Below are 72,089 nucleotides of genomic sequence, written 5' to 3'. Positions count from 1 at the left end.
TGATTACATCCATTTTCCACGGGCGGCAGAGTTGGCAGCAGTCAAAGCAGACTTCAATGCACTGGGCCAGATACCACACGTAGTGGGTTCCCTTGATGGCACCCATATCGGTCTCATTCCCCCCCGGGCACGTGAGCCTGGCCGACAACATCATATCCCATGTGTGTGCCAGATTTCCAGGCTCCGCACATGACTCCCACATCATGCGGAGCAGCATTGTCCCCCAACAGATGGCAAATCTGCGTCCAGAACGTGCGTGGCTTGTTGGTGAGTATGCTGTGGGGACAGTTGTGTAATCTGTGTGGCATGGGGTAACCACCAATCCTGGTAGTGATATCTGTGTCTGTCATCCCCCCACATAGGCGATTCTGCGTACCCAAACCGGCCCTGGCTGCTGAGTCCCATACGTAATCCAACTACAGCTGGTGAAATGCGATACAATGATGCCCATGGAAGGACACGTAGAGTGGTGGAACATACTTTTGGACTGCTAAAGTCTAGGTTTCGATGCCTGGATAAAACCGGAGGAGCCCTGCCTTACTCACCAGGCAAAGTATGCAGGGTCGTGATTGCCTGCTACATGCTCCACAACCTGGCCTTGCGCAATGACATTGAACTGATCTTGGACCTTGAAGACCAACAAGTCCCTCGGCCTCCCATCCCACCCATGTCGACTGATGAGGATAGTGGTGAGGAAGAAGGTGTGGACCAGAGGCATCAGCTCATTGATCGCTATTTTTCTTGAAGGTGAGTGACTACCTCTTGTGCAGGTTGACAATGCGTGATGTATGTTTGCTGGTGGTGTGTGGATGTCGTGTTTGAAAGCTGGCTGTTCTGGTATGTTATGTTTGCATGTGTGTGTTGTATTTGTTGTGGACATGCAAGGCTCCATGATGTGTGTCCTCTCATCCACAGATATGGTGGTGAGTGTGGTTTGTGGTATGTTGCAGTACAGTGTGTTGTGATGGGTGTGAATCAGTTTCCTGACGTGTGTTTGTTGTCTCTCATTTTCCCTAGGTCACTCCCACTGAGGCATAATTCTCACCGACATACTTCCCTGCGCCTTGTGACGTCAGATTCTGAGACAATCATGTGATTAAAACATGGAGGCAACACATCATTGAGTGTGTAAGTGAAATTTATTTACAGGTTGTGAATTGATGCTGGTGGATATTTACAAGTAAGTGTTGGGTGGGGGAGTGTGAGTTGAAGGTCATGGTAGATGAAAAGACCGTGGTGACACCACATTGGGTGATGTCCAGCTAGTCCAGCAGACCGGTGCCAATACTTGGCGTTGTGGGACAGGATAGTTGGCGGGTGAATGGCAGGGCCAGGCAAGGTCAATGTCATTGGCGGCCCCTCTTTGAGCGGGTGGATGGTGCATCCCCGCTGCTCTCACCTACTTCCAGCCTCAGACGGCCCCTCCGTCTTGTAGCCGGAGCGGAGACAGCTGGGGGGGCAGGTTGGTCAGGGGCCACATCCGTGTCCATGGGCTCAGGTGGCGGTGGTGTTGGCGACCGTGGTGGCTGGGCACTTGGCTGAGGGGGGAGGAGGGGTGCGGGATAACCAGTCCCTCCACAGTGCTGTTACCTGGCCCATGATGTCCACTAGTTGCCCTATGCGCCTGTCAATTGACCGCAACTGATTTGTGTTCTCCACTGAGTCCTGGTGTGCAGGATCAGCCTGTGCCTGCCCCCGGTCATAGGAGGCCTGGACTCTGGCTAGGGCTTCCAGTGTTTCTGCAGCAGGATGGGGTGGGTGTCCTTCCACACCTCGCCGGTGAGAAGCACTCCTGTTGGTGAGATGTGCCTTCTGGTCTGTCCTTTACCGTCCACTCTCCCTGCTTGGCTGGGATGTAGATGCCCTGCGTCGTGCGATGGGTCAGGCAGGGTGGCACAGGCAGGAGTGGTGGTACTGGTGGTGGTGGAGGTGGTGGTGGCTGCACAGGTCACTATGCCAGGTGTTGTTGGGGTGACACAGGCCAAGGTTGTAGAGGCAGGGATGTCCTGTGAGCCTGATGGCCCTGGGAGTCGGCTTGGGCCTGATTCGTCCTTCGCACCGGAGCTGACAGTGGGATCGTCCCCAGAGAGTCCGTGCTGTGAGTGGGGCGACTGTTGCAGGCGGTTGCTGGTTTCGCCAGTCAGGTTGTGATCACCTGAGGGACAAGATTTTTAATGATCAATGCAGTGGACATGACATGTTTTCATCTTTCCAACATTACATATCACTGACCTCTCTACACACCCCACCCACCTCCCAAAACACACCACCCACCTCCCAACACACAGCACCCACCTCCCAACACACAGCACCCTCCCTGTGGACATGGGGGCCTGTTGGGAGTTGTAGTGCTGGTCTCTCACACACCCCACCCACCTTCCAACACACCCCACCCACCTCCCAACACACACCACCCACCTCCCAACACACCCCACTCACCTCCCAACACACACCACCCACCTCCCAACACACCCCACCCACCTCCCAACACACACCAGCACCCTCCCAACACACAGCACCCACCTCCCAACACACACCAGCACCCTCCCTGTGGACATGGGGGCCTGTTGGAAGTTGTAGTGCTGGTCTCTCACACACCCCACCCACCTCCCAACACACACCACCCACCTCCCAACACACCCCACCCACCTCCCAACACACACCACCCACCTCCCAACACACAGCACCCACCTCCCAACACACACCAGCACCCTCCCTGTGGACATGGGGGCCTGTTGGGAGTTGTAGTTCTGGTCTCTCACACACCCCACCCACCTCCCATCACACACCACCCACCTCCCAACACACCCCACCCACCTCCCAACACACACCACACACCTCCCAACACACACCACCCACCTCACAACCCACACCACCCACCTCCCAACACACACCACCCACCTCCCAACACACACCAGCACCCTCCCTGTGGACATGGGGGCCTGTTGGGAGTTGTAGTGCTGTTCTCTTACACACCCCACCCACCTCCCAACACACACCACCCACCTCCCAACACACCCCACCCACCTCCCAACACACACCACCCACCTCCCAACACACACCACCCACCTCCCAACACACACCAGCACCCTCCCTGTGGACATGGGGGCCTGTTGGGAGTTGTAGTGCTGGTCTCTCACACACCCCACCCACCTCCCAACACACCCCACCCACCTGCCAACAAACCCCACCCACCTCCCAACACATACCACCCACCTCCCAACACACCCACCCACCTCCCAACACACACTACCCACCTCCCAACACACAGCACCCACCTCCCAACACACACCAGCACCCTCCCTGTGGACATGGGGGCCTGTTGGGAGTTGTAGTGCTGGTCCCTTACACACCCCACCCACCTCCCAACACACACCACCCACCACCCAACACACCCCACCCACCTCCCAACACACACCACCCACCTCCCAACACATACCAGCACCCTCCCTGTGGACATGGGGGCCTGTTGGGAGTTGTAGTGCTGGTCTCTCACACACCCCACCCACCTCCCAACACACACCACCCACCTCCCAACACACACCACCACCCTCCCAACACACCCCACCACCCTCCCTGTGGACATGGGGGCCTGTTGGGAGTCGTTCACATTTTGGTGAGTATGTGGCCCACATGCATGGTTGGGGGCCTGGGGGATGTGTCCTCTCAGTTGTGTGAGGCAGACCATGTCGGTGTGATACAGGTGCATGGTTTGTACTTACCAGCCTCTTCTCCCTCGTAGATTCCTTCAAGGCTCTCTGGGTGCAGTATGCCCAGCACCTTTTCCTCCCATTCTGCATAGGGTATGGGCTCCGGGGGGGTGCCGCCGCCAGTGTGGTGTGCCCGCAGGTGATTTTTTGCACGGATGCCTTTGACCCTTGTTTTGAGGTCGTGCCACCGCCTCTGGATGTCGTGCTCGGTTCATGGCACGGTCCCTGATGCATTCACCCGACTGACTATCCTGTCCCACATGTGGTTTTTGGTTGCCAAGGTGGTCTGCTGGACTAGTGTGCCGAATAGGTGGGGTTCGACACGGATGATTTCATCCACCAGGACCTTCAACTCTGTGTCAGTGAATTTAGGATTTTTCTTTGGTGCCATGGTGTGTGATGTGCAAGGTGTGGGTGGAGTGGGTTGGGATGTGCAGGTGTGTGGTGTGTAGGAATGGTGTGGTGTGTGTTTGTGTGGTGGGTGTGTTTGTGTGCAGGTTGTATGTGTGGACTTTTGTATCTGCTGTTAGTCGTATTGGGCCTCTTGCTTGCAGCTATGCTGTGGTGCAAAGGATTGTGGTAGTGGGTGGGAATCTTTTTATACTCGTGTCGTGGTAGTGTCCCAATGGTTGTTGCCAGTCAGGTGCTAGGTGGGTGTGTGTTGACTTCAGTGGATTTTTAGGTGCTTGGGGGGGTGTCATTGTGGCTTGTGATTGATGTGGGTGTTTCAGGTGGGTGGGTGTCCTGTGTAGCGTGTTTTGTATTTACTTCCGTCAGCCATATGTAAATTGGTTTGCCGGTAGGGATGGTGTTCGTGTTGTCCTTCCGCTGGGATGCTGGGCTTATCGTTGCATTGTTTCCGCAGCGGTCGTGGATGGAGGTGAGTTCCGTGGGACTGGCGGCGTTATCCTAATCGCGGGCATGGAGCCTCCGCAGGTATTGCGGTGGCTGTGCCTGTTCCCACGGTCATGTTCTTCCGCGGCGGACGGTGTTTCTTAGGTTCCGTCCGCTTGCGGCGGTCTCAGGTGTACTCCGTCCGCCGCGGACGGGGTTTGATGTACTCCGTCCGCCGCGGACAGAGTTTCATGACATTATTATCCTAGCAAACTGTAATGGGTCTTGGCTCTCACTCAGCAAGGCTGAGCCAATACTATAATAGAACAACACAATTGCCAATGCTGAGACTGACTAACCCACTATTTATGATCATTTCATGAAAGAAAACATGAAATGTTGCTTTACAGATTGCAACTTAGTCAAACGTTCATTATTCAATATTCATTTAATTGTTCAGAATATTTTTCAAAAGAACAACATGATATAGATGTGTGTTTCTATACATAAACAAACAACACATTAGAGAACAAACTAGTGAAAGCACAATGAAACTATATCAACACCATTCATTTGGCCAATTCCACATTCATATCACAATCATCCATGCATACATCTTAAAATAAAAAGGAAGAAGAAATGAAAAAAATATAATGAATGAAAAAACGGTCCCTTCAACACAACTACGTGTGTAATTGAACATCTAATACCTCATATGTCACAAATTTCAAATTTAATCAGAACTGTAACAAGGGAACTGTTTCCTTATGTACACAGAAAAACTTTTTGTGTTCAGGGACCCAGTTGGTCGACGCGTTTCGAACCCCAGCTGTTTAGTGGGTTCTCCTCAGGACCAATAACTATCTACAAAAAACAGAATGACACAAGTTTAGACTAACTAAGCTTAACATGAACACTGTCCTTAGGTTAAACTGCGTACCCCTAGACGCTTCCATACCTTTAGATCTCCAGCTTGTAATTATGCTCCAGTTATGCCACACTCCAAGTATCACACAATGACAACACTGAAAGAAGGAAAGTTCAAAAATACTTAGATGACAGCATGCAGCAGATGATAGCTAACTATAAGAAGCTTGACGTTCCATAGAAATGGCTTACCAAAAATTCCACAATAGTGCTTGTACAAAATCTTTCCGTATGTAGGCGGTGTCTCTTCGCTTGAATCGATCGTAGACACTCGTGTTCTCAACCCCTAATATTAAAATAGGGTCAAAGTCCCATTTAGTATCAGCACGCGGCAATGACACAGCTTCTTGTTAAACATTTGCAACTTGTAAGCGCTTACCGTCGGTAGATGTGTTCGCGCGTCTCAATAACTCTCGGGCGCGTCCCTCGTCACTTGCAAGTCTTCATCTCTCCTAATAGAGGCAGAAATCATTCGGGGCATTTAGTTAAACAGACTTTTCTCTGCTACAACGGATGCGATCAAAATTACAGCGCTGCTGCCTTACCGAGCGGGTGTGGGTTCCAGACGCAAATGAATTCACTCGCTGTTTGTCAGGCAAACGCGGTGTTCAGTGCACATCGTTATACTTCCTGTTTCCTCGCGGGATTACCGCATAGGATGCTGGACGTGGTAGTTTGTTCACTGTAGGAACACTTGGTCTTTTGATGAAATGGATAAATAATGGAATGATGATTTAGCGCCACAGACAGGCAGCTTCAATGGGCTTCAGCCAAAGGCTCGCAGAATTAGTACATGTAGATCAACCCTATTTTACAACGGTTTAAAAATCTCGGAAATCTCATTAAGCCCATTCGTGGCAGTATTGAACTTCATAATAAGTAGAGCTTCTCTTTGACTTAGGCGTGCTTCAAGGTCCCCCCCTCGAGGATCTTTTTCAATTTTAGATAGGACAGTCCACTGGAATTCATTCTCCTTGTGATCTTTACTAACCCAGTGGTTGACGAGTGGCGCATTCTCGACTTTTCTCCTGATGCGAGATTTATGTTGTGTGATCCGCTGTCTAATTTCCTGGGTCATTTTGCCAATGTATAAGCTTGGACAGGGGCACATGACCCCGTACACCACGTTCCTGGTTTTACAATTGGAAAACGACTCATGTTTCCAATGTATATTTTGAAACGTAAAAATTGAACTCTCTATGGTTTGATCACAGCATCTGCAAGTTCCACATTTGTGGTATCCAATTATGGGTTTCATGCCCAACATGCTTCTTAATGTTGGTGCTGGATTAACAGGTAATGCTTTCATTCATTATATTTTTTTCATTTCTTCTTCCTTTTTATTTTAAGATGTATGCATGGATGATTGTGATATGAATGTGGAATTGGCCAAATGAATGGTGTTGATATAGTTTCATTGTGCTTTCACTAGTTTGTTCTCTAATGTGTTGTTTGTTTATGTATAGAAACACACATCTATATCATGTTGTTCTTTTGAAAAATATTCTGAACAATTAAATGAATATTGAATAATGAACGTTTGACTAAGTTGCAATCTGTAAAGCAACATTTCATGTTTTCTTTCATGAAATGATCATTATTATCCTAATCGCAACGGCGGTTTATCCGCGGAGCGGTCGGGAGTATCTTGGCCGCGTCCTTGGCGGACGGAACCCGTTTGCGTCCGCCATCATAATCGGCTCCCTAATCTGGGGATCTTAAGTAGCATGGCACTGCAAGACCTGAGGGTCCTCGGTGGGTCATATTGTCTTAAATTTTGTTTCAGAAACTGGGGGCCTGAGCCCTGCAAGGCCTTATATGCCAGGCACGCTGACTTAAATTGAGTTCTCTTCTCCATTGTTAGCCAATGGAGACTGCTCAGTCTGTGAGCCACCGGCTCAAATCTGGGTATATCCAGGACTAGCCTGGCTGCTGCGTTCTGGAGGCGTTGAAGCTTTAATAGTAGCTGTTTTTTAAGCCCCGCATACAGAGCATTTCCGTAGTCCAGTTTAGATAATGCAAGCATTGTTACAAGAGTTTTCCTGGTGTCTAAGGGGACAAATGGGAGCAGCTTTCTTATCAGCTTGAGAGTGTACCATACCGATGAAGAAAGCTTGTTGATCTGGGCCTTGAAATTTAATTTGGAGTCAAACATAAAGCCCATTTTCCGTACGCTATCCACCGGTGATGGACAGCAACCCAGGCTATAAGGCCACCAGTCCGGTGACCAAATACTGTGTTCAGCCCCCAACAACAGAACCTCTGACTTATCACAGTTTAATTTTAGGCGGTTTGCCTGCATGCAGTGGCTGACCTGGTCCATACAAAGCCTAAACCTCTCTGCTGTCTCGCCTGTGTTGTTCGAGATGGACACCACGATTTGGGTGTCGTCAGCGTAGGATATAGGGATAAAGCCCCAGTTCCTGATGATGTTTGCTAGAGGGGCTGCATATACGTTAAAGAGGGTAGGGCTTAGTGACGAGCCCTATGGTACACCCCAGGGGGTTCTGAAGGATTTTGATGAGAATTCCCCTAGCTGAACCGTGAAAGATCTTTCACCCAAAAAGGAGCCCATTAATGCAGCTGCGGGTGCATGCAAGCCTATTTCTTCTAGGCGGGTCAAGAGTATGCGGTGATTAACGGTGTCGAAGGCTGCCGACAGGTCTAACAGAATCAAGGCAGCCTTTTCCCCTGTATCCAGCACACTCCTGACCTCTTCTGCCGCCATAATCAGAGCAGTTTCTGTCCCATGTTCCTCCGGGAACACAAATTGTGAGACATCAAGTGCCTGGGAAGCCCTAATGAACCCGGAGAGTTGTGTGTTCAGATGCTTTTCTAAGATTTTAGCCGGGAAGGGGATTCTTGATATTGGTCTATAATTAGCAGGGACCGATGAGTCAAGGTTGGGTTTCTTCAGGAGTGGCTGTACAGAGGCATCTTTCCATGCCTTCGGGAAACAGTTTGCCTGTATTATTTTGGCAAGAAGTAGCTGGAGTTGATTGCTAAGAAGCTCCGAGAGCAAATGCAGTATCCTGAGTGGACATGGGTCCATTGGGCCACCTGAGTTGGTTGTCAGTATGAGTTGGAATATCTGCTCTGTGGATGGGGCAGAAAAATGAAAAACTTCCATGCTCACTTCTAAGTTCCCTGCTCATGTTGGACATTTTTCCCTGCCAGGGCATGTAAAAGATTAAATATACATGTCTTACTTTTTAAATACCATGCATCGCTTCTGACTTGGAGACTCAGAAGCGGAAATGTCTAGCCCGGCCTACCACAGGAGACTGCAGGAGAATGCTGCATGAGCTCAGATTGCAGCGCCACCCCACTATGCTGCTGGAATACTGAAGCATTTAGGGCAAATCAATTCTTTGGAAAAAGTACTAGTTCATAGGAATTAATCCCAAATGGAGAAAGAAAAATGTTCTTGTCTATACATATATGTATACAATGCACCCATCAAGTGTTTCAAAAATGCCAGTTTCTTCGAACATCAACATTTATTTGAATATTTACAACTATATAAAACTTCCTTGTACATAAATCAAGAAAGAAACCTGCCAGGCGCAGTAGCAAAGTGCAAGGAAAAGTGCTCATGTGGAAAGAAAGATCAATAAAAGAATAAGGTAATTCACATAAGAAGCATAAGGTACAATTCCTTATAACTGAAACCTGACCCAAATAACTAAATCAAAGCAATTTCCTATTTACAAAGACAAAATGCCATGGGGAGGGGGATGGGAAAAGGATTCAGGTTTAAAAAAAAATGTATGGGATAAAAGAATGTCGACGTTTCGACCCTGGCGCATTGGTGGGTGGGTTGGCACCTCAGCTACGGGTCTTCATCAGGACAAGAACGGACAAGGGAACCTGGGGTAAAAACGAATAGATCATCAGATCCAAAATTCTATATGAATTAAAAAATTCAAAAGCGGCCCAACAAATGAGTAGGGTACATTACGTACAACGTAAGCTGGCAGCACTTCAGTTAAATGAGCCACCTAAAGATAGACAAGAACATTGGGATAAGTGCCAATATTCAAATGTTGGCACTAAACAACTCTATAGGGTACTCATTTAAAATCATGAGACAAAAGAGAAGGAGAGCAAAGCACTCACCAATCAATGATGTGCTCCGCCAACGAATGGCATGTTGTACTAGATCACCTCAAGTCTATCAGTGACGAGGTTTATCCTTAAATGGAACTTCATTCCAAGAGCTACAATATAAAGAAAGGGTGATATGAGTCGTATGTATAGACCACAAGTGACAAAAATGTCGCAATCCAAATATAAATGACTCACCATATGCGTGTATTATTTGGAAGTCACTCAAAAGTCGGTAATGCAGCAGATAAACAAATCACCCCATCAGTTCTAGGTAAAATATGCATAACGCCATATCAGTATAATAGGACCAATGGGTGTTATAACATTTTTATTACACAGCCACCTTAGAGGTCCCTAATTGTGCATACCTGTTAGGGTAGATCACAGAGCCAGCACACAAATGTGGAAGCCAAAGGTGAGCAACGAGAGTACATGTAGTTCTTGAAGGAGTCCCTCGTACGGCTCTAAAAATAGATAGTGCAGAACGCCCTATTAGTTCAAAAACGGCGTTCACGGATGTAATCATAAGCACAACCAAGCATTTATGTGACAAATAACATCATGCCTACCTCTATGAATTTGTTGGTTAGGTTTTCAATCCCCAAGACGCTGTGCAAAGCAAAAAACGCATCCGTATTCAAAATCTCCGAACGCGCGAAATGCGGACTTCCGCGTTCAAGTAGAGCGGACGTGGGAGTCTCGCTTGGCGCTTCAAAATAGGAGCCGTCTATTAGTTCAAACTAAGAGTCCCCCAGTCAATGGCAGTGTCACCCTTTCTGAAACAGGCAGACAGGTAGTATCGTATCCAAGGGCCAGATAGCTAGTTTAAACATTTGTCATAGCATTTATGAATGCAAGCAAATAATCAATATTTGTTCGATATGTTCATCATCAATATAATACAATAGCCATCAAAATTTGCAGGCAATTGTCATTTTGTAGTTTAGAAGACAAAATTACAAGCACAAAACATGTACAACATAAAATAATTACAATCAAGATATCCAAAACATTACAGTCAACCTATCTAAAAATGAGAATCTGTCCAGAGTACATATTGATGGTTTCATATCCCACAATTCACCTATCACAAATTATCGGGTAAGTTACATCCTAACAGACAAAGGGGGCATTATTACATACTTTGTAAATCAGTACATTACATCCCAGCAGACAACGGGAATTATTACATACTTTGTAAGGCAGCCATTTGTCTATTTACCTCCTCATATTCGTTAAGACCTCTGCTGACCGTATCAAAATAGTGCATCCACTTACATTCACGTATGCTCAGGGTATTCGTAAAATTACCACCCCGTGGGTTCCTAGTCACTTTCTCCACCACCCACCATTTCAAACTTTCCGGGGGGTGGTTGAATTTCGCAAAATGATCAACCAAAGGGGCACCTTGTACTTTGCACCGTATTCTGCTGCAATGCTGCAGAATGAGTGCTTTCACCCTCTGTACAGTTTGTCCGATGTACATAAAGCCACAAGGGCACAGTATCGCATAAGTAACCGCCATTGAATTACAATGCTATGGTGTTGGAGGACATACTTAAAGTCATTATACGTGAGCATTTTCAATTCCATCGTCATTTCACAAGCCTTGCATCCCCCACACTTATGATGACCCAATACTGGGGGCATATTCCATAAAGTTGGCTGGTTATCTCTGTTTCTATTAGGGAGTAAGGATTTGACCACAAAATCCCTGACACTTCTACCTTTCCAAAAGGCATGCATAGGCGGATCCACTATTCCTATTTCATCAGCTACTAGGTGCCAGTGCTCATTAATTATTTTCTTAATCTCTGTGCTACGTGTATTGAACGTAGTAACACAGGTCATACGTTCCTTCTCCTCCGGTTTGTCCAAGATGTCCCTATGGCAGAACCACGCCCTCTTCCTTGCCTTTTTAAGGAGACTCCTTGGATATCCCCTATCTAAAAGTCGTTGCATCAGTACTGCAGATTCTGCGAAGAAATCAATTTTCCTACTACAATTCCTCCGCAACCTCAGGAACTGTCCATGAGGGAGATTATCCCTGAGGTTGCGAGGATGGTGGCTTGAGTACCGCAAGAGAGTATTCCTCTCAATAGGTTTTCTATATAAAGTGGTTTGTAAAATACCATGATCTTCTTCAATAGTGATATCCAAAAAAATGATCCTCCTACTGCTATACTTCAGGGAAAATTGTATGTGCTTGTTCCTGTTGTTCAACCAGGTGTGGAATGATGTAAGTTGGTCAATACTACCACTCCACATCAACAGGACGTCGTCGATATATCGACGCCACAATTTGATATTCTCAAAAAATGGGTTAGCCTCATCCAGTACAGGTTCATGTTCATAGGCGTCCATTGCGACGCGGAAGAATTTCTTCTATTTCGATGGAGACTTCTATGTGCAGACTAGTGGCGTAGCGATGGGGGCTAGCTTTGCCCCTGACCTGGCCATAATTTATATGGACGCCTATGAACATGAACATGTACTGGATGAGGCTAACCCATTTTTTGAGAATATCAAATTGTGGCGTCGATATATCGACGACGTCCTGTTGATGTGGACTGTTGAACTAATGTTTTGAAGCACCAAGCGGGACTCCCACGTCCGCTCTACTTGAACACGGAAGTCGGCATTTCGCGCGTTCGGAGATTTAGAATATGGAAGCGGTTTTTGCTTTGCACAGCGTCTTGGGGATTGAAAACCTATCCAACGAATTCATAGAGGTAGGCATGATGTTATTTTTCACATAAATGCTTGGTAGTGCTTATGATTACATCCGTAAACACCGTTTTTGAACTAATAGGGCGTTCTGCACTATCTATTTTTAGAGCCGTACGAGGGACTCCTTCAAGAACTACATGTACTCTCGTTGCTCACCGTTGGCTTCCACATTTGTGTGCTGGCTCTGTGATCTACCCTAACAGGTATGCGCAATTAGGGACCTCTAAGGTGGCTGTGTAATAAAAAATTTATAACACCCATTGGTCCTATTATACTGATATGGCGTTATGCACATTTTACCTAGAACTGACGGGGTGATTTGTTTATTTGCTGCATTACCGACTTTTGAGTGACTTCCGAATAATACACGCATATGGTGAGTCATTTATATTTGGATTGCGACATTTTTGTCACTTGTGGTCTATACATACGACTCATATCACCCTTTCTTTATATTGTAGCTCTTGGAATTAAGTTCCATTTAAGGATAAACCTCGTCACTGATAGGCTTGAGGTGATCTAGTACAACATACCATTCGTTGGCGGAGCACATCATTGATTGGTGAGTGCTTTGGTCTCCTTCTCTTTTGTCTCATGATTTTAAATGAGTACCCTATAGAGTTGTTTAGTGCCAACATTTGAATCTTGGGACTTACCCCAATGTTCTTGTCTATCTTTAGGTGGCTCATTTAACTGAAGTTCTGCCAGCTTACGTTGTAGGTAATGTACCCTACTCATTTGTTGGGCCGCTTTTGAATATTTTAATTCATATAGAATTTTGGATCTGATGATCTATTCGTTTTTACCCCAGGTTCCCTTGTCCGTTCTTGTCCTGATGAAGACCCGTAGCTGAGGTGCCAACCCACCCACCAATGTGCCAGGGTCGAAACGTCGACATTCTTTTACGCCCATAATTTTCTTTTGAAACCAGAATCCTTTTCCCATCCCCCTCCCCATGGCATTTTGTCTTTGTAAATAGGAAATTGCTTTGATTTAGTTATTTGGGTCAGGTTTCAGTTATAAGGAATTGTACCTTATGCTTCTTATGTGAATTACCTTATTCTTTTATCGATCTTTCTTTCCACACGAGCACTTTTCCTTGCACTTTGCTACTGCGCTTGGCAGATTTCTTTCTTGATTTATGTACAAAGAAGGTTTATATAATTGTAAATATTCAAATAAATGTTGATGTTCGAAGAAACTGGCATTTTTGAAACACTTGATGGGTGCATTGTATACATAAATGTATGGACAAGAACATTTTTCTTTCTCCATTTGGGATTAATTCCTATGAACTAGTACTTTTTCAAAGAATTGATTTGCCCTAAATACTAAATATAGGCCTAGGACCATCTTTCATGCTTATCATTTGATACCCAGGTCCTCTGACTATTTTGGGTGATACCCCATTTTTTAATGGTTCGCTGGGCTGCTGAAAGCTGGGCTGTGTGTTGCTGTTTTGGATGTCTGGGCACCTGGGAACACCAACGGCACCAGCGCTATCAGCAGGACCCTGCCCAGGGACCCAGCGATGCTTGGTGAGTATGGCATAGAGGTCCGGCAGGAGCAGTGAGCTGGGAGGTAGTGAGCAGGGTAGTAGGATTGGGTCTGTGCTCGAGGATTCATCCACAGAGGCAGAGATGGCATACAGGCCCCTCGCAGTGCAGTGTGCTCCTGTATGCCCTGCCATCCACCCCCACTTCCCCTTTACACTCCTGCCATTGTGCCTGCCAGATCACTCTAGAAATGCCACACCCTTTAGGAGTCTCACACAGGAGAAGCCCAAAGGACATCTGAGGACGCCCACCAATACAGTGGATAGAGGCAGAGGGGGAACACTAGGGCTGGGCATAGTGTGTGAAGTAGCTCTACGCGAAGGTACGCAAAGTGCACTTCGCACTACGCGAGCTACGCGTAGCACTACGCGAACTGCGTAGTACCCTGTTCGCACTTTGCAAGATGCCGTTTCAATGATTGCACAGTGCGGACAAGCATCCAGCACTGTGCAATCATTGAAAATGGCATCTTGCACAGTGCGAGCTGTAGTTTTCTGCCGCTCGAGTAGATTTTTACTCGAGAGGCAGCTTTCTCAATGCGGACTGGTAGTTTCTCATCGCGAGCGGTCGCGAGCATACGCGACCACTCGCAATGAGAAACCTGACCTCCCCGCATTGAGAATCTCGCCGGGAGGTTTATTTTCCACGCTCGCGATCGGCAACTTGATGTTGCTGATCGCAGAAGACACAGAAATTAAGGACCTAAGTGAGGCAAAAATGCCCAAAAGAAAAGTCTTACCTTGGAAAAGATCAATGTCCTTGTATATGTTCCACTCACATCCACCACCGCTCCTCAAAGGGGACCCTTTGTGCTTCTCTCCTCAATATGATGGGCACCCAGGGAGGGAAGGAGAACCACCAAAGGTGTGTATCCATGGACAAAACACCTATTCTAAATGTGTCTCAAGGGCTGATTAGCAAGTTAGGGGCAGATTTATGTCGGACTTGCGCCACGTTCACGCCGCAGTTGCGTCATGCAACAGCGGCGTAAACGTGGCGCATCCCTGCGACCCATTTACAACGTGACGCATCTAGGCAGATGCGTCAGGTTGTATAGCCCTGCGCCACATGTGGGCGTTCTGGTGCAGGGTGGGCGTTCTGGGGCAGGTTATGTTATGTTATGTGGGGGGTTTTCTATAGAGCTCGGCTACTCCGAAGAGTGTCCCGGCGCTATAGATCCATCACTAGACTGCGGTGTGGGAGGGCCGGATAACTTTATTGGGTGAACAACCAGGTCTTTAAACACTTGCTGAAAGTGAACAGACTACCCGTGGTTCTGAGGGACAAAGGAAGAGTATTCCATATCTGAGGGGCGAGGAGTTTGAAAGAGCAACCGCCACACCTGGCCCGCCTTGTGGTAGGAACCAAGGCCAAGGCTAGGGAGGCCGATCTGAGTGATCTAGAAGGCAGGTAAAAGTTCACCCGTTTCCGGAGATACAAGGCTCCCAGGCCGTGCAATGCCTTGAAAGCCAGCGTCATTGTTTTAAAGATGATCCGTTTTTTTATCGGAAGCCAGTGAAGAGTGGTGAGAAGGGCACTGGCACAGGCCCTCCTAGTCAGACCAAAGATGGCACGTGCTGCCGAGTTTTGAACGACTTGAAGGCGAGATAGGAGGAAGTCAGGAAGACCCAGGTAAAGTGCATTAGCATAGTCTAGGCCAGCACCGATCAATGCCTGTACCGTAACTCTTCTATGGTCAACTGAGAGTAGGGGCAAAAATTTCCGAAGCATCTTTAAGATGGCATAACATTTGCCCACCAAGCCCGATATCTGGGGTTTGAACGAAAGGCAATTATCAATATGAATCCCGAGATTTTTGGCGACAACCGAGTCACTCGCCGGAGGGAACATGGCGGAAGGCCACCAGGCCTTCCAACTGGGATCTGGGGGGCCGCCAAAAAAAGTATTTCCGACTTGGCAGAGTTGCACTTGAGGCAGTTCAGCTGAAACCAGCCGAAAACTGCTCAAGGCAATCTCTGATGTTCTTACCATTAAAGTCGGCGCCTTTGTCGCACGTGAAAAGAAGCTGAGTATCATCAGCGTACGACACGATCTGAGCTCCGAAGGTCTCTGCCAGAGCCGCCAGTGGGGACATATAGATGTTAAAAAGCGTGGGGCTTAGTATAGAGCCCTGAGGCACTCCCACTTCCAAAGGCGGCATCATGGCAGAGAAAGGGGGAGCCCAGACCGTTTGTTGGCGATCGGCAAGGAAGGATTTAAACCAACCGAACACCGACCCCCTTAGACCGATCCCCCAGAGTCTAAGAAGGAGACGGTCGTGGGGGACGGTGTCGAAGGCCGCCGATAGATCAAGCATCACCAACATGGCTCTTCCCCCTGCGTCCAGAGTTTCTCTTATGACCTCAGTGACTTCAAGTAGCGCAGTCTCGGTGCTCATATTGGATCGAAACCTGGACTGTGAAGGATGCAGGATATTGTTGGATTCAAGAAAATTGGCCAGAGTGAGATGCACATGCTTCTCAACTACTTTCGCTAGGGCGGGCAGAAGCGAAATAGGTCTGTAATTTGCGTGTACTTTGTGATCGAGATTGTTTTTTTTTAAAAGAGGTAGTATCAGGGCTTGTTTCCACCGCAGAGGGACCGTTCCTGTGCTCAAGGAGAGGTTAAGCACAGGGTTAATTAGGGGGTTGAGCACAGGTGCCACTTGTGCAATCAATTTTGCCGGGCAGGGATCTAGGGGGGAGCCAGATTTAAGTTTGGACAGTAAATTAAAGGAGGCTTGGTGAGTAATAGGTGGAAAAACCCTAAGAGAGGGGCTCATCTGGTTAGGTGCGCCTCGCAAAAGTGCTTGCGTGAAATGGCACTTGTGCGACGCTGCTACGTCAATTCCTTACACCTGCTTGAAGCAGGCGTAAGGACTGACGCAGCACGTTAAGTATAGGGCACACCCGAGCATTGCTGGAGTCGCATCGCGCTTGCGACGCAACTCCAGCGATGCGCCGTTCTTACGTCACGAGATGCGTCACGCATCTGCCTACCCTTGCGCCACGGCGCGCCGCATTGTAAATGCTTTGAAAAAATGGGGGGGTTTGGCCCTAGGGGTTAGAGGATAGGTAGGGCCTAATTATCAGAAATGGAAAAAATGACCTAACCTCCAATCACTTCAAACACATTACTGATATGAAGTAAGATAAACAAAAATTAATATGTTTACCTTGGCAATGAATTTTGCCTTTTATTTCATATTTTTTAGAATATATGATTTTGATTGCAAAAAGAACACATCATCTACTAAACAAAAATGCCACAAAAGTGCAAAAAACAGTAAAACAGCAAATACATTGTGTCTTATCATACATATATAATACATTTATAATACATTTATATACAACAATGATATGTCAAAAAACAGTTGATATGTACATAATTAATTTAGTAAAAGAAGGGGGTTCCCCAATGGGCTTTAAGGATGTAGGCAGGCTGTGGGGGGAAGAAACTGTAAATAGAACGAAAGAATTCAACCCTGCCTTATGATCTGATGGCCCTAAACATAGGATCCACACAATATATACGGGGTGATTTATCTAAGAGCTAGCATTGCACAGAACAAGCTGGATTGTCAACCCAAATATACTCCAAACATTTTTTATAAAAGATACATAGATATTTTTATTTTTTTATGTTCTTTGAATTGATATAGCAAACAATGTACGAAAATAGATTACATGTTAAATCCACATAACATTTTGCAGAACACCGACAATATACATTAATAAAGGGGAGATAAAAAAAGAGAAGGAAAATTCATCCTATATAGTCACCTACCCAGTCGCACGCCACACTACAATCACACTAACATGCTTACAAAGTCTAATTCATTCAACCCAAAGTTCTTTCATTCGACTTTCATTCCTTCATATACTCCTGATATGTGCAACACAGAGATGGAAAATTTGTTGCATAATTTAGAGTATTGTTCCAGGTGGCAGATGGTATATACAAGAATCCAGATGGATATAGGACAGTATGCCGTATTCCTGGAAATACACGCCGACGCGCGTTTCGGTGACAGGCCAATGAGGCCACACCTTCGTCAGGGCTAGTGGCAGTTTACTGGGAGGGGAACAAGTATAAAATCTGAAAATAAAAACAGTACTTTTAGAATCTTTTTCTATATACACAATATAGGTTCTGCAGTGTTCAAAACATACATTTTCTACTGTTCAATAGGTTTACATCCTAGATCAATTTTAATTAATAGTGTAATCACTGTGCGGTTGACTTCTTGTGGCTGTGCAATGCCATGCTGCATAGTCGCACTCCCTAGGACAGACTCCCGGTTAGGTGAGATCTGTTAGAGGAAAATTGATAACCTCAGCTAAGTGAACCTTGGGGTACATCATTTCATAACACTACTTATATTCAAAACTACAACACAACTTTCTTCATACATACACTCATTTATTCAAGCGCTTTATTTTTTAAAAAACCGTTTTTTGGGCCCAAGATCCATCAGATAGATTCATAGTCAAATCTGTGGTTTATGTTTGAATGAACAGACCTCTATTTTAAGAAATTATATTACCCATAGTCGAGTAATGTATTTACATCATAGTCTCCAGAGCCAAGGCGTTATTAATATGGTTCTTCCATATGGGTATAGATTTTTTGATTATACCAAGGAAAATTTTAAGCACGATGTTCTCTAGCATAGTATGATAGATGTTAGACTTATTTTTTCAACTCAATATACACAAAAGAAAAACAATTTAAGAGATATATTACCTAAATAGTGGCACAAATACTAGTAGCCAGCGGATCTAGATACAAAGAGGGTATCGCTCTTGAATCATTTTCAGACTGGATATTAGAAGTACGGTCCTGTATTAGGGATAAAGGTCGATTAGATGAATTCCCCATAGATTAGAAATTGTCTAGGACATCAATCAGTGTTAGATAAATGACACGAGCGACACTTTTAAATTAGATTTATCTTGACGCAGGCTCAGATCGAATCCCTATATTTGTCATCACGCACAGTGTTAAGATATTTATTCAATATATATCTGTCAACTACCATTTGTTTAGTGCGGAACTAAGAAGAATCTTAATAATGTACAATCACCGTCTCACTCCTATGGTGCTAATTCACAAAATTAATGTAATAATGCACTTTTTAGGTTACCTGAACAATTCTCGGGAGTTTTCTCCGATAGAGGTAGTGTTTGTATAATAAAATTCCCGAAGACTAAAGGATATCTAATTTTCAATAATGGTTCCTAACAGAAAAAGCGGAAGCACTAGTTTTAGCAAAGATCCACATTTAAACAATGTTTATACTAGCATCCAGTAGATCAATTTAGTCGTTTAGTTACCTAGGTAATTTAGTCGCTTCTGGCGTAGCAGTAGCGCTGTGTGATGAAAGCCGGTCCGACCACGGCAAATAGGTGGATGTCAAGCAGGCGTGAGTATCGGACGGGCGTTGCTCCGCCGTCTTTCCTGCTGTATGGCTGCGGCAGGCAGTAAAGGGCAAGGGTTCCTAATAAAAGGTGGAAAGCCAGTTTTAGGCATATGTTTAACTCACGAAGCCCTCAAGGATTTTGCCTAGGTTGCCTATTGCCGAAATATGGACTTACCTAGGCGTGATGGTAAAACGACCCAGAGTGGGTTCCGTCGAATCTCTGGTCCGACCAGCAGCAACGGGAGACAGGACTCTCGCTTGCTCGGTTGTCAATTTCCTTTAAATAGGTCAGGGTAGGTTTTCGCGCCATCTCATAAGGTGCCTCAGCTGTGTTAGAGCTGTAAACCTAAAAAACAGACTTCACCCTTCTATTCAGCTAGGCGGCGGCCATCTTAAGCTAGTAAAATCTTATATAGACAAATAGTTATTACAATTTCACCTCCCTCTCTTTAATCCATCTTTCAGTTATAAACAATCTTTATATTCACGATGACGTTTATTTAGAGAAACATATAAATAGATAAGGGTAGGTCTACGCGCCGTTTCATAAGGTGCCTCAGCTATGTTAGTGCTGTAAACACGAATGACAGACTTAACTCTTCTATTCGACCAGACGGTGGCCATCTTAAAAGCCGGGGGGGAGGTCCCAGATATCTACTATGCAGTATTGGAATTAGAACTGCATAGTAGATATCTGGGACCTCCCCCCCGGCTGGAGGGGAATAAAAGAATAAAACCATTAGTATTGGGAATAATACCCTATTGGGTTTTTCCCTAATGCAATATGGGCAACTTTAAGAAGGACTATTACTTAGAATGTGCATCTGTGTGACATACCTGAATGCCAGCCCCCTTCCAAATAATCATTATTATGATTATGAATATTGATTAAAATTAAAATAGGGCCCGATTAGACAGGGAACTATTAATATTGTAACCTGAAGAACTCACTTACCTAAGATGGCCGCCATCTACCCACTAGAGGAATTAGGCCCGTATACTATGTCCACAGCTCCAATACAGCTGAGACTAATACGTATATGTACAAGTTCGAATAAAATCAGGGCATATTTGAATGTCTCGTTTAATATCTGTCATGGTGAATAAAAAGATTGCATAAAACCAAAATATGGCCAAATAGACAGAGGTGAAACCATAATTCTGCTAAATAAGATATTACTCTTTTAAGATGGCCGCCGTCTGGTCGAATAGAAGAGTTAAGTCTGTCATTCGTGTTTACAGCACTAACATAGCTGAGGCACCTTATGAAACGGCGCGTAGACCTACCCTTATCTATTTATATGTTTCTCTAAATAAACGTCATCGTGAATATAAAGATTGTTTATAACTGAAAGATGGATTAAAGAGAGGGAGGTGAAATTGTAATAACTATTTGTCTATATAAGATTTTACTAGCTTAAGATGGCCGCCGCCTAGCTGAATAGAAGGGTGAAGTCTGTTTTTTAGGTTTACAGCTCTAACACAGCTGAGGCACCTTATGAGATGGCGCGAAAACCTACCCTGACCTATTTAAAGGAAATTGACAACCGAGCAAGCGAGAGTCCTGTCTCCCGTTGCTGCTGGTCGGACCAGAGATTCGACGGAACCCACTCTGGGTCGTTTTACCATCACGCCTAGGTAAGTCCATATTTCGGCAATAGGCAACCTAGGCAAAATCCTTGAGGGCTTCGTGAGTTAAACATATGCCTAAAACTGGCTTTCCACCTTTTATTAGGAACCCTTGCCCTTTACTGCCTGCCGCAGCCATACAGCAGGAAAGACGGCGGAGCAACGCCCGTCCGATACTCACGCCTGCTTGACATCCACCTATTTGCCGTGGTCGGACCGGCTTTCATCACACAGCGCTACTGCTACGCCAGAAGCGACTACATTACCTAGGTAACTAAACGACTAAATTGATCTACTGGATGCTAGTATAAACATTGTTTAAATTTGGATCTTTGCTAAAACTAGTGCTTCCGCTTTTTCTGTTAGGAACCATTATTGAAAATTAGATATCCTTTGGTCTTCGGGAATTTTATTATACAAACACTACCTCTATCGGAGAAAACTCCCGAGAATTGTTCAGGTAACCTAAAAAGTGCATTATTACATTAATTTTGTGAATTAGCACCATAGGAGTGAGACGGTGTTTGTACATTATTAAGATTCTTCTTAGTTCCGCACTAAACAAATGGTAGTTGACAGATATGTATTGAATAAATATCTTAACACTGTGCGTGATGACAAATATAGGGATTCGATCTGAGCCTGCGTCAAGATAAATCTAATTTAAAAGTGTCGCTCGTGTCATTTATCTAACACTGATTGATGTCCTAGACAATTTCTAATCTATGGGGAATTCATCTAATCGACCTTTATCCCTAATACAGGACCGTACTTCTAATATCCAGTCTGAGAATGATTCAAGAGCGATACCCTCTTTGTATCTAGATCCGCTGGCTACTAGTATTTGTGCCACTATTTAGGTAATATATCTCTTAAATTGTTTTTCTTTTGTGTATATTGAGTTGAAAAAATAAGTCTAACATCTATCATACTATGCTAGAGAACATCGTGCTTAAAATTTTCCTTGGTATAATCAAAAAATCTATACCCATATGGAAGAACCATATTAATAACGCCTTGGCTCTGGAGACTATGATGTAAATACATTACTCGACTATGGGTAATATAATTTCTTAAAATAGAGGTCTGTTCATTCAAACATAAACCACAGATTTGACTATGAATCTATCTGATGGATCTTGGGCCCAAAAACCGTTTTTTTTTTAAATAAAGCGCTTGAATAAATGAGTGTATGTATGAAGAAAGTTGTGTTGTAGTTTTGAATATAAGTAGTGTTATGAAATGATGTACCCCAAGGTTCACTTAGCTGAGGTTATCAATTTTCCTCTAACAGATCTCACCTAACCGGGAGTCTGTCCTAGGGAGTGCGACTATGCAGCATGGCATTGCACAGCCACAAGAAGTCAACCGCACAGTGATTACACTATTAATTAAAATTGATCTAGGATGTAAACCTATTGAACAGTAGAAAATGTATGTTTTGAACACTGCAGAACCTATATTGTGTATATAGAAAAAGATTCTAAAAGTACTGTTTTTATTTTCAGATTTTATACTTGTTCCCCTCCCAGTAAACTGCCACTAGCCCTGACGAAGGTGTGGCCTCATTGGCCTGTCACCGAAACGCGCGTCGGCGTGTATTTCCAGGAATACGGCATACTGTCCTATATCCATCTGGATTCTTGTATATACCATCTGCCACCTGGAACAATACTCTAAATTATGCAACAAATTTTCCATCTCTGTGTTGCACATATCAGGAGTATATGAAGGAATGAAAGTCGAATGAAAGAACTTTGGGTTGAATGAATTAGACTTTGTAAGCATGTTAGTGTGATTGTAGTGTGGCGTGCGACTGGGTAGGTGACTATATAGGATGAATTTTCCTTCTCTTTTTTTATCTCCCCTTTATTAATGTATATTGTTGGTGTTCTGAAAAATGTTATGTGGATTTAACATGTAATCTATTTTCGTACATTGTTTGCTATATCAATTCAAAGAACATAAAAAAATAAAAATATCTATGTATCTTTTATAAAAAATGTTTGGAGTATATTTGGGTTGACAATCCAGCTTGTTCTGTGCAATGCTAGCTCTTAGATAAATCACCCCGTATATATTGTGTGGATCCTATGTTTAGGGCCATCAGATCATAAGGCAGGGTTGAATTCTTTCGTTCTATTTACATGTACATAATTAATCTCATATAGTTGTCATAAGAATGAAAAAGTTTCGGCAACTAGACAACCCTATACTTAGAAAGTAAATAATACACCAAGTATTCATGCAATTGAATTAGTTTGCTAGTTATTCAAGAACATTAATGTCATTGCCATTTGATGTCATTGCCGGCGCGTTTCGAGTTCTTGTTTATAAATTACCAGACTCTCATCAGGGCTGGATGAATCTTTTCAATGAAAAACTGTTTATGACAAAAAACAAAAGAATAATTTTAGAAGGCTTCCTCAACGCCTTAGGTGCTCATTCTGTTATTTACATAGTTCATGGCCACATACCTGCATGGTGTCATTGTAGGTTGCTAGCCTTAATAATGTATTTCAACACAGTGGGTGCCACTCTGCAACAAAATATCAAATTTATAGTCCTGCTGCATGATGGTGTCTTTTAAGTTCCATAATGAGACTGTACCAGGGTGAAATGTACCTTATTGGCGGAGTGTGCATTCACACACCCTTGTGTTTTCAGAAATTTCGGTAAATACGATTGCGGGTCTTTATATCTGTAAGAACGGGTCATTATGATTTAGCCAGAAGCCCGTTAAGATTAAATAATCAGGCTATAAAAGGGGAAATGGATTTTACCTTATCGCTGGTGTGTGCATTCAAATGCCCTTGTATTTTCTGAAATTTTGGTCATGACGATAACAGGTCTCTATTTCTGCAAGAACGAGTAGCCACGATTTAGTCAGACAATCATACGTTGAATGGAAACATTGTGTCCCAACGAACACAGACAGCTACTTACTCATATACGGGCGGGAGCTGCAACCCGCAAAGAAGGATTATCCATTTTCCAATGCCAGTCGTTCTATATTTGAAGTTTGTTTGACTACGGGAAAACAAGGACAAAATTAGTCCCCAGTTTTCTACAGGCACAAACGCTAAACTTAACCCAAGTCCGATTGAATGTTCGCTCACCTTTTCACTTTTGGAATTATTTCGATCGCGGACCCACTCCTAGTGCGTGTGAAGCCGGAAGCGACAGCTTTCGGTTAGATTACCGAGTCAGACCATCACGTGATCCTTCGCGTAGCCAATCAAAAATGGGGAACCGCCCTTTAGGTGGTGAACTCTGGGGGTTGTATTTCAATGGCAGGAATATTTACCAAATGTTAAGAAAAACTTTAGGAAAAATTTAAGGAAAATGTAAGAAAGACCCCGTAGTGAACCTCTCATTCCTGTTTGGATTGACAACTTTTGCCAGAAAAGATGGTTTTTCGTTGGTTTACCGAATCACGTTGTACCGTGATCCTTATCACGGAGGAGGGCCGCCCCATGACAATAGAGATGGATTGTGGGACTCGTATTCCAATATCAGGGCAACTTGGCGTTCCTGTTTAGAAAGACCACTTTATGTCTCCCAACCACACATTTAATCTAAAAATAAGGTAACAGAGATTAGGTACTTCATAAAATTCCGGGGTGACCCAGCCAAATGAAATGCCAAATCTAGTTTACACCCTGTTTAACTCACTCATACAGTTCAAACCCCGATTGATACTATCAAATTTCATAATTAAATATGCTTCTTTGCGTAGCAGAGCGCTTTCAATACTTGGAGATCGATGTTCTGGATCAATCCCTGTAAGGATGGTCCATTGGAACTCGTTTTCACTGTGGTTTGAAGACAGAAAATGTTCAACCATGGGAGCAGTGAGAACTTTTCTCCTGATCCTTGATCTGTGTTGTGTTATTCTCATGTTGATCTGTTGGCATGTTTTGCCAATGTATACTTTGTTGCATGGGCACACCACTGCGTAAATAACATTCCTCGTTTTACAATTTGTGAAACTATCATGTCTCCATTTGACCCCATTATGGTCAAAGATATTACCCTCAATCGTTGCGGAACAGGCTATACAATTGCCACATTTGTGGTGTCCGCAAACAGGTTTCAAATTCCATTGTGTGATTAAGTCACTTTTAGGTTTGGGGATATAGCTGTCTGCTCTTATTAATTGCTGGCCAATACATGGGTTCTTTCGCATCGCAAAGATTGGTTTCTGCAATGGATGTTCTAAATTCTCCAGTAAATGCCAGTTTTTCAAGATGATTTGTCTAAATTTGTTCGTGTGAGAACCGTAGGTTGTCACACAAACCAGTTTGTCCGGATCTACTTTTTCTTTTTTCGGTAGCAGACTTTCCCTAGGGGTGAATATTGCTCTCTTCCTAGAGTGTTTTAACAATTTTTTGGGGTACCCCCTCTTTTCCATTTCTTTACAAAAAGACATTGCATGAGTATCAAACTCACTCACTTCTGTGCAATTCCTTCGGATCCTTAGTAGTTGCCCATAAGGAAGGTTCTCCTTAAGGCACTGGGGGTGTGAGCTTTTGTAGTGAAGTATGGTATTTCTATCAGTCTCCTTTTTGTGTAAAGATGTGGTTAATTTTTGGTTGTCAGGGCCAACTGAAACATCAAGAAATGTCATCTTCGTTTTGCTGGACTGAATAGAGAATTTAATGTCAATATGTCTTGTGTTTATCTAGTCAAAAAATTGATTCAACTCTGCCTGGCTCCCCTGCCACAGGAGCCAGACATCGTCGATGTACCTGAGCCATTGGAGCATGTTGCCTAAAAACGGGTTGTTACTGTATATGAATCTCTCTTCATATTGGGCCATATACAACACTGCCATCTCAGGCGCATAAGGACAACCCATTGCTGTACCCTTGATCTGTACAAAGAACTCATTCTCAAATTTGAAGTAATTACTTCGCAGTGATATTTCAGCTAGTGAAATAATGAATGATGTGGGTACCCTGTGCGGTCTTTCCCTTGACTCCAAATACAATTCCATCACTTGGAGTGCCTCGTCCTGAGGGATCTGGGTTTAAAGAGATGGTACATCTAGTGTGACCATTATTTGTGTCTCCTCATCAAGTGGGCTGCCCTCCACTTTTGTGATAAAATCAGTCGTATCTCTGAGATATGATTTAACACCCAACAGAATGGGTTTAAGGAAGAAATTGATATTTTTCGAGACTGGCTCTAATGCAGAGTCACAGCCCGATACAGTCGGTCTTCCCGGGGGTGTTTGGCTGTTCTTATGTATTTTCGGTAGAAAGTACAATACAGGAGTTCTGGGTTGCTTTTTGTTCAAAAATTCAAATTCCTTTGGGCCTAGGAATCCTTAATCTAAGCCTACTTTAGTTATTTTCCCAATTTTAGCCTGTATTTCATGAATAGGATCTTCTCTGACCGGTCTATACCATTCCTGATTTTCAACATGTTGTTTGCCTTCAGTCAGAAACATCTGGCGGGGTCAGATGACTACCGCCCCGCCCTTATCCGCTTGTTTTATCACAATTGAGGTGTCAGCCTTCAGCTCACGAATTGTAAATGCGGCGCATCTGCCGTGACGCAAGGGTAGTTTTGCGTGACGCATTTGTTCTGGCGGATCCCTGCTGATTTGCAGAGATGCGCCAGAACTCATAAATATGCCCCTTAGTTTCTAAAATCCCTCTCTAAGTACCACACTCACCCGCTCCACTGAGTTTATGATCTTCAGGCAACCTCTTTACAAACTCATATAGCGACGGCCAAGTGGCACTGCCTGCCACTGAGCGAAAGTCCGGTAGGTCATATTCTTGCCCAGGGCTAAGCTGGAAGGATCCATGCATCGAGCAGCCACCTCAACCTCACTGCCCTTCCAGCTATAAGGAGATTGCTACACAGGGAACTTCTCCTGAGAAACCAGCGTTGGCGGGTGACAACGCTCTCACCAGCCGGCTTTCAAATATGCCTTATAACGCGAAGGCCCGCAAAGCAAGCAAAGTATTCAACAGTGGTCATGCAAGTGTATGTGAGGGCAACCATCTCTCTGATTCACCTGCAAATACAGGAACAGGGGAACCAACCCCATCTTACCGTAGAAGATCAGATGGGAAAGTATAACGGTCCAGGAACTAGGCAAGCTATAGGATAGTTTTCTCTCTAAAATAGAAGCCCAAATTGAAGAATCTCTGGCTCAAACAAGTATATGCGTGCGAGAACACCCATGCATGGTCCCATCCTCATACAGACTCACGTGTCTCCTCTCATTGGCCCTTCCAGCCCCTCTTTGGCCATCATCTGCTTTATGCAGGACACGATTGCCAGGGCACTGTTATCTCAAAAGATGGAGCTGCAGGTAGACTTCATTTAATTCATAGCCATGAGCTTAGTTGGCCCGGGGTTTGAATAAGTGCGCTGGAAAATGTAATCGGATGCTTGGGGTGAAAGAAATCCTGTCCATTCTCCCCCATAATTGATAAACTAAGCACTATGCCTGAAAAGCCAGGGAATCTTGTGGAAAGCACCAAGAACAATGCACGCTGTCCTGGAACAAATATAAATGGTTCACGATCAAACAGAACAGCTCCAGTCAAAACATCTGACAGTGGTAGTTGTACTTCATCGGCCAAGACAATAACAGCCCCCATGATATAGTAAGGGTGGGTAATTCTCTCACAATACTGCCACAAGCACAGGTAAATTCAGCACTACTGTCTTCCTCAATGAATACCTATCTTTTGAGAAGAGCAAAAAAGAAACTGAAAAAACAGTCTAAGAAACAGCGTATCTTAAAAATGAGATCTCTGGCCTTAGGAACAACCAATGTTGTGGCTCATCCAGGGCTTGGGCCTAATAAGTTATTTCCCCATATTTGATTCTCTACCTAAGTCTAACTTGGACCCTCTGGGAGGCATATCCACAAATGGGTGTCCGCAAGAGATAACACGAAACAGTACCCCCACCCTCCCCCCAGAGCTAACCCGACTGGATTATACACAGGTGCTGTGATCACTGGCCCTTCAACCAGCACTCTAAACAAAACTATAACGTTTGTGCAGGGGGTCAATGGCCCTCTGCCACCAAACGCTCATTTAAAGGGACCTTGGTGTTGACCCATTAACTATATCCACCCCTGAGAAAGAGACGGCAGACACAGGCCCCAGTCCAGTCTCCTCTACATTGATGCAAGCAATAGGCCACTACTTAGTCAAGAGACCAGTGAAGCAACCCTAAACTCAGTCACAATAGGGTCCTTACTCACTGCCAGCTGCTGCCAAAATTCTCTTCTGTCCAACTACCCTGGCCAGGCGGACTGCCTGTATGTCTCAGACAACCTGTGACTTGGATAAGTCCCAAGCGGGCTCACATCAAACTCAATCATAGCGGTGCCTGACCAACAAGAGCAGATATTACCATGATCAGCCGCTCAGTGACCTTGTCCAGAATGGCATCATCATCACCACAGCTGATTCCAGGTCTCCAGAAAGTAGCAAAAATCAAAGGTACAGCAATTCTTCACCAAAAACACATTTGCTGCTGATAAATTGCTATCATAATGTGCTAAAAACACTGAAATCATCTGTATTTGAAGACCTGCGCGAAGCTTGGAGGGGCTCCTCATGGAGATTGCTAAACAAGAAATCTTGCTGGAGGGGGATTTTAATATTATGGGCATGGGTAGCTCAAGCAACTGTGTCCCAAACTCCAAAGAACTGGAAAAAATGAAAGATCTCCTGACAATTCATAAACGGACCTCAACCCAACAAGTATGCAAGGTTCAAGACCCCCACCGTCAGTTTCCTGCAGCCTTTAGAGGAATCTCAACTATCGACTACATCTTCTTGTCAGAGTCTTTAGCACACCGCCTTGTTAAGTTTGAGATTTCCAGTAGGCCAGAAAGTGACCAAAGCACTCAGACTCTCACCCTAGAATTAGCAGCTCATACTGTAGCCAAATGTATTACAGTAGGTTCCTCAACAGAGGTTGAAACAGCAAAAATTGTAAGAGGAATCAAATGGAAGGCAACAGACATCTCAATGGTGAGGAAAGCTGACCTCTGAGGCTAACATTCACCCCCAATGGGAGATACCCCATGATTAGGAAGTCTTTCAAATAAGCTATGGGAATTCCTACTACCCGGAGATCTAAGCAGTGATGGGAAGGGGAGGTTTCAAACGGACCATAAAATTGTTTCACCCCGAAGAGCGCTAAGGAGATCCCTGTACACCCACAAGCTCAGTCCTATCTCGAAAGTTGCAGCAGCCATTATTAATTTGCCCAAACAGCACAACAAAATCAACATAGGAAGGAAAAAAGCCTTAGAACAAAAGGAATAGCAAAACAATTACAAAATGTTGCAGGAAACAAACAAGGCCTGCTTTAGAAACGGGAAACGGCCACTACAACGCAGCTGTTTCCACGCACACCATAACCACGCATGCATTACAACACATACATGGTTTCAACGAAAAGCCTTTACCACGCATACCTTTACTATGAAATACGTAGTAAAGGCATGTGTGCTAAAGTAAAAAAAAAGGGGGGGCTTGGGGGGGTCTCCCCCCACAAAAAATAAGCATTGGCACAGCCAATAGGTCTCGCTTTTGGGACCTTCTAAGTATTTAGTTATGCAGCACAATATCCTTGGTACAACCACACCAACTGTTGCATGGCTATACACTTATACGGTCCCAAAGGCAAGACCTATTGGCTATGTCAATGCTTTGTGTGGTTGTGTGTGTGTGGTTGTGTGTGTGTGGTTGTTTGTGTGGTTGTGTGTGTGGTTGTGTGTGTGTGTGGTTGTGTGTGTGTGGTTGTGTGTGTGGTTGTATGTGTGTGTGTGGTTGTGTGTGTGGTTGTGCGTGTGGTTGTGTGTGTGGTTGTGGTTGTGTGTGGGTGCGGTTGTGGGTGTGGGTGCAGTTGTGGGTGTGTGTGTGGATGTGTGGTTGGGTGTGGTTGTGTGTGTGGTTGTGGTTGTGTGTGGGTGTGGGTGCCGTTGTGGGCGCAGGTGTAGTTGTGGGTGTGTGTGTGGATGTGTGGTTGTGTGTGGTTGTGTGTGTGGTTGTGGTTGTGTGTGTGGTTATGTGTGTGTGGTTGTGTGTGGTTATGTGTGGTTGTGTGTGTGGTTCTGTGTGTGGTTTTGTGTGTATGTGGTTGTGTGGTTGTGGTTGTGTGTGTGGTTGTGTGAATGTGTGTGGTTGTGTGTGGTTGTGTGTGTGTGTGGTTCTGTGTGTGGTTCTATGTGTGGTTCTATGTGTGGTTGTGTGTGTGGTTCTATGTGTGGTTCTGTGTGTGGCTGTGTGTGTGGTTGTGTGTGTGGTTGTGTGTGTTTGTGGTTGTGTGTGTGGTTGTGTGTGTGTGTGGTTGAGTGTGTGGTTGCGGCTGTGTGTGTGGTTGTGTGTGTGTGTAGTTGTGTGTGTGGATATGTGAATATGTGTGGTTGTGTGTGGTTTTATGAGTGGTTGTGGTTGTGTGTGTGGTTCTGTGTGTGGTTGTGTGTGGTTGTGTGTGTGGTTGTGTGTGGTTTTGTGTGTGTGTGGTCGTGTGGTTGTCTGTGTGGTTGTGTGTGTGAGGTTGTGTGGTTGTGTGTGTGTGTGGTTGTGTGTGTAGTTGTGTGTGTGGTTCGATGTGTGGCTGTGGTTGTGTGTGGTTGTGTGTGTGTGGTGCAGTTGCATGTGTGGTTGTGTGTGTGGTTTTGTGTAGTTGTGTGTGTGGTTGTGTGTGTGGTTGTGTGTGTGTGGTTGTGGTTGTGTGTGTGGTTGCAGTTGTGTGTGTGTATGTGGTTGTGTGTTTGTGGTTGTGTGTGTGGTTGTGTGTGTGTGTGTGGTAGTGTGTGTGTGTGTGTGGTAGTGTGTGTGTTTGCGTGTGGTTGTGCGTGTGGTTGTGTGTGTGGTTGTGTGTGTGGTTGTGTGTGGTTGTGTGTGTGTGGTTGTATACGTGGTTGTGTGTATGGGTGTTGTTAGGTGTGTGTGTGGTTGTGTGTATGGGTGTTGTTAGGTGTGTGTGTGGTTGTGTGTGTGTGGTTGTGTGTGTGTGGTTGTGTGTGTGGTTTTGGTTGTGTGTGTGTGACAGTAATACCGAAAGCATCTCAAAATAAAGGAACACAAACACGGCTACCCTTCAATTTTACCAATGGGTCAGCTCTGCAGCCACAGCACTGGTTCAAACTAAAAAACGCTCTCGTAATCGACAAACCCCCTCGGCCCCATGGTACACTGAGGCACTTCGCACCCAGAAGCAACTATGTAGGCATAAAGAGAGACTATGGAGGAAAAACTACACTGATGAAACCAAATTTAGTTACAAGGAGTCAGTTGCCACTTACAAAACCATGATATCTGAGGCAAAGAAAAAATACTATTGCGATAGGATAGAATCAGCGAAAAATTCTAATAAAACCCTTTATGAGACAACTAAACAACTAGCCGGTCTGTCCGTTGATCTTGCCCCCCCTCCCTCCCAGATGCTCTGTGACGCACTGTCCAACTTTTTCTTTAGTAAAGTCAACGACATCTACAGGGTTTTCTCCAACACTTCCCCCACCCCCCCGGCAACAACTACCTTCCACCAGAGTCATACTTTCTCCCAGTTTCTTGAGGTTACCTGTTTACAGGTACAGAACACAGTGTCATCTATTAAATCAGGATCAGCCCTAGACCCTTGTCCGTTGAAGGTGCTACGACCAATTATGGAAACAGTCATCCCTGCAATAACTGAAATCTGTAACTCCATGTTTCGTTCCGGCATCTTCCCAGAGATACTGAAAAAGACCTTAATAAAACCTCTTCTTAAGAAGCCCACCCTCGATAAGGACGAACTGAAAAACTACCGTCCTATCGCTAGTCTCCCAATGATGGCCAAAATAGCTGAGAAAATAATGAACCTCCAACTTTCTTCCTTTATCGAGGAACATAAACTCCTGGACGAATCCCAGTTCGGGTTCCGTCAATTCCACGGCACGGAGACCGCTCTGATCAAAGCGGCGGATGATATAAGAACCATTCGGGATGCCGGTGGTACAGCTGTCCTCATTTTATTGGACCTGTCGGCTGCCTTTGACACGGTCGACCATTCCACCTTGGTCGACCGTGTCGAGAGCTTTGGGATCCAAGGCAAGGCTAGGAATCTCCTTGCCTCCTTCCTGGCAAATAGATCCCAGGTCGTCACCATCGGACCTTTTGAATCCTCCCCCTTGTCTCTGCCATGTGGAGTTCCCCAAGGCTCATCCCTCAGTCCGACACTTTTTAACATTTATGTGTCGGACCTTGCCAAAATCATCAGGGCACATGGGATGAGCCTGACCTCCTATGCAGATGACACTCAATTGGTCCTCGCAGTCAAGAACGACGGCCTCAAAATAGCGAACGCCTTTAGCCAAGGTATGTTGGCTATCGGAAGTTGGATGGCTCAAAACTGCTTGAAACTGAACTCTGATAAGTCAGAGGTGGTAATTTTTGGCAACCTTTCCCCGCAATGGTCCCCCCTTTGGTGGCCATCATCTATGGGCCAACCCCCGGACCCAGCAAAAAAAGTGAGGAATTTAGGAGTCCTTTTCGACGATCAGCTAAATTTTATGCCACACGCCAACCAAATTTCTTCCTCAGCCTTCCACAAATTGCGGCTTATAAAAAAAATCCTGCCTTTCCTGCCGGAAAGTGCCGGCAAAACACTGGTTAGTTCCCTTGTATTGTCGACCCTGGATTACTGCAATGCACTGTTTCTAGGTGCCCAGGAGAGAGTGCTTTGGAAAATGCAGGCCATTCAGAATTCCGCTGCCAGGCTTCTAGGGCGCATCCCCAAACATCACTCGGCCGCATCCACTATAAGACAGCTGCACTGGCTGCCAGTAAGAAGGAGAGTCATGTTTAAGTCCCTCTGCCTGGTTTACAAGGCTTTGAACAACGTGGGACCGGCGTTCTTTGTCCAAAACCTTATTCCTTACCGTCCTTCAAGAACGCTACGTTCATCCTCCCAGCATGACCTAGTGGTACCCCGAACCAAACTTGTTTCTTGGGGGGACAGAAGATTCATGGTAGCCGCACCCAAATTGTGGAATACTCTACCAGAGTCGATCAGAACCAGCCCGTCCCTCTGGATCTTCCGCAAGCAATTAAAAACATGGCTCTTCAACCAATGATCTCCTGTCTGATGAGGCTCAACACATTGCAGTAACTCCAGCGCCGAGATGCCCAAGGGCCTTCGTTCGCGCTCTATAAATGTTTTTATAAATAAATAAATAAATCGAGTTTGTGGAAAGAGAAAGAAACATTGTGAGTCAAATGTGCGCAGCAAAGCATTAACACAACAACATGTTCTTTGATGTTCTTAGAACGAGAACATCAAAGGGGTGCTGATAAAGTGATCTTGGGCGCTTAATGAGTATGAGGAGGTTTGCCATTTGGTGCCTTGGCTCCTAAGCGTGCGCCTGTGCAGATGCACTGTAGCTCTAGGCTGGCCAGGCTGGCCATGGTAGCATTTTTTGAGCCCTCACTAAATGTCTCGCCAGTCCAGCGCATGCGCTGGGTCAGACGAGATCTAAAAAGCGTGGGTTTAAAAAGAAAAAAAATCACCTGTTTATGAAAAAAAATGAAAAAATTGTGAAGGCAATCAGCGTCATTAGGGGAAACGGAAAAACACTTCCGCTTCCTCTTAATGACGTACAACTTCACCATGGAAAATCAAGGAGAGGAGAGGTAAGGAGGAATGAGCGGGTGGTGACGCGGAGAGGTAAATTAAAAAGGTACATTTTTAGGGTGAAAATCCTTTAACATAAAAATGCCATTTATATACATACTTTTACAACGAAAATCGTTGTAAAAGTATGCGTGTAAAAGGAATTTTTGTGGTAAAGGATATGCGTGGTGATGGCATTCGCGTTGTAACGCATGCCTGGTAAAGGCATGCGTTACAACGGAATGCATTGTAAAGTCATACAACCTTTGGAAACTATATTAACAAATTAAAATCCTCCAATAACACAAGGGAATATGGATTCTCAGAAGGATCCTGAATGAGACATGTAAAAGAGTTATATACTAATCAGACCTTTCCATCTGATAATGCAAACCAAGGCAATGAAAAACGATCCAGCTCTGGGTTGTAATGGTCTTACAGCAAGTATTTAAATGCGCCTTGGGGGAATGTTCAAAGGTGTTAACCCCCTTTCCAACCACTCCTTCCTCACTGCTGAAGTCCCAAATGCATAGAGGGGGGTCCATTCTATGCCCAATACATAAGAAATGGCACCCGAAAAATCCATCGAATTACCGCCTGATAGCACTTTTAGACCTAGTGGTCAAAGCTTTTGCTAGAACACTGCTCAAATAGCTAGAGGCCTGGGTCGCAGAAAATGATAATTGGCCTTTTTGCCAGACTGGTTCCGAATCGCCGCATAAACAATAGATGACATCAAGGCACTTGCACTCCTGAGCCATCTAGCAGTACAGAAAGACCAGCCACCACTCTTCTGCTGCTTCATTGACTATAGTGCCACGTTTGACAGGGTAGATCAGCCAACGCTATGGAGAAAACTAAATGCTTGAGGCATCCCCTCGAAATTACTAGGGGCAATTATTGCCCTGTACCCACATGGTCTGGGACTGCCGGCCACCCCCCGCCTTAACACGCAGACAACAGTTACACATTTAACCCCTTCCATGCTCATGACGGAACGGTTCCGTCATGAGCTACGGTTGAGCTGTGCTCATGACGGAACCGTTCCGTCATGACCACGCCCGTTTCTATTAGGGCCCAGCACCGGAGGGGGAAACGCGGTCGCACGGAAAAGGTTAACAGATAAACAACAGAATTCTTTGGAAGGCAGGGGGTCTCGAGCCCGAGACCCCCCGGCCGTATTTATTAAAATATGAAACAAAATGAAAAATTTTAATCAAATTAACATTTACATAATTATTAAATGCAAACTTCAGAACATTAGATTTACATCCATATTTGACATGATATGATGGGCTAACCTTAACAAGTATCTAATACAGCGTGGTTCCTAACCGAATCTAACATCCTGATATTAAAATTGCATTTTAATAATTTCTGGTCCTACGGCAAGGTCGCTAACCGGTGTCAGATCCTTTTACCCAGCTACGCTCTCACGTCCGAGATGCGCATGCGCGACAAGGGCCCGTTTACCCTCGTGCGCTCCGTGAACTCCATTTAACCATAACAGGAGGGCCCTTACACTCGCGCCCTTAGCGTCATAGTGCATAGTGTATGTGTGGGGTGGCTACCAGCCTGAGGAAAGCGTTGACTCCCCTCCCCCGCACCCAAGCAAGCGGATATCCTGCCCCTGAAGTTCTGTGAGAGACCAGTGGCCCCTCCCCCTGGGCGACCCCTTTCGTGAATGGGGCCGCCCCCACCTAAGGACCTTAAATTGCTGCTCACCGATTATGACCTTACCGCCAGACCCACATAATAAATACGACATCACTAACTAAGAGGGAAAAAAGCCTAAGGAAAAAGAGTTAATGCAACCGCAATACACACCCAGAAAACACACACATATTAACCTTGCCTGTAAACGTGGAAAAAAGGCCTAAGGAGGAAAAGCATTATTCCTACGATATTGCATAGCATCACACCGTATACCTAACAGTGTCCTTACCAGAATTCTGCTACCAGGGGATGGAGGGTGGGGAAAATTAAATGGCCCCACAGCGGGGCGAGGAGCGAGCCTGGGAAGCGCGGGCACAAAGAGGCCGGTTCCCGCGCTCCCCAGGCTCTTAACCCCTCCTATGCCGCGGTCCCGCCCCTTGACCCGGAAGCGCCAAACTGCTTCCGGGGCAAGGGCGGGACACGCGAACCAACCGTGATCGGCAGAAGGGGGGGGCCTGGGCCACGCCATGTGTGCGTGGGGGCCGATTGGCCCCCCCTTTCCTCATGGTCTGGGACTGCCGGCCACCCCCCGCCTTAACACGCAGACAACAGTTACACATTTAACAGATCAACAACAGAATTCTTTGGAAGGCAGGGGGTCTCGAGCCAGGGCCCCCTCGGCCGTATTTATTAAAATATGAAACAAAATGAAAAATTTTAATCAAATTAACATTTACATAATTATTAAATGCAAACTTCAGAACATTAGATTTACATCTATATTTGACATGATATGATGGGCTAACCTTAACAAGTATCTAATACAGCTTGGTTCCTAACCGAATCTAACATCCTGATATTAAAATTGCATTTTAATAATTTCTGGTCCTACGGCAAGGTCGCTGTTAGAAACGGGACCTCTGGCTGGCCAAGGCTTGCGCCAAGGTCAGTCAGAGACCACCACTTCCAAGGTCAGGGAGGGAGCGCTCTGGGAGCACAGGATCAGCGCGCTCAGCGCTAGAAAGACAAGCAAAGCGCTATTGAGCGCTGGGGCACCAGGAAAGCGCTCCTAGCGCTATAAATCCAATAAAAGCGCTTCCAGGCACAGCAAAAGCTCCAGCAAGGTCTGGAGGCAGGCAGAGGGGCAAGGCAGGGCCAGAGCCAGCACACTGGGTCTCCAGGCAGGGAGACAGTCCAAGTGGCGGTTCTCCTGGCCCCAGCAGCAGCAACAGCCCCCTCTGGCAAGGTCCAAAGCCGAACAGAGAACAAATTGTAAGGGGACACAGCCCCTTCTTATACTGTAAATTCCTTTGTCTGTAGGTGCAGGGTGGGGGAAAACCAGTTGCAGCTGGTTTTGAAGTACTCTGTTTACCTCAACCACCCTCTCTATTCACTGGCAGGGCTAGGGTCATCAGTCGCACTACAGGGGGTGGAGCCAGCATTGTGTGGGGAAATCCCAGGCCCATCAGGGACCAGGTGCACTCCTCCCAAGCCATCAAGCATGCTAATCTCCCACTCACCACCGGGCAGACCCATCCAGCCTTCCTGGAGCCAGGCTCACCAGCCAGCTCCAGCCAATCACACGACAGGCATATTTTACATTAATATGCCAAGTCCTGGAAATGGCATTTCTACACATGCCACACTCACGCAACAAACATCATTGCGAAGCATTCATTCCCACGAACTCGCACATACCAAATTCGGGCTTGCACTCCCAACGCATCAGGAACTACTAGGGACACAGACATTCCCCATGCATTCCTATGGGAGAGCAGGCCAGCCTAACTACATGCACGCACTTTACTCTGGGACACAGGGAAAAAGTGCGCACAGACCAGAAAATCATCAACACAGACCATTTATTAAAAGCAAAAAGATTAGGGGTGAACCTGCCATAAGGGCCAAGTCCAACACAACCCCCTACCAGCCAAAACGCAGGGCAGACCAATCACCACCGTGATGGGCTTCCCTGCTTGGGGCGATAAAACACGGACGCGGGCCCGCAACTGCAGGGACACCCTCCTGTTTTACGCCACGGTGAACCCCTGGGGTTCTTTCTAAAACTACTGTAGGGACTAACTGGGCTACCCCACTGGTACTCTCCAGCTGCCCTCGGCGAGGACCAGGCCCTAGGCCACCCAGGTGCCACTGGATCCTGCCTACTCACAAAGTGGGGGGTAGTAACCCCTGGCACATAATAGCCATTCTCCACTCTTCCTGTCTGCAAGACAGGGCTAGACTGCCACTGGTTCTCCAGCCTAGGGTCTACAACCTTAGGTGGACCAGGAGTCTCAGGGAAGGCTCTCCTCCCCTTACCTCTTCTCCTAGGGTTCCTCCTCCTCCTTCGAGGGGTACCCTCTAAACACCACTCTCCCAACCTAGGGTTTAACCCCTCAGGTGGTACCGGGGTCAGAGGTGGGCTTTCCCACCCTCTGCACCCCCTTCCAGAGTCCTGCTCCCTCCCAACCGGGGCGGTACCTCTGGAGAAAGAACTGGTTAGGACACTGTTTACAGTATTCCCACCCTTCAGGTCAGGCGAATCCTGAACCTGGACCTCCAACCTCTGGTCTAGAACCTTTGGTGGAATCACCGCCTGGCACTCCAGGACTTCTGGGGATTCACACACCATCCCCCTGAGGCTAGCAAATGACACATATGTTGTGTGACTGTCTGCCTGGCGCAGATCTCCCGCCTCCTGTCCACCTGACAGTGCGCAAAGATCCCCCAGCACAGAAGTGGTGTCACCATGGTCACTACACGGGATCCTAGCCCCACTGGGTAGTCCCTGACCCACTGGTTCTTCCACTGGGGAACTCCCCCAATCACTCCTCACGCTGGACTCCTGTACTCTCCCTACTGGAGCAGTACTGCCAGACTCTATAATCATGGAAGCTCCGCTTACAGATGCTCCAGGTCCTCCACACACTAGGAGATCTCCCTCAAGTGGACTAAAAGGTAAGCATAGGTCCCCACCCTGGTGTTCCCTAAAGAAACCATCCAGGCTCTGAGGCAGGGCTTCGGGCATCTGGGGACTCTCGGTCTCACACTCACTCCCGCTCCACTGAGACAGGCAGTCAGCCCCTACACCCTTCTCACTAACCAAGGACCTAGCTGGGCTACTCTCACCCTCCTCCACCACACTGGGCCGGAAGACACTTGACCCACTATTGTTGGAATCACTCACTAGTGACTCAAAAGAACCTCTCGCACTGTCCCAGCGTTCTGCTTCCTCTGCGAGGTCCCAAGGACAAAAACACTTCAACTTCAGCAGGTGCTGGCGCAACTCTGGACAAACAACACTGAGCAACTGCTCTTTGAGGAACATATTCACCACACCGTCCACCTCATTGTCCGAGTTAGCCGTCAGCCAACCCCACATTGCATCCGAACAGTCATCCACAAAATACCCCCACTTCTGGTGAGATGGTTTCTTGAGGTTCCTAAACCTCAACCTATTCTCCTCCTCTGGGGAAACAGGAACCATACTCGGGGAACTGGGAGTGGGACTGTCTACACTGACATTTAAAAAGCTGCCACCACTGGACTCCACCCTCTCTGGGGAATCCAGACAATTACAACTGTGGGTAGGGGAGAGTCTATTCTCTAGGGCTGCGCTCTCACGGATGATGGCCCTTCTCTCCACCTCTATCCTCTCCTGCGCTAAGAGTCTTTCGATCTCTAGCTGCGCCATAGCCTGGGCATGCTCTAACATGAGCTGTTCCATTGCTAACTGATGCTCCCTCTCTTCCTTCCTATCTAACCAATCCTCTGGGGACAGGGAAAGGGATGGGGCGCTGGTACTGACACTGGGCCTAGCAAGGGACTCCCTATCTATGGGGTCCTCACTATCTGCTGGGGCCCAACCACTGTCATCATCCAACTCACATTCTTCATCAGAATCTTCAGGGCTCCCCACAGACTCACCACCCTCATGGTGTGTGGCCTGGGCCCTTTCCTCGCTGCGCTCAAGATCCCTTTGATCCTTATACCATTGGACCAGGTGGTTCCTAAGTTGGTTCTCAGTATCTGACTCATCCACCCCTATGTCTCTCTCTCTACAGAACCTTTCCAACTCCTGCATACTGTACCAAACTAGATCACTGAGATCAAAAACAGGCTCCATTTTGGCAGACGTTCTAGAGACGAGATCACACAGGGAACCTGGGGGTCTGAGCTAAACAGGAGTATACAATCAACAAAATTCAGCAAGATTCCTATCTCAGAACTTGCACTCCACTGTCCAGCGTAACACACACTCATTCACACACAACCCTCCCCTCGGACTGGTAAGGCAGTTTCTACCACCCCTGATTATCTCAACCTGACCACTAGCGACACAGGTACCAAACTCTGGGAGCAGGGCGGGGAACAAGGTACTGGACAAAATACAAATGACACCTTTCAGGAGAAGCAAAACTGAACTTCCCTAAAAAACAATAATCCCCAAAATGTGGTTATCTAAAATTGCAGAGTTTTGAAGTGTGGCCTGTCGCCACTGTGGTACAACGCAAACGCAAGTCCAATCCGCACCGCTAGCCACCAATGTTAGAAACGGGACCTCTGGCTGGCCAAGGCTTGCGCCAAGGTCAGTCAGAGACCACCACTTCCAAGGTCAGGGCAAGGGAGTCACACACCAAGATAACCCCCGCTCACCCTCTAGGTAACGTGGCGCGAGCAGCAAGGCTAATCTCAGAGGCGATGTGTAAAGCGTTTGCGCGCGCACCCCAGCGACAACAACCAAAGGCCCACCACAAAGGAAACTCCACACAAGGTTATATAAAAATAGCCTTTGTATTATAGTAAAAACACATTAGATAACACACACACTTTACAATGTGCCAACAGGCACGGGCAAGATTTACAAGGGATTATGTACAGGACAGGGCCACCTGGACCACTGTCAGGGGTATGCACTTGTTAGAAATAATACTTGTAGGTATAACACTTTAGCACATCAACATACAATGACTGTAACACAGAAATAGTGAATATAGCATACAACCAGTAACTACTGGTAAAGGGAAAATACCTCCTACGCCACCCTAAACACTGTAGGGAAATCACGCAGGGAACTAGGACCTTATCATCAGGACCTATGGAAGGAAAACCTATCACCTAAGCAAGTCACATTTAGCAAAGGGAAGGAAACCTAAACATAAAATACCTAAGCAGGTCACATTTAGCAAAGGTAAGTGGACATCAACAATCCTCTAAGCAGGTCACTTTTAGCAAAGGGGATAAACCATGAAATACCTAATCAGGTCACTTTTAGAAAAGGTAATGGGACATAAACAATTGCACATGAGGCATAAAACACATTCAGAGGTGCAGGTTAGAACTTTTGCGCAAGAATCACATAGCAAAGAAATCACAATGCGCAGGGTGCATGTAGCACAACACTCAAAATGTCCCTCAGGCCAACTGGCCTCGAAAGGGGCGGAATGCCCTGAGTCTCAGTGTCAGGGAGGTCTGCGCAGGCAGCACAGACACAAAGCCTAAACGTGGCAACTGTCCACTAAGTGCTGGACAGTTGTAAATATGACTGAGCAACGTTGGAGCCAGGAGGGCTCAAGAACAAGGTGGGGAAGGAGCCTCTCAGGGGCTCGCCAAGCAAATCTGCAATTTAGAGCTTCAGCGCTCTAAACAAGGAACATGCCCCCAGCGAGTCTCTCAGGACTCTAAATGAACAAATATGCCCTTAAGAGCTCAGCGCTCTGAAATAAGGGAAATGCCCCCTCGAGCCTCGTAACATAGAAGTAGGGCGGGAGCCTCTCGGGCTCTAAATAAACAAATTGCCCCCAGGAGCCTCGGGGCTCCAAGCACCAAAAATGCGGCCACGTGGGAGTCCCTCACGGGGGACTCAGGAATCAATAATGCCCCCGGAGCCTCTTGGCTCCAACAAAGAAATGCCACACACGTTGGAGCGGCCCTCTGCCAATCGGGGCCGCTCGGGAAACAAGGAGGAATGGACAATGCCCCACGAGCCTCTGGGCTCGATCACACCGAGGACCTCGCTTGGTCCGCAAACGGAAGGGGAGGGGCGGCACCGACAGCGTGCACCGACGCCCTCCTCCCTTCCTTCACTCACCGGCTGTCTGCTGGCGGGACGGCTCCTCTTCCTCGGGAGCCTCGTGGACACGGGAGCAGGCTTCCTCGGTCTCCTGCCTGGCCTCGTCGCACCGTCCTTCTGCCTGACTTCCGCCGGGGCCGCCAATGGCAGCGCGGCCCTGGGGGTCAGGAGGCGGGACTTCCGGGTCGCTCTAGGCAGCGGCCCGGCAACAGCTTTCAGGGCTCCCGGGCTGCGGCGGTGAACACGGGGCAATGCCGGGTGGGCACCGGCTTGAAATAAAATCCGCACAACGGGGCAATGCCGGGTGGCACCGGCCTTCAAATTAAAAATAAAGCGAGGTGGGCACTCGCTCGCTCCAAAAATCGGCAAATCGGCACCAATGCCGGGTAGGCACCGGCAATATCGACAAAGCGCTCCCAAGCGCTCTGGGAGCACAGGATCAGCGCGCTCAGCGCTAGAAAGACAAGCAAAGCGCTATTGAGCGCTGGGGCACCAGGAAAGCGCTCCTAGCGCTATAAATCCAATAAAAGCGCTTCCAGGCACAGCAAAAGCTCCAGCAAGGTCTGGAGGCAGGCAGAGGGGCAAGGCAGGGCCAGAGCCAGCACACTGGGTCTCCAGGCAGGGAGACAGTCCAAGTGGCGGTTCTCCTGGCCCCAGCAGCAGCAACAGCCCCCTCTGGAAAGGTCCAAAGCCGAACAGAGAACAAATTGTAAGGGGACACAGCCCCTTCTTATACTGTAAATTCCTTTGTCTGTAGGTGCAGGGTGGGGGAAAACCAGTTGCAGCTGGTTTTGAAGTACTCTGTTTACCTCAACCACCCTCTCTATTCACTGGCAGGGCTAGGGTCATCAGTCGCACTACAGGGGGTGGAGCCAGCATTGTGTGGGGAAATCCCAGGCCCATCAGGGACCAGGTGCACTCCTCCCAAGCCATCAAGCATGCTAATCTCCCACTCACCACCGGGCAGACCCATCCAGCCTTCCTGGAGCCAGGCTCACCAGCCAGCTCCAGCCAATCACACGACAGGCATATTTTACATTAATATGCCAAGTCCTGGAAATGGCATTTCTACACATGCCACACTCACGCAACAAACATCATTGCGAAGCATTCATTCCCACGAACTCGCACATACCAAATTCGGGCTTGCACTCCCCACGCATCAGGAACTACTAGGGACACATACATTCCCCATGCATTCCTATGGGAGAGCAGGCCAGCCTAACTACATGCACGCACTTTACTCTGGGACACAGGGAAAAAGTGCGCACAGACCAGAAAATCATCAACACAGACCATTTATTAAAAGCAAAAAGATTAGGGGTGAACCTGCCATAAGGGCCAAGTCCAACACAACCCCCTACCAGCCAAAACGCAGGGCAGACCAATCACCACCGTGATGGGCTTCCCTGCTTGGGGCGATAAAACACGGACGCGGGCCCGCAACTGCAGGGACACCCTCCTGTTTTACGCCACGGTGAACCCCTGGGGTTCTTTCTAAAACTACTGTAGGGACTAACTGGGCTACCCCACTGGTACTCTCCAGCTGCCCTCGGCGAGGACCAGGCCCTAGGCCACCCAGGTGCCACTGGATCCTGCCTACTCACAAAGTGGGGGGTAGTAACCCCTGGCACATAATAGCCATTCTCCACTCTTCCTGTCTGCAAGACAGGGCTAGACTGCCACTGGTTCTCCAGCCTAGGGTCTACAACCTTAGGTGGACCAGGAGTCTCAGGGAAGGCTCTCCTCCCCTTACCTCTTCTCCTAGGGTTCCTCCTCCTCCTTCGAGGGGTACCCTCTAAACACCACTCTCCCAACCTAGGGTTTAACCCCTCAGGTGGTACCGGGGTCAGAGGTGGGCTTTCCCACCCTCTGCACCCCCTTCCAGAGTCCTGCTCCCTCCCAACCGGGGCGGTACCTCTGGAGAAAGAACTGGTTAGGACACTGTTTACAGTATTCCCACCCTTCAGGTCAGGCGAATCCTGAACCTGGACCTCCAACCTCTGGTCTAGAACCTTTGGTGGAATCACCGCCTGGCACTCCAGGACTTCTGGGGATTCACACACCATCCCCCTGAGGCTAGCAAATGACACATATGTTGTGTGACTGTCTGCCTGGCGCAGATCTCCCGCCTCCTGTCCACCTGACAGTGCGCAAAGATCCCCCAGCACAGAAGTGGTGTCACCATGGTCACTACACGGGATCCTAGCCCCACTGGGTAGTCCCTGACCCACTGGTTCTTCCACTGGGGAACTCCCCCAATCACTCCTCACGCTGGACTCCTGTACTCTCCCTACTGGAGCAGTACTGCCAGACTCTATAATCATGGAAGCTCCGCTTACAGATGCTCCAGGTCCTCCACACACTAGGAGATCTCCCTCAAGTGGACTAACAGGTAAGCATAGGTCCCCACCCTGGTGTTCCCTAAAGAAACCATCCAGGCTCTGAGGCAGGGCTTCGGGCATCTGGGGACTCTCGGTCTCACACTCACTCCCGCTCCACTGAGACAGGCAGTCAGCCCCTACACCCTTCTCACTAACCAAGGACCTAGCTGGGCTACTCTCACCCTCCTCCACCACACTGGGCCGGAAGACACTTGACCCACTATTGTTGGAATCACTCACTAGTGACTCAAAAGAACCTCTCGCACTGTCCCAGCGTTCTGCTTCCTCTGCGAGGTCCCAAGGACAAAAACACTTCAACTTCAGCAGGTGCTGGCGCAACTCTGGACAAACAACACTGAGCAACTGCTCTTTGAGGAACATATTCACCACACCGTCCACCTCATTGTCCGAGTTAGCCGTCAGCCAACCCCACATTGCATCCGAACAGTCATCCACAAAATACCCCCACTTCTGGTGAGATGGTTTCTTGAGGTTCCTAAACCTCAACCTATTCTCCTCCTCTGGGGAAACAGGAACCATACTCGGGGAACTGGGAGTGGGACTGTCTACACTGACATTTAAAAAGCTGCCACCACTGGACTCCACCCTCTCTGGGGAATCCAGACAATTACAACTGTGGGTAGGGGAGAGTCTATTCTCTAGGGCTGCGCTCTCACGGATGATGGCCCTTCTCTCCACCTCTATCCTCTCCTGCGCTAAGAGTCTTTCGATCTCTAGCTGCGCCATAGCCTGGGCATGCTCTAACATGAGCTGTTCCATTGCTAACTGATGCTCCCTCTCTTCCTTCCTATCTAACCAATCCTCTGGGGACAGGGAAAGGGATGGGGCGCTGGTACTGACACTGGGCCTAGCAAGGGACTCCCTATCTATGGGGTCCTCACTATCTGCTGGGGCCCAACCACTGTCATCATCCAACTCACATTCTTCATCAGAATCTTCAGGGCTCCCCACAGACTCACCACCCTCATGGTGTGTGGCCTGGGCCCTTTCCTCGCTGCGCTCAAGATCCCTTTGATCCTTATACCATTGGACCAGGTGGTTCCTAAGTTGGTTCTCAGTATCTGACTCATCCACCCCTATGTCTCTCTCTCTACAGAACCTTTCCAACTCCTGCATACTGTACCAAACTAGATCACTGAGATCAAAAACAGGCTCCATTTTGGCAGACGTTCTAGAGACGAGATCACACAGGGAACCTGGGGGTCTGAGCTAAACAGGAGTATACAATCAACAAAATTCAGCAAGATTCCTATCTCAGAACTTGCACTCCACTGTCCAGCGTAACACACACTCATTCACACACAACCCTCCCCTCGGACTGGTAAGGCAGTTTCTACCACCCCTGATTATCTCAACCTGACCACTAGCGACACAGGTACCAAACTCTGGGAGCAGGGCGGGGAACAAGGTACTGGACAAAATACAAATGACACCTTTCAGGAGAAGCAAAACTGAACTTCCCTAAAAAACAATAATCCCCAAAATGTGGTTATCTAAAATTGCAGAGTTTTGAAGTGTGGCCTGTCGCCACTGTGGTACAACGCAAACGCAAGTCCAATCCGCACCGCTAGCCACCAATGTTAGAAACGGGACCTCTGGCTGGCCAAGGCTTGCGCCAAGGTCAGTCAGAGACCACCACTTCCAAGGTCAGGGCAAGGGAGTCACACACCAAGATAACCCCCGCTCACCCTCTAGGTAACGTGGCGCGAGCAGCAAGGCTAATCTCAGAGGCGATGTGTAAAGCGTTTGCGCGCGCACCCCAGCGACAACAACCAAAGGCCCACCACAAAGGAAACTCCACACAAGGTTATATAAAAATAGCCTTTGTATTATAGTAAAAACACATTAGATAACACACACACTTTACAATGTGCCAACAGGCACGGGCAAGATTTACAAGGGATTATGTACAGGACAGGGCCACCTGGACCACTGTCAGGGGTATGCACTTGTTAGAAATAATACTTGTAGGTATAACACTTTAGCACATCAACATACAATGACTGTAACACAGAAATAGTGAATATAGCATACAACCAGTAACTACTGGTAAAGGGAAAATACCTCCTACGCCACCCTAAACACTGTAGGGAAATCACGCAGGGAACTAGGACCTTATCATCAGGACCTATGGAAGGAAAACCTATCACCTAAGCAAGTCACATTTAGCAAAGGGAAGGAAACCTAAACATAAAATACCTAAGCAGGTCACATTTAGCAAAGGTAAGTGGACATCAACAATCCTCTAAGCAGGTCACTTTTAGCAAAGGGGATAAACCATGAAATACCTAATCAGGTCACTTTTAGAAAAGGTAATGGGACATAAACAATTGCACATGAGGCATAAAACACATTCAGAGGTGCAGGTTAGAACTTTTGCGCAAGAATCACATAGCAAAGAAATCACAATGCGCAGGGTGCATGTAGCACAACACTCAAAATGTCCCTCAGGCCAACTGGCCTCGAAAGGGGCGGAATGCCCTGAGTCTCAGTGTCAGGGAGGTCTGCGCAGGCAGCACAGACACAAAGCCTAAACGTGGCAACTGTCCACTAAGTGCTGGACAGTTGTAAATATGACTGAGCAACGTTGGAGCCAGGAGGGCTCAAGAACAAGGTGGGGAAGGAGCCTCTCAGGGGCTCGCCAAGCAAATCTGCAATTTAGAGCTTCAGCGCTGTTACATCCTGATCATATTATTCCCTGCTGCTCAGCCTGAGTATGTATGATGTCATTGGAATGTTACTGTGTGCATGATTTGAATGTGCCATCAGTTTGATTGAGTGGGCTGAGCAGCTGGATGCTGCTCCCGGTGGGGCCTGATTCATTACTCCTATTTCTTCCTTTTACCTAATTATAACTAATAAATACCATCTTAAGGATACCTACGTCTACAGGATTTATTCTTTATAAATTACATCATCAACATGCAATAATGGCGACGATGAAGAAAGAACTACGCGTAAAGGAACAAAATTTACAATTTACAACTACAAGAAATGAAAAAGACTATTTAAATAAAGACAAGCAACGCTTTTTGATGCCCCACCGGTGTCATGTCACATCTGACAGCCTACAAGAAACATCTAAAAAGGTATGTTTCAAGCGTTGTACTTTGAAGAACTTATTGAATTTTATAATGGCAGATTTATTTACAAGAACGTCAAGATGTTCAAAGCCCAATTTAAAAATAACTATATATATTTCAAGGGCAAAGATGTGAACATTTCAGCAATTTAAAATGACTATTTATATTTCAAGGGCAAAAGTGTCAACCTTTCAGCAAAACTATCTGAAGCGACTGTTTTGTTTATGGACCTCTGAGGTTAAGTGTGAATTATAGCTGTCAAGCGGATGAACGGCATTTTTGAAGAAGGGAACTTTACTCATTTAATTCATCTCATGCAAATATGAAAACGGGCTGCGACCTTTTTCCACTCTGAGGCTTCCGTTTTCATCAAAGCGGGAGGTTAATTGGAGCAGTGCTTAGGTGATGAATGATGCCAGCGCGCTTAAACAAACGGAGCTGCGACTTTCATTGAAAATTACTTAACTTTTCATTTTAGTCTCTGACACTCACCGTCCGGTTTGGAGATGACGGTTAAACTGTCATTTATCAGCAGCGATCCTTGCCTTTCCCTGTTTCAGCCTTTGTGATGACGTCTTCTTAGTGTCCCGAGGAGTTGGCGAAGTGAAGCTCTCCTCGCGCTCTGCTACTGACGTCAGCCAATGAGTCACCGCAAATGAGTCACTGCCTCTGTTGAAGAGCATTTTCGTGACTGACAGCGAGATGTTTGCTGCGTGCTGTCGTCGTTAATCAACACTTCCCGATGTGAAGGACACAGATAAGTTCTTAATGCGCTAAAGTGATCGAGGATAAAACGATTTCATTTCTACAGCATTTCTGTCCTAATACTTTGCATTTGAGGTTATCTGCCATCGTTTTTTCATCTACAGCATTTCTGTCCTAATACTTTGCATTTGAGGTTATCTGCCATCGTTTTTTCATCGTGTCACAGCGACTGGCACGCTATGTTGTTTTTAAGTTTGTAAACCCTGCAAGTCCCTGAGATGTTTTCATATATATTTCAAGAGACAAGGTACTGTTTTAATATTCAAGCCTCACAATTCACAACATTTGATATGACAAAGGTGACTACTTTTATTATTTTAAATTCTTATTTTCCATCAGTCACTTTTATATATACATTAATGTACATGTTGTGTTCTAGTGGTTTATAGAACAGTTATGTACTGCAATTGAGAAATTGATTTATTGGTTTATTTGAATTCTGAATGATTAATTAATTTTATACTGCTTGAATTGTTGAATGCTGAAATTGATGAATTAATTTATTTATATTATTTTCATCAATGCTTGAATTTAAGGGTCAGATTTACTATGCTGAGTTCTGACAAAGTTTGAATTTATTGATGTTAATGAACCACGTTTGTGCTCAATTAATTTGAGGTGTTCATTAAGTTGTTAAAATCTATTGATGAACCACTTATTTAATAGTGCTCTATTATAAATAGAGGAGTTCATACTTTACTGCGATTAGTCGTGCAGAGTTTACATTTATTGATTGAACTTTGAGAAGTTCAATACTAGAGTATATTTTGATATACTTTGAAGATTTCAATACTAGTGTGTATTTAAATTTATTGCGGAGCCACATAAGTGCTCATAGTTTGAGGCGCTCCTATATTTTCTGAAGTTTAGTTATCCAGTTGGAATTTTATGATGCATATGTTGAGGAGCCACATACGTGCTCATAGATTGAGGTGCTCCTATATTTACAGAAGTTTAGTTCTCCAGTTGGAATTTTAAGATGCATATGTTGCGGAGCCACATACGTGCTCATAATTTGAGGTGCTCCATTTCATAATGATCGAATTATATGAGGCTACAGAGTCCTCAGTTATGTTTATTATATGAGGCTACTGAGTCCTCAGTTAAATTTATTCTCGTTTTTTATTATTGAACCACGCAAGTGCTCTTTTCAATAAGAGGTGTTCAATTACAGAGAGTTGTAAGGAAACCATATACCCATGCATTAGGTGTTATGCGTAATTTTCATTATACTTTATATAAAAGTGTTTGAATAGCGTGATAACTCCTACGTCCTAAAAATGTTATTCTATAGGGACGTCACCTTGTTTAATTTATTTCCCTTTTGTTGCTGTTCATGACAGTCTGGCCAACTGCCGTGATTAGTGATAAATTGGGTTTTTATTTGTGATGAGGAATGGTTGTATATAATTACTCTCTGGTTTTATACGAAAAGATATCATTCCTGTATTCATCTTTCATGATGATATAATATTAATTCATGATATTACTTATAATTAGTCAATTTCAATGTTGATTACTCAATTCAATTCATGAAATAATTTCACAGTTATTCATTTATATGTACTGCTAATTAGTAATCCTGATATGATATAATTTCACAGTTATTCATTTTCTATGTATTGCTAATTAGTAATCCTGATTTTACCACCATCAGGACATATTGTAATTAATTTCACTTTCTCTCTTTTATTCTCATTGTTATAAAAGAGGGAGATGTGTTACATCCTGATCATATTATTCCCTGCTGCTCAGCCTGAGTATGTATGATGTCATTGGAATGTTACTGTGTGCATGATTTGAATGTGCCATCAGTTTGATTGAGTGGGCTGAGCAGCTGGATGCTGCTCCCGGTGGGGCCTGATTCATTACTCCTATTTCTTCCTTTTACCTAATTATAACTAATAAATACCATCTTAAGGATACCTACGTCTACAGGATTTATTCTTTATAAATTACATCATCAACATGCAATAAGCGCTCTAAACAAGAAACATGCCCCCAGCGAGTCTCTCAGGACTCTAAATGAACAAATATGCCCTTAAGAGCTCAGCGCTCTGAAATAAGGGAAATGCCCCCTCGAGCCTCGTAACATAGAAGTAGGGCGGGAGCCTCTCGGGCTCTAAATAAACAAATTGCCCCCAGGAGCCTCGGGGCTCCAAGCACCAAAAATGCGGCCACGTGGGAGTCCCTCACGGGGGACTCAGGAATCAATAATGCCCCCGGAGCCTCTTGGCTCCAACAAAGAAATGCCACACACGTTGGAGCGGCCCTCTGCCAATCGGGGCCGCTCGGGAAACAAGGAGGAATGGACAATGCCCCACGAGCCTCTGGGCTCGATCACACCGAGGACCTCGCTTGGTCCGCAAACGGAAGGGGAGGGGCGGCACCGACAGCGTGCACCGACGCCCTCCTCCCTTCCTTCACTCACCGGCTGTCTGCTGGCGGGACGGCTCCTCTTCCTCGGGAGCCTCGTGGACACGGGAGCAGGCTTCCTCGGTCTCCTGCCTGGCCTCGTCGCACCGTCCTTCTGCCTGACTTCCGCCGGGGCCGCCAATGGCAGCGCGGCCCTGGGGGTCAGGAGGCGGGACTTCCGGGTCGCTCTAGGCAGCGGCCCGGCAACAGCTTTCAGGGCTCCCGGGCTGCGGCGGTGAACACGGGGCAATGCCGGGTGGGCACCAGCTTGAAATAAAATCCGCACAACGGGGCAATGCCGGGTGGCACCGGCCTTCAAATTAAAAATAAAGCGAGGTGGGCACTCGCTCGCTCCAAAAATCGGCAAATCGGCGCCAATGCCGGGTAGGCACCGGCAATATCGACAAAGCGCTCCCAAGCGCTCTGGGAGCACAGGATCAGCGCGCTCAGCGCTAGAAAGACAAGCAAAGCGCTATTGAGCGCTGGGGCACCAGGAAAGCGCTCCTAGCGCTATAAATCCAATAAAAGCGCTTCCAGGCACAGCAAAAGCTCCAGCAAGGTCTGGAGGCAGGCAGAGGGGCAAGGCAGGGCCAGAGCCAGCACACTGGGTCTCCAGGCAGGGAGACAGTCCAAGTGGCGGTTCTCCTGGCCCCAGCAGCAGCAACAGCCCCCTCTGGCAAGGTCCAAAGCCGAACAGAGAACAAATTGTAAGGGGACACAGCCCCTTCTTATACTGTAAATTCCTTTGTCTGTAGGTGCAGGGTGGGGGAAAACCAGTTGCAGCTGGTTTTGAAGTACTCTGTTTACCTCAACCACCCTCTCTATTCACTGGCAGGGCTAGGGTCATCAGTCGCACTACAGGGGGTGGAGCCAGCATTGTGTGGGGAAATCCCAGGCCCATCAGGGACCAGGTGCACTCCTCCCAAGCCATCAAGCATGCTAATCTCCCACTCACCACCGGGCAGACCCATCCAGCCTTCCTGGAGCCAGGCTCACCAGCCAGCTCCAGCCAATCACACGACAGGCATATTTTACATTAATATGCCAAGTCCTGGAAATGGCATTTCTACACATGCCACACTCACGCAACAAACATCATTGCGAAGCATTCATTCCCACGAACTCGCACATATGACCCTATGGGTATGTAGCGCGCTTTACAAGTGTCATTGATTGATTGATTGATACCAAATTCGGGCTTGCACTCCCCACGCATCAGGAACTACTAGGGACACAGACATTCCCCATGCATTCCTATGGGAGAGCAGGCCAGCCTAACTACATGCACGCACTTTACTCTGGGACACAGGGAAAAAGTGCGCACAGACCAGAAAATCATCAACACAGACCATTTATTAAAAGCAAAAAGATTAGGGGTGAACCTGCCATAAGGGCCAAGTCCAACAGTCGCTAACCGGTGTTAGATCCTTTTACCCAGCTACGCTCTCACGTCCGAGATGCGCATGCGCGACAAGGGCCCGTTTACCCTCGTGCGCTCCGTGAACTCCATTTAACCATAACAGGAGGGCCCTTACACTTGCGCCCTTAGCGTCATAGTGCATAGTGTATGTGTGGGGTGGCTACCAGCCTGAGGAAAGCGTTGACTCCCCCCCCCCGCACCCAAGCAAGCGGATATCCTGCCCCTGAAGTTCTGGGAGAGACCAGTGGCCCCTCCCCCTGGGCGACCCCTTTCGTGAATGGGGCCGCCCCCACCTAAGGACCTTAAATTGCTGCTCACCGATTAGGACCTTACCGCCACAGGCCAGCATCGTTGACCGACTATCTGGCCCCCCCCCCCCCCAACCACCTACACTGAAAGGTCATATCCTCCTAATCAAAACCCTCTACCCCTGCTAGTTTGTTCCCTAACCATAGGGCATTCCCTGACTCCGTCAAATGTACCCCTAACCTGCAAGTAGAGACAACCCCTCCAACCATTGCCAACCATTTCTTGTCAGCGGCTCACTGCTGGTCTCCTTCAAGTGAGCCCCCCCCTGCTAATCTAAATCGTCCCTCTCTGATGCACCCCTGTGGAATATACTGCAATGAGGTGTTTGAAATACTTTCCCAATCCAAGTGTTGATCCTCTTTACCGAGTGATTCTTCCCCCGAGTGATTCTGCGCAGTAAAGGAGTCCACCCCCCCTTTTCCTGCAGCCTGTGAAACAACTGAGACCCCCTATGGTGCAGTCTGGGTTTTATATTTTGCTAGCCTGCTTGCTACTGCGATTAACCCTTCCACCAGGACCCCCTTGCCCAAATAAAACCCAATCGTTGCTACCCGCATGTCAGATAATGACTGAGGGCGAAGGGGTGTGCCTATCGAGTACCTCTCCTTCCCCACTCTGGACGGACAGACCCCATCTTTGGGATCCCTGTAATTGCTGTGACCAGGGGTTTCCTGGCCCTAGATGTGTACACCCGACCTACCTCAGTATCCTGTTCAAGTTACAGGTTCCAAAGCTGGGGCTGGCCTACTCATAGGTACTTAACATCCCTTGTCTGTGCCGCTACCTGGCCTCCGGCTTCCGCATCATGGTGCCCCGGACTTTACACTTCCCACGTCATTGCTAGTTGCTGTTGATGCCACACTGTCATTGTTAGGCCCAGCCCTGCGCCAGCCTACCCTTCTTACCATGGAGCCTCCTAATGAATCTTTGGGGTCCCTGTAGTTGCTGTGACCGGGGGTATCCTGGTACTTTCCGTGTACACCTCCCACTGGTGTATCGTGAAGTCTGCTAACCACCCACACCTGGCCACTACGCCCTAGGAAATGTTAAGTGTATGTCTACTACTTTACTATGGAAGTCCCCACTTCCCGACAAGGGGTGATGAGGTGTTGCATAGGGCTATTATTCCTGGGGTTGCCAAGGCTAGCAATGCACACCCTTGTGCACTGCCCCATCCCTATCGTTGGCCCTACCAAGTGGTAACCTATGAATATACCATGCTGACACTGGTGGCCCTGCGAGCACAGGCGCCGTTACTGTAGAAATACAATTTCCTGTTAAGGAAAATACTGCCATTTTATGTGGAGCAACATCCCGCTACATTACTGCGGCCAGCCCAATCTAGGGTTTACACCCCAAAAAACAATCAACCATGTGCTGGCACCTCCTGCGTCCTTGATCACTCGCCCATCACATTTGACGTTGTTGCTTGCCATCCTCTACCTGACGTACGTATCCCTTGGGCTGTCCACCTGTTGCCGCCGTTGCGGTGTGGAGCACTTCACAGATATCCACCATGGACCCGGCCATACATAAATGGAAAAGATAAACACAAACCATTAGTGTTTCTGGCGGTAACTGCCGTACACGTGCTTGTCTTACATTGCCATCACATGCTAAGTTTTAGATAAGATTAGCGCCAGATGCATACTCATTAACACTTCCAACTGTAAGTGTTAAGCATAGCCCCAGTTTGTGTCCCATGTAGTGTGTCTGGATTAGTGTTACGAAGGGAGTGCCCTGTAGAATGACCTACATTAAAGAATAGTACCCAGTGTGCAGTCCAGTGACCCAGTGCATGGGGTCCACCGTGAATACACTAGCGCCCTCATGACTCCTTAAGGACGGCACATTCATTGTTACTAAAATTCTGCTGCAGACCAGGACATCACCTCCTATTCCTGGTTTTCCACCCACGTCTTTAGACAATAGGATTTAAGTTTGAAAGGGACAGTCTGTTTGCCAGTGCAGCATCTAAGTCTTTAAGCATAGGATTAGCACCGCCCTAACCATGCTAGGCTGTAAAAATGGCTTCCTATTTTTACATTCATTGTTACTAAAAGAAAATTGTGCTGCAGACAAGGACATCACCTCCTATTCCTGGTTTTCTACCCACATCTTTATGCATAGGATCTAAGTGTGTAAAGGACAGTCTGTTTGCCAGTGCAGCATCAAAGTCTTTACACAAAGGATTAGCACAGCCCTAACTATGCCAAGCTGTAAAATGGAACAAGAGCCTTTTTAGCTTCCCACTTTGGCTTCTGGTAAATACCATCCCAGCCAACCTGACATGATCACAAACATCCCCAGACATGTGTTTCACCCTCCTCAGAGAGCTACAACCCTGTCCACACCCGAATGCACACCGGGTTTAAGTCTAAACAAGACCTGTTCAGAGAGACAGTGCTACATCAATATACCAGAAAACCAAAGTAGAAGACTCCGGAAAGTTCTCAACTTTAATTGGAAAGCAGCTCCGTACATATTACTCTCAGCAACAGTATCACACTGCGTTTCGGACTCCCCCTAATAATCAATGAGACAAGAGTCTTTTACGTATCCCTGCTTTCCCGAATTGAATACATTACTAGGCCCCCCCCCAAGGTACTATTTGTCTTCTAATTGAAATACTCCAGTCCCTTGTTTGGTTTTCTGCTTTGAGTTGCACAGAACGTGGTTAGCACAGAGAAGTTTCCAATATCGTTTATAACTATCAATCCCGTTATCACTCCCGGCACGACATTTTGCTTTGGCTTTCGGTAAAATACCCTCCAAGCCAACTTGACATAATTAAAGGACAACCCCTTACATGTGCTGCCCTAATTAAAGCCCTCAGAGAGGTATAACTCTGTCCCTACCCAAGGTTTGCAAACAGGGACACTTTTATTTCGTTACTCTGGACTATTTTTGTCCCAGATTGACTACCGTGTCCCGGGGGTAGGCACCCTGGGACACTGCAGGAGCCGGCCCTGGGGGATGGCGGTCCCCAGGGCCACCACAAGGCTCCAGAAGGGGGGGCCGCGCGGCCCCCCTCCCAACATTTAAAAGCCCCTGGGGTGGTGGTCAGTGTGTATACAGACACACACATATACATTTACACACACATTTTTCAAGTGAACTTTATGTGTAAACAATTTAAAAGAATTGACATGCCTATCTGATCTCTCTTGCAAGTTTCCCTTTATGAATCACTGCAGAACTCACTTTAAAATGCAGTCCTAGTCGACCTTAAAGTACTGCTTTGGCACACCATGCACTCAGCACTTCTTGGACTCTGAGTGCCTTCCCACTGCAGTAAAAGCCTATCTGAGGTTCATTAAGTTTGTCTCGATAACTGCATCATCTGGTTGGGAATCTGGGTGAAACAAATGGGCCTGCTGGAACATTTACTTGCTCAGAGGAAGACTTTAGAAACACATCATCGAAAAACAAAAAAGGAGAGTGGTAGGAAGTAGGAATATAAAAGCTTGCGCTATAGCCCACGGCTTACGCTCAATTTGGAAACTATTTAAGGCGGCCCTCCCACGGTAGGATTAGTTACCTTAATGTTGAAGTTTAATAAATCCTGTAAATTACGTTATTATTGATACCGTGCTTTTATACTTCGAAAGTGAAATGTGGTCTAAAATTAAAAAACAAAATAATGACAAGTAACGGCTAGAAAAATGACTTACTGTTGTCTTTCTCTTTTACTAGCCATATTACTTTAACTAAAGTACATCTGGTACCCTTAAGTGCTGTCTTTGGCATGATGGAGCCCGAGAATGTCATAATGGGGCAATTATCGTTATCGTTGGCATGTTGAAGTCATGATTGGTACAACGCTGTCTTTGGTAAATAAACATTGGTATATTGTGGTCAATGTTGTGGCCATCTCTGGTTCTCGTAATAATGGCTATGTATAATGGAGGATATTCTTGGCATACAGTGAGTATTCAGGAGTTGATGATGCCTGTAATGTGGCTGTAGTTATTCCAGGCACAATCACTGGGCATACTGCTTTACATACGCAAGTGTTTGAAACCACAAGGCGGGTGCTATCAAGGTACGAAGTCTGAGTGCAAACCTGTCGTAGCTGGTGTATGTCACAGTTTAAACAGACGAGCAGTCAGGTTGCAAGCTGCTAGTGGCTGCAACAGCAGCACAGCACTGGTTGTGGGCGTGAAAGGGAGCACTACTGAGCTTGTAACAGTGTCGGAGGCCATGTGAAACTGTACTGCAGACAGCTAAATCATTTGCACGCGCTTGCTCAATATCGACCTTTGTAACGTAGCTATAGGTCTGTGAGAGTAAAAACAACAGTAGTTCCGGTCGTGCTCTCCAAGATGCAACCTCGTACAAACAAAGGTCACCAAAATAAAAAGCACTTTAAGATGAAGCAATGCACAGAAGCGGGCAATGGCTACAACGTATCACCTGTTTGCCGAGCCTAGTTTAAAGAGGAAAGAACATTTCTGAAGTCAGACAGCCTGATTCACAAAGCGCTCCTGCAGGAGGGAGGGCGGGCTCGTGAGGGGACTTCCGGACTTCAGTTCCCACTGAGGAGGTCCAGTCAGGAGTTGCACCTTTAAGTAAAAAACCCACTGAGCTACATTACCAACTAACTTAGAGAGCTAGGAGGCAAAGTTCTACTTGAGAGGCTGAGTGAGCTCTGCTTGCACAATGACCCTTCCTATTAATTCGGCTCACAGAAAGGCAAGCTCTGAAATAATTATTAGGAGTTACTGTTTTTTGTTTTACCCCCACTAATACAGGTGTTCATTGTCCATACATAACAACTGCGCATCTCCCAAAGCACGCATTAAAGTACTAGACATAGCATGTGGGATCAGTGTGAGGGGGCAGGGGCAAACCGGAGCAAACCGGAATTCCGGTAGTGCTTACCAGCACTAGTGGAGAAGTGTGGCTCACTGGTTAGAGGAGGCAGACCTGGAAGCAGAGGTCAGCCCGGGACCAGGGTTCAATTCCCTGCTCGGCAGGGTCTTGAGTCCTAAAATGTCCATGGACTCGACAATTCTCGCTCCGGTGCCTACTTGATTCACGGGTCACACTCTGCGACTCTGGGCAATAGCTTGCTTAATCTCCACTATGGCCCCTAGCGGCGGGATGCCTGGCTTTCACCTTGTGGATACCCTGCCGGGGTTATCTCACAGGGGAATACCAGGACGGGTTCCCTAAGCAAGCGCTTAGAAACCGCTTGGTGATTTGCGCTATATAAATTCCTGTACATTTACATTTACATTTACTTCTGTATTTCCATCTAAAGCACAGGGTGGTGGTTACAAGCAGTGCCAGTCGGCGAATCCCCTCTTTTATTGGACCAACCCTGTTTTCTGAGGACTTAAGCTGTTTTGCACATGCTGCTGTAAAGTGTCCGTCCATTCGCAGCCGCTGCACGATTCATGTTATGAAAGCTTCTGCACACTGAGCCAACATACAACAGTTACAACTTTTTTAAGGAAATTAGTCTACTCGGTTTATGCCCCAAATCAGATAACACAAATAAAATGTTCCCCACTTCATATCACGGCAATTAGATTAATATTTCTCCCGTCTAAGGCAAATGTAGGGAAATTGGGCCACAGCGCCACCTCGTGTAATGAAGTATGATTGGCGCAGCTGTCCCACGTTCTCCCGCTAAACTAGGCAGTGCCCCTGGATGATTCCGCGGACTGCCCGACCCTGGGGGCACTATTCTGCTCCGTAAATGAGGAGGGGTCATGATTTCATACCCCAACAAATCGAACCACACGGTACCCGGAGCCCATGGCTCACCTTCAAGCAAGCGCCTTGCCGAAGTCAGGGCCAATGCACCACAGCCTCTGCCCGCACTTGGGCTCCGCCGCCCGGAGCGTGAAGACTCGTATCTTGACTTCGCTGTTATCCTGAGTTCCACAACGCGAAACCGGCTGGCACACGTCCCCAGACGGAAACGAGAAATCATCTGCTGCTCTCCCGGGTTCTGCAGCTCCACTCCCACCGATTGCGATGCTCTCCAGAAAAAAGGCCGAACGGGTACTCAGGACCTACAAAACAAAAGAAAGAGAAAATTAAACGGCCCCACAGCGGGGCGAGGAGCGAGCCTGGGAAGCGCGGGCACAAAGAGGCCGGTTCCCGCGCTCCCCAGGCTCTTAACCCCTCCTATGCCGCGGTCCCGCCCCTTGACCCGGAAGCGCCAAACTGCTTCCGGGGCAAGGGCGGGACACGCAAACCAACCGTGATCGGCAGAAGGGGGGGGGGGGCTGGGCACAGCCATGTGTGCGTGGGGGCCGATTGGCCCCTATTAGACGGGGACCCAGAGGGTCGGCCGAATACTGGGGGAGAGGCCTCCGATGAGGGCCGTCTCCGGCGATCGTACAGACAAGTCACTTCCCTCCCCACAGATAGACACCACACAAGGATGAGATCAACACTCTTTATATAGGGTTCTTGCGGCAAGGTTATCAGCGGTACAGGAGATTCAGGACTCGAGGGTCCTCTCAATTCTAGTCTCTGTAGGGAAAGGGGGTAGCGGGACAGTCTTGGTACCGGATCGGTACAGGAGGTGGCAGGAGGGAAGCTCACAATCCTCGAGCTTAGGAGTCGGCGGGGTCGGGCCGTGGCAGCGCCAGCAGGCCGAGGCGATGGTTCAAATGGCGGAGGGCCGCGGCAGCGCCAGCAGGCCAAGATGATGGTTCACGTTGCAGAGGGCCGCGGCAGCGCCAGCAGGCCAAGATGTTGGTTCACGTTGCAGAGGGCCGCGGCAGCGCCAGCAGGCCGAGATGTTGGTTCACGTTGCAGAGGGCCGCGGCAGCGCCAGCAGGCCGAGATGTTGGTTCACGTTGCAGAGGGCCGCGGCAGCGCCAGCAGGCCAAGATGAGGGTTCACGTTGCAGAGGGCCGCGGCAGCGCCAGCAGGCCAAGACGAAGGGTTCACAGAGCAGGAGCAGGGCTGCGGCAGCGCCAGCAGTCCGCCAAGGATGAGTTCTTCTCGGTGTCTCTCGACTCCAGGATACAACTGCCCTCCTGGTCTGGGGCTGCCCCAGTTATAGGTCTGGTTCCCTTTGATGTCCGGACCCTCGCGCCTTGAGGTCGGGAGGTCCGGAATGAGGGAGTCCCGACACCCAGCAGGGGGTTGGAGCCAGCGCCCAGGGAGGCCGGGGGTGATCGACACCCGGCGGAGGAGAGCCGTTGACGCCTTCTTCTTTCATTGACCTGCCAAGTGGTCTCTTTACCTCCTGGGTGGAGGTTGGTGCCTCGATGTCGGGGCCGGGCCAGGCCCAGGATTGGGGTCGAGTCGAGGCCACGGGGCCTCGTGTTGTAGTGTCCAAAGATGGCTGCCGGACCGGGGCCATGGGGCTGACGGGGACCCGGCCAGCCGGTACGGGGGGGTTCAGGAGCTGGAGTCCCGGTGGGGACGGGTTGTGGATTACCTCGGGGGGTTGCCGGGGTGGCTCTTGCTGGGGATTCAGGGAGAGCCGGGGTCCGGGCCCTGTTGTGCGTAGGGGGGGCGCCCCGGCTACGAAGGCAGGGAGAGTCAGCCATCCTCTTGGGGACTCTCCTCGCCGAGGCGGAAAAAGCGTGACAGGCCGTCTGCGTTGGCGTGGTCCTGGCCTGGACGATGCTCCACAGTGAAGTCCATCCCCTGTAAGGAGATGGACCAGCGCAACAGTTTCGGGTTCTCCCCCCGCATCTGCATCAGCCATTGCAGGGGTCGGTGGTCTGTCTGCACCCGAAAGGGGGTGCCGAAGAGGTAGGGCCGGAGCTTCTTGAGGGCCCATACTACGGCGAAGGCTTCCCTCTCGATGGTGCTCCAGCGCTGTTCCCGGGCCAGCAGGCGTCGGCTGATGAATGCCACTGGCTGATCGACTCCCTCGGTGTTGAGTTGGGAGAGGACGGCCCCTACGCCACGGAGGCGTCCGTCTGTACGATGAATTCCCGGCCGTAGTCGGGAGCCTGGAGCACGGGGGCAGTGCACATGGCGGCCTTCAGCTTCGCTAAGGCCGATTGGCAGTCCGGAGTCCAGTTGATCGTTTTGGGGTTCTTCTTGGATGTGAGCTCCGTGAGGGGCCCCACGATGCTGCCATAGTTCTTCACAAACCGCCGGTAGTACCCGGTGAGCCCCAGGAAGGCCCGGACCTCGGTTTGGGTCGTAGGGGGTTGCCAGGCCTGGATGGCAGCGATCTTGAGCTGGAGGGGGGCAACCAGACCGCTTCCCACTTGGTGTCCTAGGTAGGTCACGGACCCTTGGCCCACCTGACATTTGCTGGCCTTGAGGGTGAGCCCGGCCTGCTGGAGGGCGTGTAGAACTTCCCGCAGGTGGAGGAGGTGGTCGGTCCAGTGGTGACTGTACACAGCGATGTCGTCCAGGTAGGCGGCGCTGAATCCTTCGAGGCCCGCCAGTACCTGGTTCACGAGTCGTTGAAATGTTGCCGGAGCGTTTTTCATGCCGAATGGCATCACCCTGAACTGGTAGTGACCGTCCGGGGTAGAGAAGGCGGATCGTTCTTGGGCCCCGGGGGTGAGGCCGATTTGCCAGTAGCCCGCTGTTAAATCGAAGATGCTCAGGTAGCGGGCGGCCCCCATGCGGTCAATTAGCTCATCTGCCCGGGGGATAGGGTGAGCGTCGGTCCTGGTAACGGCATTCAGTCCCCGGTAGTCCACACAGAACCGGAGCTCAGGGGCAACGCCCGGGGCGGCGGCCTTGGGGACCAGGACGACGGGGCTGGCCCAGGGGCTGTCCGAGGGTTCGATCACTCCCAGTGTCAGCATCTTGGACACCTCGGTCTGGATGCAGGCGCGCACCCGATCTGGTACGCGGTACGCCCTGTGGCGAATAGGGGGGCTGTCCCCGGTGTCCACATCGTGAAGGCACCAGGGGGTGACCCCAGGGGTGAGAGAGAACAAGGATGCGAATCGTGTCAGGAGAGCTTGACAGTCTTGGCGTTGCTCCGGGGACAAGGCCTCGGAGAGTCTGACCCCTTCCACGGAGCCATCCCGCTCGAGGGTCCTCAGCAGGTCCGGAAGGGGCTCGGAGTCTTCTTCCGTCCCATTATCGGTAGCCATCAGGAGACTGAGTTCGGAGCGTACAAAATGGGGCTTGAGTCTGTTGGCGTGGAGGACCCGTAGGGGGTTCCGGGAAGTTTCCATGTCGATTAAGTAGGTGACGGGCCCCTTGCGTTCAATCACCTTGAAGGGTTCGGACCATTTGTCCTGTAGGGCACAGGGTTCAACCGGGGACATCACCCAGACCTGCTGTCCCGGCTCGAACTCGAGGGAGGAGGCGTGCTGATCATACCATTTCTTCATGTCTTCCTGACTGGCTTCAAGGTTGACTTTGGCGATCTCCCTGAATCGCCGGGTCTGGTTGCGAAGGGCCAAGAGGTATTTGTATACATCCGGGGGAGTTTTCTGGGGGGCCTCTCCCAACCTTCTTTGACTAGGCTGAGGGGACCCCGGACGGGGTGCCCGTACAGGAGTTCAAATGGGCTGAAGCCTAGGGATTTTTGAGGGACCTCTCGGTAGGCGAACAGGAGGCACGGGAGTAGCACGTCCCACTGGCGACGGAGGGGCTCTTCTAGGCCCATGATCATTCCTTTGAGAGTGCGGTTAAACCGCTCGACCAATCCATTTCCTTGTGGGTGATAGGGGGTCGTGAATTTGTAGGTGACCCCGCACTGTTGCCAGAGAGACTTCATGTATTTCGAGATGAAGTTCGTGCCCCTGTCGCTGACGACCTCCCGGGGAAAGCCCACCCGGGAGAAGATCCCCATCAGGGCTCGGCCTACCACAGGCGCCGTCACGGTTCGAAGAGGGATAGCCTCGGGATATCGGGTGGCGTGGTCCACCAGGACCAGGATGAACCGGTGTCCTTGGGCAGTTCGGGGGTCCAGGGGCCCCACAATGTCTATTCCCACCCGTTCGAACGGGGTGGTGACGACGGGAAAGGGCTGCAAGGGTGCTTTGGTTTTCCGGCCACTTTTTCCGCTGGCCTGGCAGGTGGGGCAGGCCTTGCAGTGGTTGGTGACATCTTTTCGCATTCGGGGCCAGTTAAAGTGGGTCACCAGGCGGTCGTACGTTTTGTCCTGTCCCAGGTGTCCGGCAAGGGGTATATCGTGGGCTAAATTCAAGAGGAAATCTCTGAAGCGGAGGGGCACCACCAGCACCCGACTGGCCCCCAGTTCTGCAATCCTTTGCTCACTGTAGAGCAGGTCATTGTCCCAGTAGATCCAGTGGGCCCCCGAGGTGTCCCCTGCGCTCTGGGCAAGGGCTTGCTGCCGGAGTCCCTCGAGGGAGGGACAGATTCTTTGTTCTTGTTGGAATTGTTCCTAGGTGGGCCCCCCTCTTGACGCCACTGGGCCAGGTCGGGGAGGTCCGGGAGCCGACCGGGTCCTTCTTCGGTTTGGGCCGGGGGACTTGCTTCTGGGGTGGCCTCCTCCGGGACAATCGCGGGAGGAGGCTCCGGCCACTCGGGTTCTTCTGGACTGGGGACGGCACGGGCGGTCATGGACCGGGTCGTGGCACAGACCCATTCGGGGAGGCCCAGCATCCCCAGGTGCTCTCTCCGTTCGACTGCTGCCCAGGGAGAACGTTCGAGATCGTTCCCCAGGAGGCAATCCACGGGGGCATCATCGCGGACAGTCACTTTCAGCATCCCTGATACTCCTCCCCATTCGAAGGGGACGTAGGCCATTTGACATAGACTTTCTGAGTTGTCGGCCGACCGGACAGGGCAAAGAATGTTCGGCAAGATCTGGTCCGGGGCCACCAGATGACAGCGGACCGCGGTCACACTGGCCCCGGTGTCGCGGAGGGCTTCAGCCCGGCGGCCATTAATGTTGACCCACTGGCTGTACTTCTGCGTGTTGGCGGGAAGGGGGGCCCGAGGGATCAGGTCTCGTTCCCCTAAGCAAACCAGGGACATGGCGGCCGGTTCCCACTCAGGCTGGTCGGTTTCGTACTCTTCTTGGTCTTCTGGGGTTTGCTCTTCCCCCAGGGCTGCAGCAGCGACCTGGCAGGGTAAAGGGTTCGGGTTCTTTGGGCAATTGGGATCATTTGCGTAGTGGCCGGGTCGCTGGCATCGGTGGCAAGTGATGTTGGCTCGGAAGCCGGGTCGCATCGGGGGGTTTCCCCTGCCGGCCGGGGGCGGGGGGTTGCTGGCGGGAGTCACCGGGCCGGTGTCCCTACCCCGACCCTGGCCTCCTCCTCCACGGGGGCGATGGGGCCCTTGGGCAGTTCTGTGCGCTTCGCTGGGTCCGTTTCGGCCAACTCGGGTGCTTTCCCATCGGTCAGCTTCGGCGGCGAGTTGCCGAGGTTCCGTTAGTTTACTGTCCAGGAGGTGCTGCCTGAGTTCGATGAAGCAGTTGTTAGAAAGGTGCTCCCACACAACAAGGTCAAAGAGCTGCTCGTAGGTGGTCACGTTGCTGCCCTTGATCCACCCCTCGAAGGCTCGGCTAAAGAAGTTCACGTACTCCACCCAAGTTGTACCCGGGATCCGTTTGCAGTCGCGGAACCGCTGGCGGTACATCTCGGGTGTGAGTCCGTATCCAGTGAGGAGGGCGGCTTTCATGTGGTCGTAGGATGTCATCAGATGGTCCGGGAGTTGCAGCAGGGCGTCTCGCCCTTCGTTGACAAACCTCCCCCATAACCCGGCTCCCCAGTCGCTCCGGGGAATCCGGTGGGAGGTCATGGCTACCTCGTACGCTTTGAACCATTGCTGGATGTCATCGTTCTTGTAGTACTCTCTGACGTCATCTTTGGGTATGTGGACCTTGGGGTCTGTAGGGGCAGGAGTGTTCGTGCGCTCGGGGACCCCGAGTTCCTTGTTCTGCTTCCGAATCTCTACTTCTTTGAGGTTGCGCTCATGTTCGTAGGTTAGCTTCTTCTCTTCTAGCGCTCTCTGCCTTTGTTTCTCTTCTCGCTCCTCTCGGAGCCGTAAGTGTTCCAACGTTATTTTTTGTTCCGCCAATTTGAGCTCTCCATCTAAGCGAAGTCGTGCCAGTTCTAATTCATGGAGCCTGCTTTTTTCCCGTTCCCGGACCTCTTCTGGGGAGAGACCCGATCTTCTTTCTTCCATCGGCGTGGGGCTTGTTTCGGGTGTCTCGTGGCTTCGTGTTTGGGGTACGGTCGAACCCGTCTCCGCCCAAGATTCCAGGGCTCGTTTGAAGTCCTCTTTCGTGCTCAGTCCTGTGGTTGAAATGCCTAATTCTATGCAAAATTGTTTCAGTTCTCTGTGGTTGTATTCTTCCAGCTTTTCCATCTGGAATTTTTCTGTTGCTCCGCTCTCTTTTGTTGTCATGGTGGTTGTGTGTCGTGGGGCGAGTGACCCTCTGTACGATTATGCGTAGGTTCGGATCGCGCCGCTGGCCACCAATGTTAGACGGGGACCCAGAGGGTCGGCCGAATACTGGGGGAGAGGCCTCCGATGAGGGCCGTCTCCGGCGATCGTACAGACAAGTCACTTCCCTCCCCACAGATAGACACCACACAAGGATGAGATCAACACTCTTTATATAGGGTTCTTGCGGCAAGGTTATCAGCGGTACAGGAGATTCAGGACTCGAGGGTCCTCTCAATTCTAGTCTCTGTAGGGAAAGGGGGTAGCGGGACAGTCTTGGTACCGGATCGGTACAGGAGGTGGCAGGAGGGAAGCTCACAATCCTCGAGCTTAGGAGTCGGCGGGGTCGGGCCGTGGCAGCGCCAGCAGGCCGAGGCGATGGTTCAAATGGCGGAGGGCCGCGGCAGCGCCAGCAGGCCAAGATGATGGTTCACGTTGCAGAGGGCCGCGGCAGCGCCAGCAGGCCAAGATGTTGGTTCACGTTGCAGAGGGCCGCGGCAGCGCCAGCAGGCCGAGATGTTGGTTCACGTTGCAGAGGGCCGCGGCAGCGCCAGCAGGCCGAGATGTTGGTTCACGTTGCAGAGGGCCGCGGCAGCGCCAGCAGGCCAAGATGAGGGTTCACGTTGCAGAGGTCCGCGGCAGCGCCAGCAGGCCAAGACGAAGGGTTCACAGAGCAGGGCTGCGGCAGCGCGAGCAGTCCGCCAAGGATGAGTTCTACTCGGTGTCTCTCGACTCCAGGATACAACTGCCCTCCTGGTCTGGGGCCGCCCCAGTTATAGGTCTGGTTCCCTTTGATGTCCGGACCCTCGCGCCTTGAGGTCGGGAGGTCCGGAATGAGGGAGTCCCGACACCCAGCAGGGGGTTGGAGCCAGCGCCCAGGGAGGCCGGGGGTGATCGACACCCGGCGGAGGAGAGCCGTTGACGCCTTCTTCTTTCATTGACCTGCCAAGTGGTCTCTTTACCTCCTGGGTGGAGGTTGGTGCCTCGATGTCGGGGCCGGGCCAGGCCCAGGGTTGGGGTCGAGTCGAGGCCACGGGGCCTCGTGTTGTAGTGTCCAAAGATGGCTGCCGGACCGGGGCCATGGGGCTGACGGGGACCCGGCCAGCCGGTACGGGAGGGTTCAGGAGCTGGAGTCCCGGTGTGGACGGGTTGTGGATTACCTCGGGGGGTTGCCGGGGTGGCTCTTGCTGGGGATTCAGGGAGAGCCGGGGTCCGGGCCCTGTTGTGCGTAGGGGGGGCGGCCCGGCTACGAGGCCTGTCCAACAGCCCCCCTTTCCTGGCACGTGGGTTTGAGCAAGAACACGTCCTCATACTGCCACCTCTAGAATTACCACCCGCCGCAGCCTGAAGCAGGGCTGTGTTCTTGCCCCTCTCCTCTTTAATCTATACACAGCGCCTACTATGCTTACCAGTGGCTGACTTCAGCCCAACATGGAACAATCAGGGTGAGCAGGCGATGGAACGTGAGGAGTGGATCATGGCTGCTTCTGCTGTGCTGCTGCCCCAAGCTGGAAGCCTCCAGGATGTTTCTGCTGAAGCCCCTCTATCTGACACAGGCGGTTCCTACCTGTCTGGAGGCATCATCGGTATGTTTCTCTCAATCTGGTGCAATAGCCTTATCGAGGTGCCGGAAATTTGTCAAGGAGCCTAGAGCTCACCTTCGACCACAAACTTCTGTGCCTTGTTACATCACCTTTACCCACTAGCTGATATCAGACAATTGCACACAGAAATCGTGAATCGTGACAATGGTGCGGTCAAGGGGCTCCTGGGCTCATTAGGACCACGCAGGCGGGAGAGGGGGGTCATTATCATGACTTGTATTCGAGCAGCCAGGTTTGTAAAATAATAGTCTTATTATTTATCAAGTTAACGGTGTCCTCCACTCCTTTTTGTTCCCTCTAAATCATATTTGTTTGGGATGGCTTACTGTTCTTTCTGGCTATTAAAACACCCAATACATCCTCTATGTTCGCGAATGCCCTTCTATTGGTGGGAGAATGGTGGAATTTTGCAAATGTTTCGTGGCCACGCTAAGGTGCCAGCCTTCGAGCAAAACATGTTTTGCACCATAAGAAGCACTTTGGCTCCACTGCTCCTGTCATCCACGCAGTCTAGTTTAAGGGTCCCTCTTTGCACACAGGTGAAGGGTCTAATTTGAGATATTGGAATGCCTTACTAATTAATCTGTGCTCCTCACACCCAGCAGTGCCGCTCCTTTTCTTGTGAACACGCTAATCTTTTGCACAATAGAGAAACAGATACTAAACCCATGGGTGAACCCAGAAATATCCATACTTCTTAAAAAAAGACGAAATTATGAATTCAGTAAGAGGTCATTTGTGTAGACTGTTCAAGATTTTCTTAGAGAATAAATAATGACTGATATAGGAAAACAGTGCTTATGACGACTATTGCTCCCCAGTCCCAGTCCTGAAGGTTGCACAGGCAAGTCACAGGACAACACAGCACCAAGCTAAAGAGCCATACCGTGCTATATTCCACTGCTCGAGAACTGAAATGCAATAGAATGGGTTCTCAACTGTGATTTACGGAAACTGCAAGCCAGTTGAGTTTCAGGACATCAAGCACACATGCAGTTAATGTCTCATGTGTCTTTAGATATGATCGACAAACACGCCACCATTACAAGAGTGGATTCAGGTAATTTGTGATGGGCCCAATAAAGAGGATTTATTAATGTTGGCGGTTGATTTTAATCTATGACTGTGCAATAATAGCGATATCCTACTCTGTGGAATAAAGAACATGGAAGGGCTGGATGTTCCACATTTTAAGCATGTCCCTTATGGAGAGGCTTTAAATAACATTATCATCTCCAAGAACCTGGCCTTTGCCAGTGAGTACAGGACGTCAGATTCACCTCTCCCTCCGACATTTGAAGAAAGCTAGAACTGTAGCAATATTGATTTTATGAGCCTCACTTTGGATCGGATCGCTCTGCTGAGGGACTATAATGTAGTTGTGTTGTAATGGTTAATTCCTCTCTTCTTTCTTTACATCAATCCTCTCTCTTCTGTTCAGTGTGCATAGCTGGAGAATGCTGTATGATGTTGATGGAGCGAGATTTAGAATAATATTTTGTTCTGACTCGCAAAGTTAAACTTCCATAATATAACCGTATTAATCAGAGTATGTTGAAATGTACTAATCAACCTAGTTTAAAATGCATACACGACACAAGGGACTAACTCATGTGCTCTATGTTGCAACTGCAAGTTTGTAAAAAATAATAAATTCATCTTGTCAATTGTCTTTGTCAGTATTAAATGCAGCTGATTTATTAATGGCATGTGCTCATTTGTGTGTGCTTATGTTATGTCTTTTCGTTTTTATGTGGCATTAGCTCGAGGAGGATTCTGCGGCCTAAATGAAGAATGGTAGATATAAAACATGCAGCTCTGTGTGCTTCAGCTTCAGCTAGATAACATTGATTAATGGGTTAATAATTAGCAAAGGGGGTGGGTAACAGAACGAGTTTCAATATTTTAATTAATTGATGTCTTGTGTTTGTTTAAATACTAGTTGTCAAGAGAGAGGCCTAAGGCCTGAGGCCTGTGAAAGTGGGTGTATGGAAACCTGTCGTGAAGAGCCGAGCACAGAGAAATGCATCAGAAAAATAAATGAAATTGACTGTGGAAGACGTGCTCTGAAAGTGACAAATTCAAGGACAGGATGCGGCAAATCAGCCAAGCTAAGGAAGCAACGAACTGTTACTCAATAAAATGTTGCGTTTCCGAGGAAGCTAAAGTCGCATGACTGAGAGGACAATGGTGTTTTAGAAAGGCTCAACTTTGGATTGAAAAAGGTGATGATCTCACATGGACTGACATCTGTCAGCCAATTGGAACTCTGGATGGCAGGAAAAAGAATACTTTCAGTGGCGATTAGCTAGTTAGAAAGGTATAAAAACTTAGCCCTATGACAGGAGGGCGCTTCTTGCTTTCCGATTCCTGAAGGGCGTGACGTGCTGACGGACATTTGGCGCACGTAAGGATAGTAGGCCTTAATGACTTTTCCTTTTTAGATGGAGCGCGTTATAGACAGGGAAAATAGAACTTAGGGTTTGGGAAACTGATCATTTTGCTTTAACTCATGCTAATTGATGATTCTTTGAAATGTCAGTCTGATGTGCCTTTCCTCAATAAAATGCTGCTTAAATGCTAATAAAATAAAGACTAATTTGAGAATGCTCCTTCTTTGATTAATAAAGTAAAATTAAATTGGATTTTGAAATGACAAGCTGGTCTTGTTTATTCATGTTTTGTTTATTCAGGGTTTTGTTTGACTGAGTGTCTTCTGTGTCCCTCCCGAGGCGGAAGCCGGGAGGTGGGTGTGCTGCTGTGTATTTTAATTTGATTTGAAATTTTAAAATAACTGCAAAATCGGCGTTTTTAAAACTTTGCTGCAACACTACCCCATCAGCTTGATCTAAGAAGCTGTTACTGCTGACTCCTTCCCTCTCTTCCTTGTTGCCTTGGGCCACTCCCAGCCGAGTACCTACGCTGTGGAGTTGGTCCCAGGTTCATACAAGCGGCGGCCATATTGGGTGTGTCTTCTATCCCCCGCGCTCTAGTCGCGCATAAAAGGGGTTCCCCGAGCCCGTCTGATTGTTTGAATGAGTGTCTTCTGTGTCCCTCCTGAGGCGGAAGCCGGGAGGTTGTGCTGCTGTGTATTTTAATTTGATTTGAAATTTTAAAATAACTGCAAAATCGGCGTTTTTAAAACTTTGCTGCAACACTACCCCATCAGCTTGATCTAAGAAGCTATTACTGCTGACTCCTTCCCTCTCTTCCTTGTTGCCTTGGGCCACTCCCAGCCGAGTACCGACGCTGTGGAGTTGGTCCCAGGTTCATACAAGCGGCGGCCATATTGGGTGTGTCTTCTATCCCCCGCGCTCTAGTCGCACATAAAAGGGGTTCCCCGAGTTCGTCTGCTTGTTTGACTGAGTGTCTTCTGTGTCCCTCCTGAGGCGGAAGCCGGGAGGTTGTGCTGCTGTGTATTTTAATTTGATTTGAAATTTTAAAATAACTGCAAAATCGGCGTTTTTAAAACTTTGCTGCAACACTACCCCATCAGCTTGATCTAAGAAGCTGTTACTGCTGACTCCTTCCCTCTCTTCCTTGTTGCCTTGGGCCACTCCCAGCCGAGTACCGACGCTGTGGAGTTGGTCCCAGGTTCATACAAGCGGCGGCCATATTGAGTGTGTCTTCTATCCCCCGCGCTCTAGTCGCGCATAAAAGGGGTTCCCCGAGCCCGTCTGCTTGTTTGACTGAGTGTCTTCTGTGTCCCTCCTGAGGCGGAAGCCGGGAGGTTGTGCTGCTGTGTATTTTAATTTGATTTGAAATTTTAAAATAACTGCAAAATCGGCGTTTTTAAAACTTTGCTGCAACACTACCCCATCAGCTTGATCTAAGAAGCTGTTACTGCTGACTCCTTCCCTCTCTTCCTTGTTGCCTTGGGCCACTCACAGCCGAGTACCGACGCTGTTTATTCTTCTCAGGCTCTCAGGGATCTGGACTGTGTATCTGTTGCACTACCCCCGCGGACCCTAGAGGCCATCTCGGCACTCGGCATCGCGCGGAATGTACCTTTTCCCTCCCCTTGCACTAAACAGTTATCTGATCCCAGCACAACTGAAACACATATCCGGGTCCTATACCTAAACACACGCTCACTGGTCAGACATCAGGTCGATCTTTTTCTCCTTCTCACCGACGAAAGGCCTGATATCCTTCTGCTTACCGAGACCTGGCTGACTGATGATTCTCTCCCTGACATCTTAGCTGCTTTGCCCCCCGATTATTACCTGCTCAACACGAATCGCCCTTCTGGCCGTGCCGGCGGCGGGGTGGCAGCTGTCATTCGTAAGGAGCTTAAATTTACCTTGAAGTCCTCTTTCACTCTTACTGCGTGGACAATCTTATCATTAAGCTAGAGACTGGAGAGGGAGCTTTCACCATTGTCATCCTCTATCGTCCTCCCCACCCTATGCCTTCCTTCCCGGCTGCCTTCAGTGAACAGCTAGCTAATCTACTTATTTCATCTGCTCGAGTCGCCATTTTCTGTGACTTCAACTATTGGTATAATGATAATGAAGCTGGTCCCCATGCGGCTGAGCTATTTGAAGTCCTCACCAGCTTCAACATGAATCAACATGTCTCTTCCCCCACCCATACTGGGGGTCACATCTTAGATCACATCTGGACTTATAATCTTACTCCTTCCTACCCTGTGATCACCCCTTGTATCTGGTCCGACCATTACTTGATCGATACAGTGATCACAGTTAGGGGTTGCATTAAGGTCTCTCCCATGGCCGGGGGGACTGCCCGTAAATGGAGTACTCTTGACTCCCAGGCATTCCTCTCGTTCTTGGCTGAGACTCGCCCTTCGCTGTCTAACAATGCGACTGTTCATACTTTGGAGGAAGATCTTACTGGCTGGATCATAAAAGCCAGTGATCATTTCGCCCCTCCCTCCAGTTTCCCCCGTACCCGGCACAGTAAGTCCCATAAGTGGTTTAACTCCACTTTGAAAGCTCAGCAACTTGAACTGCGCCAAACGGAACGCAGGTGGAGACGCAACTATCTGTCCACCGATAGAGAGCTATATGTTGCTGCGAGGAAAAAATATAAAGATGCAATCATGGCAGCAAAAGCTCTCCACATCTCGGATAGGATCCTCACTGCTCATAACAAACCTCAGGAGATCTTTTCAATCATGAGGGAGCTTACGTCTGATGCAAGGACTCTTCCCTCTCAGACCCCGACGCAAGAATCTTGCAATGCCTTAAATAGCTTCTTTATCGAAAAAATCGTCAAGATTAAGAACACTATCCCTTCAGTCCATCCCGATGACATGCCAGCCTCCCCCCCTGAAAATCCACTCTCTCTGCTTTCCTTCCCTGCCCTCGACCCTAGCACTCTGGCTAAACTTGCCACTCGGGTCAAATCTGGCTCGCCCAACGATTGCTGCCCTCCCTCTGTCTTTCGTGACATCTGCCTGTCCTTACCGGACTGCATCTTGCCTTTATTAAACACCTCATTGGAGACAGTGGAGTAGTGTGGCTCACTGGTTAGAGGCGGCAGGCCTGAGAGCAGAAGTCAGCCTGGGACCAGGGTTCAATTCCCGACGCGGCAGGGTCGTGGACCTTGGTCAGCGGACTCGATAATTCTCGCTTCGGTGCTTACTCTAATCAGGGGTTCCACTCGGCAACTCTGGGCATTAGCTTGCCTAATCTCCACAACGGCCCCACCAATTCTGGGGATGCCTGGCTCCACCTTGGGTACTCCCAGCAAGGGACCATCCCACAGGGAAAGCCAGGACGGGTTCCCCAGAGTTATACAGCGCCGGGACGCCCCGTTGCTGGGGCAGCTGTGCGCTTTACAAGTATACTACATTTACATTTACATTTACAGGAGCAGTGCCCAATTCCTTCAAGGAGGCCGTTCTTGTGCCCTTACTGAAGAAGCCTGGAGCTGACCCAGACGATCTCGCCAATTATCGGCCTATCTCTCTCTTGCCCTATCTATCCAAACTCCTGGAGGCACATGTCACCAGTTGCCTATCTGAATTCATCGAGCGTTCCAACTTTCTCGAACCAAATCAGGCTGGGGTCAGACCAGCCCACTCCACCGAGGCTGTAATCCTGGCAGTCATGGACATGCTTAGGGCTAATGCCGATAAAGGGACATCACAGGCGCTCGTCTTACTGGATCTGTCGGCTGCGTACGACACGGTGGACCACAACATCCTTATCCACCGTGCCGAGCAAGCCGGCATCCGAGGCCTGGCCTCTGCCTGGCTCAAATCCTTCTTGTCGGGCAGAATGCAGGCGGTCCGGCTCAGTCCCTTCACAGCTGCGCAGGGCCCATCCACCTGCGGAGTGCCTCAGGGATCCTCCTTGTCCCCTCTGCTTTTTAATCTCTACCTCCAGCCGCTTATTTTTTCCCTGAAGAGGTGGAATGTCACCGTATTCAACTATGCAGACGATCTGCAAATCATCTTTCCGCGCAACTCCCCCAATACAGCCCTTGACTGCCAAGCAGTGATGCTACA

This window comes from Lissotriton helveticus, chromosome 2_1 (genome assembly GCF_964261635.1).
Source record: "Lissotriton helveticus chromosome 2_1, aLisHel1.1, whole genome shotgun sequence".
Lineage (NCBI taxonomy): Eukaryota > Metazoa > Chordata > Amphibia > Caudata > Salamandridae > Lissotriton > Lissotriton helveticus.
Note: the sequence above shows the minus strand (reverse complement) of the source record.